This window comes from Chanos chanos, chromosome 6 (genome assembly GCF_902362185.1).
Source record: "Chanos chanos chromosome 6, fChaCha1.1, whole genome shotgun sequence".
NCBI classification, from domain to species: Eukaryota; Metazoa; Chordata; class Actinopteri; order Gonorynchiformes; family Chanidae; genus Chanos; species Chanos chanos.
The window spans coordinates 15,447,578-15,517,689 of NC_044500.1; the positions used below are offsets into that span (position 1 = coordinate 15,447,578).

The 70,112-nt window shown below is 40.0% G+C and overlaps 6 protein-coding genes across 8 annotated transcripts in view; 4 read left to right on the forward strand and 2 right to left on the reverse strand.

Annotated features, from left to right (window-relative positions):
- The first annotated feature begins 5,284 nt into the window (after positions 1-5,284).
- LOC115815134 (zona pellucida-like domain-containing protein 1) lies at positions 5,285-7,856 on the forward strand. The gene is made up of 10 exons (XM_030778099.1): positions 5,285-5,375; positions 5,482-5,708; positions 5,841-6,031; positions 6,135-6,207; positions 6,298-6,395; positions 6,490-6,573; positions 6,678-6,849; positions 6,953-7,052; positions 7,159-7,185; positions 7,699-7,856. The coding sequence occupies exons 1-10, from the start codon at positions 5,285-5,287 to the stop codon at positions 7,854-7,856; spliced, it is 1,221 nt and encodes a 406-aa protein (XP_030633959.1).
- A 608-nt stretch (positions 7,857-8,464) lies between these two features.
- Positions 8,465-10,274, reverse strand: zgc:162608 (apolipoprotein A-IV). Of its 2 annotated transcripts, XM_030776354.1 has the most exons (4): positions 10,250-10,274; positions 9,965-10,023; positions 9,749-9,854; positions 8,465-9,534 (listed from the first exon to the last, which is right to left on the reverse strand). In XM_030776354.1, the coding sequence occupies exons 2-4, from the start codon at positions 10,011-10,013 to the stop codon at positions 8,745-8,747; spliced, it is 945 nt and encodes a 314-aa protein (XP_030632214.1). In that variant the 5' UTR covers positions 10,014-10,023; positions 10,250-10,274; the 3' UTR covers positions 8,465-8,744. The 2 variants fall into 2 exon arrangements, with proteins under 2 accessions (XP_030632214.1, XP_030632213.1); XM_030776353.1 differs by lacking the exon at positions 10,250-10,274 and having other exon boundaries at positions 9,965-10,220.
- A 2,315-nt stretch (positions 10,275-12,589) lies between these two features.
- Positions 12,590-28,248, forward strand: si:dkey-103g5.4 (uncharacterized). Its single transcript, XM_030778100.1, has 32 exons — positions 12,590-12,713; positions 12,873-13,096; positions 13,426-13,587; positions 14,045-14,227; positions 14,694-14,811; positions 14,903-15,019; positions 15,107-15,278; positions 15,427-15,589; positions 15,691-15,879; positions 15,987-16,161; positions 16,970-17,109; positions 17,423-17,736; positions 18,080-18,237; positions 19,089-19,316; positions 19,560-19,895; positions 20,158-20,532; positions 20,722-20,892; positions 20,985-21,142; positions 21,295-21,432; positions 21,613-21,760; positions 22,135-22,271; positions 22,571-22,696; positions 23,664-23,853; positions 23,949-24,023; positions 24,157-24,297; positions 24,378-24,437; positions 24,762-24,878; positions 25,756-25,907; positions 26,300-26,386; positions 26,680-26,826; positions 26,946-27,107; positions 27,316-28,248. Exons 1-32 carry the CDS (start codon positions 12,590-12,592, stop codon positions 27,466-27,468), a joined length of 5,340 nt encoding a protein of 1,779 aa, XP_030633960.1. The 3' UTR covers positions 27,469-28,248.
- A 3,978-nt stretch (positions 28,249-32,226) lies between these two features.
- ttc12 (tetratricopeptide repeat domain 12) lies at positions 32,227-42,523 on the forward strand. The gene is made up of 20 exons (XM_030778633.1): positions 32,227-32,272; positions 32,501-32,693; positions 33,066-33,145; positions 33,259-33,380; positions 33,666-33,725; positions 34,083-34,154; positions 34,273-34,333; positions 34,840-35,028; positions 36,540-36,609; positions 36,996-37,084; positions 37,418-37,586; positions 38,001-38,093; positions 38,841-38,904; positions 39,009-39,143; positions 39,447-39,539; positions 39,753-39,821; positions 40,483-40,584; positions 40,777-40,876; positions 41,019-41,244; positions 42,454-42,523. The coding sequence occupies exons 1-20, from the start codon at positions 32,227-32,229 to the stop codon at positions 42,521-42,523; spliced, it is 2,103 nt and encodes a 700-aa protein (XP_030634493.1).
- An 11,515-nt stretch (positions 42,524-54,038) lies between these two features.
- Positions 54,039-58,514, forward strand: ankk1 (ankyrin repeat and kinase domain containing 1). Its single transcript, XM_030778101.1, has 8 exons — positions 54,039-54,238; positions 54,537-54,819; positions 54,999-55,150; positions 55,356-55,405; positions 55,623-55,778; positions 56,454-56,578; positions 56,999-57,029; positions 57,250-58,514. The coding sequence occupies exons 1-8, from the start codon at positions 54,039-54,041 to the stop codon at positions 58,512-58,514; spliced, it is 2,262 nt and encodes a 753-aa protein (XP_030633961.1).
- Positions 58,515-66,702: 8,188 nt separating this feature from the next.
- Positions 66,703-70,112, reverse strand: part of drd2a (dopamine receptor D2a) — a 7,345-nt gene continuing 3,935 nt past the window's right edge. The window contains exons 4-7 of one of the 2 annotated variants that reach the window (XM_030777087.1): positions 69,702-69,901; positions 67,923-68,006; positions 67,225-67,561; positions 66,703-66,890 (exon numbers count right to left, since the gene is read on the reverse strand). In XM_030777087.1, the coding sequence (XP_030632947.1) occupies positions 66,703-66,890; positions 67,225-67,561; positions 67,923-68,006; positions 69,702-69,901 (809 nt within the window). The remainder of the gene's footprint in view (positions 66,891-67,224; positions 67,562-67,922; positions 68,007-69,701; positions 69,902-70,112) is intronic. The other variant, XM_030777089.1, reaches the window with a different exon arrangement.

Here is a 70,112-nt window from a genome sequence, read left to right on the forward strand (position 1 = left end):
CAGGAGATGACAAGCGCTTGGATCAGGAGCTGGGTCGCCTGTTGTGTGAGGAATGGGCAGATTCTCCTGATATTGCGTAGGGAGAATCTGCAGGATCGAGTGACTGCTGCGATGTGACCGGAATAGGTTAGCTGGTTGTCGAGGGTTACACCTAGGTTTTTGGCTGCTGTGGTGGGGAACACCACAGATCCCTCGATGATGTTTGCAGTGTCAATCGTTGGGGAGTTCTTTGCAGGAAAAAACAGAAGCTCAGTTTTCTCCAGGTTGAGTTTCAGGTGGTTAGCAGACATCCAGGAGGCAATGTCAGCTAAGCAGGCTGTGATGCGAGGCTGAACCTGAGAGTTGGGGGGGGAAGGAGAGCAGTTGTGTATCATCAGCGTAGCAGTGGTAAGAGAGACCATGGGCGGAGATAACTTGACCGAGTGATCTGGTGTAGAGAGAGAAGAGGAGTGGACCAAGTACCGAACCTTGTGGGACTCCCGTGTGGAAAGGGTGGGGGGAGGAGACCGATTCCCTCCAAGAGATCTGGTAGGAACAGTCAGACAGGTAGGACTTCAACCATGTGAGTGCAGAACCTGCGGTGCCCAGCCCAGCAAGGGATGAGAGGAGTATCTGGTGGTTGACCGTGTCAAATGCTGCGGAGAGGTCTAGGAGTATGAGGACAGAGCTGAGAGACTTTGCTCTGGCCAAGTGGAGCTCTTCCGAGACAGCAAGGAGGGCCGTCTTGGTGGAGTGGGTGGCTTTGAATCCAGATTGGCTCTGATCCAGGAGATTGTTCTGGAGAAGTAATGGAGAGAGTTGGTTATATGCTGCACGTTCCAGGGTTTTGGAGAGAAACGGTAGGAGAGAGACTGGACGGTAGCTACTGACATCAGCTGGGTCTAGAGTGGGCTTCTTAAGCAGTGGCTTGACCCGTGCCCTCTTCAGAGCAGAAGGAACTGTGCCGGTAGACAGAGAGCTGTTGATCAAGGACGAGATGAAGGGCAGAATGTCGTCCGAGATGGCCTGAAAGAGAGGGGAGGGGATGGGGTCTAAAGTAGGACGATGGGATTTCATAAGTAGGAGAGCTTCAGAGTCAGATAGAGGGGAGAAGGAGGAAAAGATAGTGGGGGAGGCGGAGGGTGCAGGATCCGGGGTGGGCGGGGATGGGGAAAAGGAGTCGCAGATGCCTTTGATCTTTTTCTCTCGAAGGAGACAAAGTCATCAGCAGATAGGGATGAGGGAGGAGGAGGAGGAGGAGGAGGAGAGAGGAGGGAGGAGAAGGTGGAGAAGAGTTTGTGGGTGTTGGAAGAGGTGGTGTTGATCCTGGAGTGGAAGAAGGCAGATTTAGCAGAGGACAGGGTAGAGGAGAAAGAAGAAAGAAGAGAGTGGTAGTAGGACAGGTCGTTGAGGGATCTTGATTTCCGCCATCTCCGTTCAGCCTCGTGAAGTTTGGTTCTGTCAGCACGAATGCTATCAGTCAGCCAGGAACTGGGAGTAGAGAGGCGAGCTGGCTTGGTGACGGGGGGGCAGAGGGTGTCCAGGGAGGAGGCCAGTGCGGAGAGGACTGTAGAGGATTTCTCCTCCACGGGAAGAAGAGAGGCTTCCATAGATGGAAGGGAGGAGCAGACCATAGAAGAGAAGGCGCCAGAGGAGAGGGTGCGAAGGTTGCGCCTAGCTGAGACTGGCATCGTGGGAGCAGAGGATTTCAGGGAGGGTGAGATCGAGAGAGAGAAAGACATGAAGAAGTGGTCTGAGGCGTGGAGTGGTGTGACGGTGAGATCAGGAACTTGGCAGCCTCTTGTGAAGACAAGGTCCAGTTGATTGCCACCCTTGTGTGTTGCAGGGGACTCTGTGAGGGTAAAGTCAAAGGACTGAATGAGGGAGAGTAGGCCAGACTGAGTAGAATTCAGCGGAATGTTGAAGTCTCCAAGCAGCAGGATGGGAATGCCGTCCTCAGGGAAGGAGCTGAGGAGGGTGTCCAATTCGTCCAGGAATGCCTGCAGAGGACCTGGAGGGCGGTAGAGAACAGTCATGTGTAGTTTATAAGGGGAAGAAACAGAAACAGCATGAAATTCAAATGATGAGGGAGAGATGGAAGGGAGAGATGTTTCTCGGAAGCTCCACGAGGGGGAGATCAGGAAGCCAGTTCCCCCACCCCTCCCCGAGGATCTGGGGGTGTGGGAGAAGGAAAAAGCAGTGGAGAGAGCAGCGGGAGTGGCCGTGTTCTCCAGCCTGATCCACGTCTCGGTGAGGGCCAGAAAGTGCAGGGACAGCATTGAGGCTTGGGCAGAGATGAAGTCGGCCTTCTGTACCACCGACTGGCAGTTCCACAGGCCATCTGAAATGGCAACAGTCATATCAGCAGAGCGCGGCGGGTGGATGAGGTTAGCCATGTTGCGTCCGCGAGGATGCAGCGGCTGCCACCTGCAAAGAGTACGAGAGGAAACTCGAACAGGAATAGTGAGATGACACATGATTAGTGTGAGAGAGCAGAAGGGGGACAAAGGTATTTAGAGAGGTAGGGTAGAAGCAAAATTACACAGATAAGCAAATGGGAATTAAATCACGGAGGGTCCGGCAGACAGGCAGCAGTTGTCTCAGTTTCCTCGTTGTCCTTCCTTGGTGGACTCCCGCAGGTAGACTCCCTTGTCTTAGTCCGACCGAGTCTTCGTCCGACGAGACAAGGGAGACGAGACTGCTACAGCTGCCGCTACAGCTGCTGCTTGGCAGTAGCACTATTATTAAAGGGTCTTGTGACTACAGCGTTCGCGGCTTAGGGGTTGACTACAGCCCCGCCCCCTCAGAACAACGCGTAAATTGGCTGTGGCCGAGAGTAACAAACAAATGCAAATCAGCAACTCAACAGCTGACGCGACAGAAATTCAAAACAGTGAAACAAGCTAGCTCACACAGTTCTAAACTGACAGAGAACCTAAGGTAAAGCGAACCCTGAAAGAATCTAGCACGAAGTAAATTATACGGTGGAACGACAACAGAGTACACAGAGCAAACAGAAATCGCAGCTACAGAAGCAAATAAAACAAAGTCTTACTAGGATCCTGCTCTGAGGGAGAAGCAATCTGACTGAAAAACGATGGAAAACAAAGAGGTTATTTTTGGTATGCATGGTATATTTTAAACATACCATATAATATTGTTTTAAATCTAATGAAGAATAATTCTAATTCACATCAAATGATGATGCATTATAAAAATAATTTTGTTAAGAATGTGAGAAAAATTATTTAATACCTATGTAGAAAACTTGCAGAAATGAATGTACAGAACTGTTTTCCCCAGTTTCTTAGATTGGAAAAAGAACCATTGTAACATTTCACTGCAGTTGAACTACTTCTTCTTCTTCTTCTTCTTCTTCTTCTTCTTCTTCTTCTTCTTCTTCTCCTTTTATAATGGCAAACATACATAAAAGATAAAAGTGAGCTCATATGAATTGACTTTTGGTAGGTGTAGAGGCTAAAATCTGGTCATAAATAGAAAAATATGGTGTACACATTAACCAAAGTAAATGACACAGAAATGCCCTAATTGTCTGTCGAGTAGGTCTAATTGACTTGAAATAATTTTGAATTTATGAGATATCGTTTGGGCGGCACGGTGGTGCAGCGGGTAGCGCTGTCACCTCACAGTAGGAAGGTTTCAGGTTTGGCTCCCGGCCGGGTGGTCAGGGTCCTTTCTGTGTGGAGTTGGCATGTTCTCCCTGCGTCTGCGTGGGTTCCCTCCGGGAGTTCCGGTTTCCTCCCACAGTCCAAAGACATGCAGGTTTGGTGAATTCTGCCTTTAAATATATTTAACTTTTAGTTTGACTGAGGTCCAGCTTCTTATGTAACCTGTTATTGTGTTTTGAGTGACCCCTACAGTCAGAAGGATTAAAGGAATCTGAGAAAAAGATTAGACAATGTTAGGGGCTGGAGTTAGTTTATTGTCAAACAGATCCCACCATGGAACCCCAGAGAGGACAACTAAATCTGCAGTAGAATGACGCATCATAGTATAGTGTGTCAGATGTGTTCTCTAACCAAGGGGGTTTTGGCATAAACATGGCCAGTTGCTTCATTCTGTATTTTGAGCTATACAATGCTCTCGTTCAGTCAAACGGACGGTTTAGCCCATAGCGGGGGTTTCTTGAAACAGTTACTCTTTGAACACAATAGAAGAAGCCTGACTAACAATGGTTATTTTTGGCCCTGTGTGTTTCATACCTTGTGGCGTGTTATCACATTTCTTGTATTCATAGTGTTCCATTCCCAGGAGATGATGCTACACTTAATATATCTGTAGATCTGTGTTCAGTGTTCCCTTAATTTCATTTTTTTTGTCCCTGAAATTGAATTGTGTTACAACAAACAAAACCACATGGAACTAATAGTTTAGTAGTTATCTGTTGATCTCTGTTATGGATAAATGTGAACTGACAAACAAACGTGATCCGACACTATCCCTGTTATTGAAATCTTCATTGCTTTATGCCTGAAATTACTGCACTTAACCTTTTGAGATATAAAGATAATGGTCTTTATTGCTCATCATATAAGCTTCATCTAGGGCTGTCCAGGAAACCACCTTATAAACAAGATTTTAGCTTTCAGTTAGATTTTTAGATTGGTTTAGATTTTTAGTACAGTTTGTGGAAATTAATTGTATTAGAGACTTGTGCTTAGAGCTCTAATCAAAAGGGGAAAAAATGAATAAAAAATGCCAGACAGATACAGTTGAAGTCAGGTTTATCTCTGACAAAATTAAAAGACAACAGGACAGGATAACAGTTTCAAATAAATCTATCAGAGAAAGTGTCATTTGGAAGTTCAGTTAAATACATACACATTTACATTTATCATGTCAGGAATCTATGTCAAAACCCTGTGGCACATTACACTGGATTTTCATTTTCTAATGCTGGGTTATAGAAGGTCAATATTCAGCAAATCAACAGATGCACCTCAGAATGATTCAGTAGGCGGGGTAAAGTGAGTGTGAAAGAGGTGCCTCACACTTGCATCAATGCGCTCTCAATGGGAGTTTAGTGCTATATAAGGAGGGTTTCAGCACTACATTCTCATACTGCACACTCTGACCTCAGGATCAAACAAGGTAGGAAAATCCACCTGGATGTCTATAAGTATTTACATCAAATTCATTATCACTGATGGGTATTCACTGTTATCAGTTTATATTTAATGGGAGTACAAGATAAGAGAAGGTAAAAACAAAACAAAACAAAAAAACTTTTCTATGTCTGGAGTTACTGACCTGCTCCTTGTTATTCAATTCTATAGCAATGAAAATGCTGTTTCTACACCTCTTAGCATTGGCTTTGGTTCTCCAGCCAGCACTTGCAACATACAATTGCTCTGCTGAATATAATCGTATCCCAGGTATGTGTTATGACAGTATTAGTCATATAATGCAATGCCTCTTGAGCCACCTGCTAACTTGTTCTGTCCTCTCTTTCTCTCTCCCTCTCACTCTTCTTATTTCCAGACAACAGTGACCTGGTGGTGGACTGTGGGGCCAGCATAATTAGTCTGGAGGTCAACCTGTGTACAGCACAGTGGGCAGGCTTTGATCCCGCTGGACTTGCCCTTAATGGACAACACAACAATACCCTATGCCAAGGGACCATTGACACCAGTTTGAACCCACCAGTCATTCATTATGAGTTACCAGTCAACCATAGCCAGGAGAATCCATGCAGACAATCCCTGCAGGTGAGAACCGACATATATGAATTTGGTGTTCAATTTTTTTTTTTTTTTTTAACACTTTAGATCTTGCATATTTTAGACTCTTGTATGTGGTTGCACAGTATTTTTGATATATCATGTCTTGGTGCATTCAAGATTGTGGATGAAGCCCCAAGTCCTACAGGACCCTTCAGTGCTTTCTCTAGCATCCAATCAGTGATCATCACCGGCTATATTGACACACCCCGTTCATCAGAGGGAATCATCAGCTACTCCACTGACCTTTATTATCACTTCTCCTGCCGCTACCCACTGGAATATCTCCTGAACAACACACAAATAGTGGCGTAAGTCTCAGATAGATTTAGATCACCCATCTTAAACAGATCATTCATCATCTGAAGGCTGGAATTATTTGATCATTCATTGCACCAAATTCTTCTGTCACAGTTCTTCAGTGTCAGTGGCCACCAGTGACAACAATGGGACTTTCATTGACACGTTAAGTATGAGTGTCTACAACGTGAGCACTTTTAACCTTTCTTACTCACTTTGGATGTGTACAAAGATGTCTATCACTGCTTTTTCACTTCATTTATTTGCTCTCTTTCAGGACACTGATTACGTCTACCCGTTGGTGGTTCCACCAACTGGACTTGAACTGCGCACAATGGCCTACGTTGAAGTCAAGGCCACAAACCTCACTGGCAAGTAAGTTTGTTTTGCAGATTTTTTGTGTAATTTTTATTCTGTATAAGTCTGTGAAGGATGCTCAGACTCACTACTTCTATTTTCATCTTCATAGTTTTTATCTTTTACTTGACCATTGCTTTGCAACTCCATCGCCCTACAACACGACAAACCATGAGCAACACGACTTTTTCATTGGGTGAGATGGACTTCTAATACCTGTTTAACGTTGTACTCTCCAGCCTGGTTACTGGGTAAAGGTTGATTTATTTTGTTCAAGTTTCTGATCATGTTCCTTCACAGATGTGTTGTAGATTCACGAACAACCGTTGTGAGGAATGGTGTCTCCAAGAATTCCAGATTTTCTTTTGAAACTTTTCGATTTGTGGAGCACCGTGATCAGGACAAGTCGAGCATTTATCTCCATTGCATTCTCAGGCTCTGTGAACCAGACAAATGCCAACAGCTGCTTGATGTAAGAGGAATTTTCAAAATTTCTGAATACTTGTTTGTCAGTATATAAAAAAGTATATAATATAATATATAATAGTATATAATTTTTGTTGATTTTGTTGTAGGCTTGCAACAACAGGAGAAAGAGATCCCTAGAGCCTTATGGGTCAGAATCAAAAAATTCAGCGACAGTGTCTGTGGGACCTATATACACCAAAAGAGAACGTAAGCACTGAAATCTTGTAATTTAGTTGTTAACTTAGGAAGAACAGAGGTTTTATGTTATTGACTACTGTTACTGACCAATGAATTTCTTTTCTTCACTTTTTAGGCGATCAGCCCTCTGCCTCTCCTTATGGTATGAAATATTTTTGTGAAAATAAAATTACATTAATACAAAATGACTAGGTTCCATGGAAAGAAAGTTTACCACATTGAATAAGAAAAAACACACTTAATTCATCAAAATAAAAAATACATCAATAATAAACAACTGGGTTACCCAGACTAGGTTATGGTAAACAAGCAAGCTTACCACGTTGAACCAGATGAACCGCTATAATTCAAAGTTTGTCTATGTGCATTTTCATTTCCTAAAGATCTGTAAAGATCATGATGAAGATGTTTACTGGATAAAAAGGAAGAATTATTTCTGAATAGCATCAGTTTCATTTTTTTCTTATTACTGAATTATAGATTTGTAAAGATAGCTTCAGAAATTGCTATTGTATTATCTATTGTCCGTATGGAGAATAATAATATAATTATTTTCTTTTTTAATTATTCAGAAAATAGGACCCTAATCAGATCAATTTGAATGTTAAGAAAGGCCAAAACAGAGACTGTATGAAACTTGTCTCCTCTGCATTAGGCAGTGACGAACCATCAGAGGGGGGCAACATTAATGTGGCCGGTCTGGTGGTGGGGATCATATTTGCCTCTGGTGGTGCAGTCTTACTGGTCCTGGCTGGATGGTTTGCACTAAAGAAGTTCTACTGGGCTGGCGGGTTACCCCATGCGTTTGACTAAAGGATCCAACGGTTTGCCATCTGCTCTGTGTTAAACAATACAATTTGATCTACTCAAGAAGACATATCACCATGTCACAAACACACCCGTGTGAATCATCTAGGAACTATGTGACACATTTTATCTAAAGCACCATCTGTTCAAACACCATCCAGCAATTAAGTCACCTCTTGGTTGTAGTTGGTAGGAAGAAGGTAAAAACACCTAAAACCCAGAAGACAAAGAAGTAAAAAATTGATTTGATTAATTTCTTGGCTGTGACTTGGTTGTGATTGTCACTGACTGGTTTATTTATTGCTGATTGTTAACTGAACTAAAGTTTGTGAATTCCCAAACACATGATTATTGGCCATCTCTATGCAACTGAAATAATTTGATTTCAGTGGAATGCTCTTTCCATTCTGCTCTGCTTTCTCTTTTTGACTCACATATCATGTCAAGTTTGCTTTTTGCACTTTAGCAGTGTGTATAAGCCACTTGTCTGCTGCTTTGTATATTGCTTTGATATGATCATTGATAGACTCCATGTAATGTGAATGCTGATTAAATTTTGATTTACGCATAATATAATGATTAATGCCAAAATAAACGCACGCGGGTAACACTGCATCTTTATGCTTATAAACATTTTTTTTATTTACACTGAATATTTTACACATTTCAAACTTGTCAAAAAAAATGAGCAACATTAAAACTGCTTTGCATAAAAAACCAGACTGTTGTCCTATCTTGTACATTGTTTACTGACCACTCTAGCTGCACTCTTTGTAAAAGGCCAGTTACACTTTTAGGCTCAGTTTAAACTCTACATATAAACTAGAAGTATCAACAATATTTACATTACAGTGACATATGCAGAATGGTTAGAGAAATATTAAATATTCCTCTCTAGTACAGAGTGTTTCGAATGTCTCGTAGAAGAGCATTTAGTTTGGTGGAGAAGTCCTGTAAAGAATCCATTCCTATCAGGTGGTGGGTTTCTGACTCACCATTTCTGTGTTGCTGCTGAAGCCTGACTAAGTGTTGCTCTAGATCAAGTATAAGCCGTTCATTCTTTATTGTGGAACTCTGGCAAAACTGGATCACTCTTGAAGTCACCTCATCTTTGAGATACTGTGGCGATATAAGGAGATCAGCCAATGACGCTTTCAGTGCTGTGACACTGCCCAACACTTCTAACTTGAATGTGCTTGCTTCCTGCCCCAGCTTGGAGGTCACTTCCTCCCAGAACGTGCTGCCACTGCTGTGTTTGTTCTCTTGTGCCAAATCTAAAATCTTTGTTTTGAAATCCTCAACGGAGACAGTCATCTTCTTTTGGCTGTCATCCAGACTTTGGCTGAGTCTTTGTGATATCTCAAAGTGAAGAGCATCTTCTTCTGGATTCAAAGTCAGGAGGTGCAGCTGGAGTTGTCCACAGAGCTCTTGAGTAGTGGAGTCAAGAGCACTCTGGAGCTGTTTGGTAAGAGGAGCAAAGAGTTCCTTGACATTGGCCAGGCCATGCTGAGTTTGGCTGGTGTGCGGATAGAGCTTATCTCTCAGCTCGGAGAGCTGTTGTCTCAGACGTGCCCGGAGTCTCTCAGACTCTAGTCTCAGTTTATGTCTGATATCCCCTGACATGAGATTATAGGAGTCTTGAGAATATATGTCGCTGCTTTCCACATGACTCTTCCACATCCCACTGTCATAGAAAAAACAAATTTACAAGAGTGTTTCTGAAGCACACATTCTATAAAGCATGTCTGATGCATTTTCACACCCTTTCACACATTACTCGAGTCAATGCCACTTTGTGGTTACAAAATGTATAGCACGCATGTGGCATACATGCAAACTACATTAACTGAATGCAATTTTTAAGAATATGAATGTATTTTGAGGTTATCAAAACTTACTTGAGCTCCTTGGTGACCTCGCTCTTTTCATTTGCCTGGTTAGCTTTTTGACCACTGTTATCCCATGATATCTCTCCACTGGAGCTATCTCGACTGAGTGGGTGTGCTATAGGAGTGAATGGGTACAATGTATCATTGCTAATTTATTCTAAATGAACCAGCAAATAGCTGTAACTTGAACAAAACATTGAAGTATCTCAACAAAAAAAGACAAACCTTTGATAATCACAAAGCATACTGGCAGGACAAGGAGTTTAAATTGCATTTTTTACGCTCTGTAAAGAAAAAAAGGACAAGATAAAATCAGAACTGACTCATCTCACAAATGAACAAAACTATCTTTCATGAATACACAAAGCAGCCACAAAGCTGCCATGTATCCCTCAGAGCAACAGTAATGTGCCTGATTCATGTCTCGTTGGTGGAATTATTTAGACCTTTAAATAAAAACTTGTATGATGGAGCCAGTAGAACTAAAAAAAAATAGTGACCAGCCTTTACCTGTCTATCAGTGTCTATGAGAAGAGAGTACAGTCAGCTTCTGCCTTTAAAGGGCTTCCTTATCAGAGGTTGTTCTGTGATCCGTCTGTGTCAATAGATACCACGTGGAGGGTCAGTACGATAACATGCTGCGCGGGAACAGACGTTTCTTTTTGATTGGACAGGTTCAGCTCCTGCATTCCTTGCAACTCTGATTCAGAGCAATTTCAGTGATGTCATATCAAGGACGAGATTGACGCACAGCAGAGTCAAGCAAGGTCAATGTTTCAGATGTGTTTACATCCATTATAGGTTGAAACAGACATCTCCGTCGAGTACACACAATATCCCAAGTGTGAACCATTTTGGAAACGTTTGGACGTCTGTTGAATTGTGTTGTTCGTTTTACACTCGGTGCTATTTTCACAAAGCTCAGATTGACTAGTGGATGATGCATTTGTGAATTTGAGTCATCGCCCATGTTATTGAGTTCACCCTCTGAACGGCCTGATAAGAAATTTTGGCTCAAATACATCAAACAGTTTGTGGCCCACTTGGCTTTGGTGCGAGATATGCATTGAGAACTTGAGGCATTCCACACTGAGGTTGTTTTCTATCTCCAGTCCAGAGAACAAAGGTGCTGTTTGTTTGTACTCTACAGAACGGCTCCTATTTGTTTTTCCCTAAGTCTACATGGAATCTGGCGATAAACAAATTCAGCTCCAGAGTACCTTCTCCAGAGGATTCAGTTATTCCGACTGACAAAGGTAAATGTGGAGCAAGTGACGCATAAGTTACGACACGATTCATCCAGTCCAACCGTTTTCATCTAAGTACTCCTTAAATATTGGGAGAAAAAGAACAAGAAAGTAAAATTTTGCAAGGTGAAATCTTAAATGTATACAATGTCAGTGTTTTATTAATCTGATGCAGAACAGTTGTATAATTGGAGACACACGAGGAAAAAGACTTGTGTTCTCAGATGCATCATGAGTTTAGATAACAGTGAACTATGCTATTATATGATTTCTGGTAATGTTGATAGAGTGTTCCAGAATAAAGTTGATAAACCACACATTTAATTTATTTAGACTTGGAACACAAAATACATTTATTTTATGTTGAATACTTAATTTTTCCCCCCTAAGATATTTGGCATTTTTAAGGTATTGCAGAGAAGAAGTAGCTAAAAGTCAAGAACACACTTTCAGCAAAAGTGAAACACTGTTAGTATTCACAGTTGCTTTCCTGGTGTCACTCTCAGTTCATTCTCAATTAAGAAAAGTATGTAAAAGGTCAGTCGAAATTTCATTACGTAATTAAGCGGTCACCCTCTGGTCGTAGTCCATGTCCACCATGTTACAAGTTAATCAGTGCTAAAGTCCATTCATTCAAAAAAACAATAAAATAATGAAAAAATTATATGGCACACCATTGCAAAGGACTGCACACACCATTACTTTAACAAGCAAGGCTACAGCTCATGTGTTACAGTAGCAACGTCAGCATATACAGGCTTGCACATGAAGAGAGTGCATGGAGTTTGTCTTATGTAAGTCTGTTTGTCTTCATTCACAATTTGTTTATAGAAGGATATTGTACACTCATCAAAATCAACTTTAACCCACATTTTGAAGCAGTTCTGTCAACCTCAAGCAAAGACAAAGAAAACAAAACAATCACGCTTAATTATGCTATTTAGTAACACTTTTTGATGGTAATTATGTTTTTCTTAAATGAACTTAAGTGCACTCATTCAGTGAATCATTTTTGAGCACTTATTCACTTACTCAAGAACTATTCTTTGAAAACTGACCCCACAACATATTGTGTCAGTTTGATGAAGAAAGTGCTTGAGCTAAAGTATAAAGTCAAAAAACAAATTCTTTCACTAAGTAAAAGTACCTTTAATTGTATTTAAGCAGCTACATAAAAAGAATTGTTCTTGATATCTATAATTAGTGTCTGCCTGAGTTTTGCTGCTAATTTTCATGCTTGAGAGAATGTTTTCAGTTACTTCTTATTCTGCAGCAATAGAAGTCTTTGACATACACAGCAGCAACAGATTAAAATATTAATCCATTCTCAGTTTTACAGTATAGAAAGTGTAAAATAATACTTTGGATACAGTTTGACAAGAGCAGAAGGACGAGTAAAGCACAGCTAAAGTCAGTAATCAGTTCCACGGTGTCCTTGAGATAAACAATAGCCTGTAACCCAAGCTAGTTGCATTAGGTATCTCCTCTCTGCTTAGTGGCGCTCGTGATACTTTACCCAATAGCCCTTATGAATCATTCAGAGAATAGAGAAAGTGCTTCCTATTTGCCTTCAAGCTCTCACAACACCTCTGTCGGTTACAAAATGCACTGGACCAGAGGTTCCTGCTGGCACACCCTGTTTTGGTGGCTTTGCACCCCAGGACTAAACAAGGCCTTTGGACTGAACACGACAAAACAGCACTCTGAGCAGCTTCCATGTGAGCCAGGTACTTAGCCAGTTTCACTCTGTGTGCCATAGTGATGTGAAAATTTCTGTTTGTTACTCTCTGGACGGGCAGAGTTCAGCCAGTCATTCCAGAAACACTGCAGCCATGTCTCTGTGAAGAGTTTCTAATGAGGTTGGTGATTTCTTTGTGCTCCAATAGGATATTACTGTCCAAGGGGAACCTTGGTATCAATACCATGTCCAAGAGGTACATTTGGGCCCAGTGCTGGAGCTACATCTCTACAGGACTGTGTTGGTTGCCCACTGCATCACTATGGTCCAAGAGAGGGTATGACTCTCTGTTTGCCCTGTGGAGCCTGGGCAGAGCAGCCTTTACCGGGTCAAGACAGGTGTGTGTGCCAGGGAGAAGGGCGAGTTTTCCAGGTGAGCTCAAACAACCTTAATCTTCATAACATACCTTGCACACACATGCATGCACACAGACCGGCACACAGACAGACTTACTTCCTATATGTAATTGAATGAAAAGACTGCTAAGAGCAACTAGTGGTGCAATCTGTAGCCCATGGCGTAGGCAGTCTATCACATTACATAGTCAGATTACAAACCCAATTCATCACACAGTGTCCTCTGAAGCCTCCACTCATCAGACTCAGGCACTGATCATGAGGGAAATGGAGTGCTTTCTAGGATTTAGAATCACTCAACACAGAGCAGCAGGTAAACCAAGCTGCATTTCACTCTTAATACAGGTCAGCGATGGGCAATGCCCCTGCGCCATGGGATACCAACTGACGAGAAATGGAGAGGCATGTGAACTGAAGGTGTATGAGATTTGCAAAAACGGAAGATCACGCAATCAACATGGAGAATGTCTTGAGAAGCAGCAGTGGAAACAGCATTGTGCCCAGGAGGTTGGACTGATTTCCTGATGCATCTCCTCGGCATGAACACAAACACCGACACCAACACTGACACACACACACGAACTATGGAAGGGCTGGGAAATCAATATTAAAGTGACATTTAAAAGTACTTTCCCAAACAAGATTGGCAAAGGCTAAAGTGGTTCATGTTCCAGCAACCTTGAGTGCTTCTAGTACGTAAAATCAGTCGTATTCATCGATTATTCACTGGCTCTCATCCTCTGACTATACTTGGCCTATATGTCAATGAACTCAAACCAAAACACACACTTCCAGGGACACTTGTCACATGTGTAGTGGTGCATTGTCACGTGTGTTTGGGTTTGTGACACAGCACATAATCCATTAAGCCTGGCCCTTTTGTTGACTGTAGCTCAATGACATTTTTTTGCACTCCTAGTCAGTATGTCAATACAATACAATGCTGTGTGCTCTGCTCGTGTAGGTGTGTCAGTCTCCGGATCATTTCAAGGGGTATCATGGCTCTTTGGGACTCTGTTTGTGTAGAGACCCATTGGAGCCTGAGAAAGCAGAATGTGCAGGCTGGTGCAGGAGTCGAGTGAGGCCAGGACTCCAGCTGGTTTGCGCAGGAACCTTGCAGCTCTTCCATTCTGACACTGGCAGACAGGTCAAGCCTGCTAAACTCATACTAAACTCACATTCTATTCTATTCTATTCTATTCTATTCTATTCTATTCTATTCTATTCTATTCTACTCTATTCTATTCTATTCTATTCTATAGTGTTTGGGATTCATCTCATCCAACTATGTTGCATCTGGCCCTTCTGTGGATATAACGACATTACTATATATGTATACTTCATCCTTCGTGACACACAAACACTTGATCTAGATTTTTATTCAGCCCTACACAGATACCATAATCCATAGGGCAATTACCTGACAGTCAAGACAGGAAATACTGTGTGACTGGATAAAGTTTCAGTATTGCAGACAATGTAAAGAACAAACAAGGGATGTATTGAGTGTGACATGCCCCAATTTTATTAACAAGGGGAAAGCTTAAGACAACAGTGGTAGAGTGTTGCTCTGACCTATTTGCCATTGTAGGAGCTTTATTATTTCCTAACAGGTGAGCGTGACAGGGAGCGTGTTGGAGACTGTCCTTAAACACTGGGACTCACGGGGGAAGCTGGGGTGTGACAGACAATTCAGTTTCTCCCAGTCTGTGTACATAGTACAGACAGGAGGTAAGTGTACGAAGGTCAAGGTCAGATGCACTGTGACTTGTCCTATGGCCCAATATCAACAAACTTCTCTTTGTGTTTTTCCGCTGTAAAGAGGCAGGATTCTATGGTCTGTTCAGTGCCCTCCCTGCAGAGGTCCAGAGGTTGTTTTCTGAAAGCAACCAAGAGATTCCCAGTCTTATGGAACCCCTAAACACTCACAGTTTGACAGGCAAGGAAGCTTGTGGGGTTTGGTCTTTTCTTCAATCACATACCATTCAAATCCCTTCTTAAGTCACCTGAAACTGTATTCTTTCAGGAGAATCAGGAGACGGGATAGAGGCATGGGACACCCATTGGGCTGTCAGACCTACTGTGAGAGGAGCTGGAAATTCCAGGTCTTCTGGATTGTTGAACCCCATAGCATGTCTCCATCTTGGAGACATTCTTCTTTTCACTGTGTCCAAACATCACTTTCCTCAATATGATATGTGAGTTTGTTTGAGTTCTTATTTTACATTTTCTTTTCTTTTCTTTTCTTTTCTTTTCTTTTCTTTTCTTTTCTTTTCTTTTCTTTTCTTTTTTTAAATCTTTCCCTGTTTGGACATCATTAATAGACTTCTTCCCTATGCTTTACAGAGACAACTTGTACAACACTAATGCTGACTTTGACTGGGGGCCCTTCAGAGCGCTGGCACAGGAGCTGACTCTAGCAAAATCAGCTCCCTCCTTGTTCTCCATAGGCTTCAACGAACCTGGGGTGTACACTTTTAAACTGAGCAGCCAGCAATTCAAACGCATGGTATTATGCTCATTAATGATCTCTGGTAGATACTGAGTAAACCGCTTTCTTTATCTTTTTTTTTTCTGTTGTAACCTCCTAAATGAACTTCTTTCCTGCAGTATGTGAAGGTGATGCCTGTGGGTGGAGAGTGTTATGAGACTGGACCCTTTTTCCCCACTGACCCGCACCACATGACCCGAATGGGCATAGCCCAGAGACGCCAGCTGCTGCTTCGTCCTGACTGGTTGGTGATTGGAGGGCTTTTGATTGGAGCTGTTGTTGTCCTCTGTTTGTGTGTTGCATTGCTGGTGAGAACACATGCCACAGACACATGATATTTGATGTCTAATTAATCTGATTATCTATAATGCCACTCTATTGTGCCACCTGTTGACTTTCAATTTCAATTACTCAGACCTTGTTTAGAGAGTATGGCTGGCCTGACAAGCTGCCCACCCAAGCTAAGTACCGTGCTCTTCAGCTCAAATATAATATGGATGACTATGCATCAAAGGGATCAAGGGTAATGGCAGTGAAAAAGACACACAGAAACCTGCAGGTTGAGATCACAGATGACTCAGTGAAAAGAGGTAAACTAAAGCCTGACTATGAAGACTGCTATAGATAAATGTGACTTACACCAACACCTTACACAACTCGCACACGTTCCTGTCGGCGGCTGCACCTGCCACCAGCACTTTCTTACACAAGTATCTTACACAATACCAGCACTGACCACAAGGCACCTATAACCCTTGACCACAAAACCTCTCAGTCATAGGTCTAACTATTAATCCCTAACCAAAACCTCACAAACTCCTAACAATCTACCGATACCAAATTCCTAAGAAAGGCTGAAATCTTTAAATAATGAATTAACAATGTAAAGTTAATGAACATTAAACATAATATTTTAGGGAGAGTATGAAAAATACCTTTAAAAGGGTGTCTAAAAATTTCAGTAAGATTCACAATATGCTGGTTTTAAATGACCAGCCTATGTTTTTACTAAAGGAAGATCTTTGAACAAAGAAATCGTGAGAACTGCTTCTCCTCTAAACATCACAAACAACACTGATAATCTCGACGTGCACCCGAAGGGGTCAGGCCATGCCTTGTTATCTGCTTGTTATTCTGATAACTGTCAGTCTTTGTAAACCAACACTTCATGTATTCTTGGAATATGTCTCAAAGGTGTATCAGACATTTGTGCACAATAATATCCCAACATAAACAACCTGTAACATGTCACTGTTGACACTCAGGTTCTTCTTAATTTCTTGGAGTGATCTTTGAGACAATACGGAATGACATGTTGAATAATCCTCTCTGTTGCATAAGAAATACAATCCTGTATGAGACCCAAACAAACTATGCCTTTTGCCCCTATGCCCACAGCAGTGGCTCTGTCGAAAGATGAATTCTGGGATTATGAAGAGCAGGTGGATCTGGAAGCCTTCAGTGCCAGTGCCTTTTACGACATCCTCCTCAAGCACAGCATGTCCGTCACGGTGTGCCTGGGCCAGCTGCGAAGAGAGGTGAGCCCTCCTTCGTGTCCCTTCTGGGGTCTTGAGTATTCCCATATCTTAAAGTTCAAATATATTTCTACATGTTCAATGCCATTTCTGGAATGCCCAGAGTCAGACAGGGTCTCAATTCACAGTGTCTCCCCTTTCAGCATTTAGAGTCTGATGCTTTCGTGTCAAGCACAGTGGCCACTGATAGCTGTTACACCCCTACGGGCAGTTGCAAAGATTAAGTTGTAAGATGAGGAGTGAACAGTAAATTCCTTTGTGAACCTGTCCAATTGAGGAAAACGTGTGGTGTTGCCTTGTATCTATGTGTGTGTAGGTGAAGCAGCTGTACCAGGGGATCATGGGGAAAATTATGGGCCTCCACCCTGGCCTGAGGGCAGTGGGCGGTGGAAAAATGCAGGACGCTGAGAGGCTCTGTGGGGAGGTAGAACAGGAGATGAGGCGGAGGAGGTCTCTGGCTTCACAACTGGTGCAGCTGTTGGACAGTCAACTTCACATCCTACAAACAGAGCTGAAAGCACAGCGGACCGTGCACAGGACCTTTGAAACATGCCTGAGAGAGTGTATTCGACATCTGGGGAGAATTTCCGACAGCCAGGAGTCTCAATGGGATAAACACCTCCTGGAGCAGTACGTCCGAAACACAGATAACTGCCCATGTGTGGAGGCTCTTTTACAAAAGTTTTTTTGTTTTTTTACCTCTTGCCTTCACAACCTTCATACCATAAAAAATTTCATTTTAAGACATTCTTATGGTCTGTGCTGTTAAATCATTACGATTTAAACAAATAACAAATAAGCAAACAAACAAGACAACAGAGAGGACCTTGAAAATAAAATAGACGCTTCCCTCTCCTTTACAGTTATTTTCTATGTAGTTTCTTTTCAGGCTTCAGCAGCCCTTTCATGGTCTGTTTCCATTATACATGCATTATAAGTGATTGATAAGTTAATTAAGTGTCATGTCATTCAGTGTTGCTGAACGAGTGGCAGCACTGGCTGATCAGATGGCTGACCTGGTGACAGTGGAGTGCCAACGACAGGGTGCCTGGGCCGTGCTCAAAGAGGGCACAGGGGCACGCCTGCTATGCCCGGCATCTGGGTCAGTCCTGAGCAGGGATGACATGATTGGTGAGTTCTTACAGGCCTTCTGCCAGTGTTTCATCAGTCACCATCATATTACATGACTGAGGAAGATAAAAAACTCTCATTAAGTAGATGCATGATTCTATAGTGTACCCCAAAAGTCTTTGAACAGGAGTATAGTTTTGGTTTTGTTCTTTTTTTCTTGGCTCGGTCTTCTTGCCTAGCACTGTGGATTTGAAGTGATAGAATGAAATTGAGGTTGATGAAGTGCAGCTTTAATTTTCATTCATATCAGATGGACAAAAAAAAAGACTTTTAGCCTACTACTAGTACTTTCTTTAATTGACTTCACAGCTGAGTCCTATAAGGCAGGCATGTCTGTGTTATCACTGCATGGGCAAAGAAGTGGTCTTGTCTTGATTCTAGGTGTTGTTTTTGGCTTTGGGTAACATAAATAAAGATGTTTAAGTGCAAGTGAAGGTGACCATCATGGGGCGTGAGAATCAGAATAAATCAGCCAGAGGCTTTGCAAAAACATTCACAGAAACAAAACAATAAAAGAGTTTTGGAGCTAGTTGTATGTATGACATGTTTTCTCTCACATACAGAGACATCTAGAAGCAGATCATCCTTACCTCAAACACTCTATCCTAGTTCAAAAGTATTAGGTTTTGCCACTTAGCATTTACAGTGTTCCATAAAACTACAGTGCTCCATCTAGTGGTGCCAAGACATTATTCAGTCTGCAGTTCCTCTGGATCAGTGTATTGATATTTTTCATAGTAAATATGCACAGAAAAGACAGTAAAGTGCTGGATTGCTCATTTTTCAGTTTTGCACAGTGACAATTACTTTAAATGCTTGGAGCTGCTAACCCTCTCTTTTTCCCTGGGCAGCTTCTGATGGGTCAGTTCAGGCATGTGAAGCCGTACATGTGGACCCATGTACAGGACTAATACAGCCCAATCCTAACACTCACATGCTTCTAGCTAGTGGGCATAGCATGCCAGTGCCACCTGATTTCTTCCTCCACCCACAGACTGGCAGATTGCTTCCTGTGGCAGGTAATGTAGGCTTTGACCCCTCCAGCTCTACGTTGGTTTTCACCTCCGATTCAGGACTAGGTGAGTCAAATCTGTAATTTGCTCTTATAAGGATGATAACAGTATTCTGGAGATAAAGTTTCACAAGGTGGAGGGCTATTTCATAAGGGCACTAGTACTTGTCAAATAACATCAGTAATGGCTATTTGAATAATATTACAGTCACTTGGACATCTAATATTAGAGAAAAATGAATTTCTTCAAAAAAGATCTCAGTGATACTTTAGTGTAATTGTTCTGTTGATAATTAGTTTGTCTTGTCAGGGGAAATTGGAAAATGGGAGTCCCCCCTCCTTCCCTTTGTTCCATACCCTTCAACCCGTCGTGGAGAACTTCTGAATGCTTCTCGTCTCAGAGGCCTGCGTGCGGGACAGAGGCTGGTGCTAGGGGGACCCATGTGTGACTATGACACAGGTGTGCTGGTCCCTATTTTAGCTGTGACCATCCACCCTCAGACAGGGCTGGTCTACCCCTTGGGTGGCGTACATGTGTGTCCTATTTCACGCCTCCATCAGCCTATTCAGATTGGCTCTCCAATGCTGGACCCCCAAACAGGCAATATAGTGCTCATTACAGGTGTCAGTTTGGATCCCCTGACAGGTAAGACTGACATGCATTGGTGATGTCTTCCAATGTCACTGAATGCTTGAAATCATATTTCAACCATGTTTTAGCATTTTTGTGATGGTAATGTCACACCGTAAAAATGCTTTGCTTAGCAACATGTAGCACTTGAGGCAAGTTACTTTTGATCCCAGCATGAGTCTTGTACTGTGGTGTATGGAATGACCTCAAAGGTCTCCACCTCTTCGCATGAATCTTTTTGGCATTGTTGCACTTTGATGTTTCATTTCCCTTCCAGGGGCAGTGCTTCCAGTAGGGGGGCTGCTCTTGCAAGAGTCCTTCATTGAACCCCTCAGCGGGAGGATGGTACGGGTAGGAGGGGCCAGTATCCGGGGAGGAAAGCTGGTTCCTCACGCTGGGGGTTTTCAGTCTCTGCTGGACAATCAGGTTTTGGTTGTGCGGCTGCGGGTGGTGGAGCTGCTGCAGGGCTGTAATGAGGTGTTGGGCTCAGGGGTTCTGGACTTGCAGATGGAGCTGAGCAGGCTCAGAGGAGTAACCTTGGAGCTGGAACAAGCATGGAAGAGCAGTCATCATTGCATGCTGCAGCTTCTGACCCGCCTAGAGGTTCTGAAGGACTGGGCTTGGGGTGTGGCTCAAGATGGAGGCAGTCTGGGTAACTGAAACTCCATACTACAGTAAAGCAACAGTTGCCTATATTTATCCAGTGATGCACCAAAACTATCTTTCAAACTAATTTCAGAATGTCTTTTTAAATTATTCTGAGTAATTTCTACTCACCTTTAGGACATTCAATGGATTTTAACAATAGCACTTGATAGCATGTCTTGATATTGTTGTTTAGGGGACATCCAGATACCTGACAATGAGCTCTCACTGCCTGCTTTGCCTGGGATGGAATATCCTGACCCTGGAGGTTCCGGCCTGTATGTCCCTGTTCTTGGGGCTCAGCTGGAGTGGACATCAGGGCGCGTTGTGCCTCTAGCTGGAACAATGGAAGATGCAGATGGAAAAGGTAAAGCAGGGCTTGACCATTGGTTGTGTTGTCCAGGTCACATGTATAGTCTGAACTGTGCTACACTATGTCATATATTTTGGGCTTGCCAGGACTTGTTCCCATCCGTTTTGGAGCTCTCACAGTGGACCCAGTGACAGGGGCAGTGGCCCCTGTAGTGGGAGCCAGGCTGGACATTCTGGGAAAGTCTGTTGTTCCGGTAACCGTATCCCAAAGTCTGATAATGGGAGAAAACCCTGACAGTGTGCAGGTTAGTCAGTCAAGTTAGACATTTAGACATTAGACAAGTGTTCCCTCTTAATCTCAGCTTTGCATTATGATAAAGTGTTACACATGTCATTAAACCAGCAAAATCTCTTTCAACGTTCACTTTCGAGTGTTTTGTGTTTGTTTGGGCTCCAGGTGGAGGCTCTGCAGAGGGAATATTGTTTGAGGATAGAGAGTTGGAGGCAGCGGAGGCAGAGTGAGGAGGAGCTGCTGGGAGATTTAGACAGGGAGCTGAGCCACTCTTTCTACACATCTCTGCAGGAGTCTGACAGGGTGAGTTTTTATCTCAGCTCTGGCCTGGAGGGTGACATCCCCATGCAGACGCCTCTGCCTAACGGAGATCTATCTACCTTTTCATTCCATTCTTCTCTTTCAAGTACTTCTAGAGGTGTCCTGTATTTATGACACCTTAAGCTTCTTTGCCTGCCTGTTAATGTGATGTGTTTATTACAGGCTCAATGGACAGACACTGAGAGGCAGCTGAGGGATGCTGCCTGTGAGCTTCATGAGGCTGCTCAATCGGAAGCCCAGAGGAGGGCCCTTCAGAGTTCCGAGCTGTCTCTGCTACTGCCTGCTCATATATTACTCACCCTCACGAAAGGTTAAGTCCTGTGACATTACCTGTAGACTCTAAGAATTCAAACACTAACATACCAAAAATCTTTTGCTTTGTCTGTGGACAGCACCACCCTTAGTGGTAACCTGCTCCAGAGGCTGGTATCATATTCTGTGACTGATCAATTACTGGTATTGGTGTCACTGATAAGTTCATATGATAATGAATATGGACTTATTAAATTTAATTAAATTAATTTAAATTAAATGTATTCATTCACGTATTTTTCATAATAGTCAAACAGGTAGCTTTTGATTATTTTGCTGGTCATAATACACATACCAAGTACCAAGCTGGGTTTCTTTATGTGTGTGTGTGTGTGTGTGTGTGTGTGTGTGTGTGTGTGTGCGTGCGTGTAGGTGATGAAGAAGAATGGGAGCAGCAGTGTCACTGGCACACAAAGCTGATGGCAACAATAAACAAAATTAGTGTGTGCATGGAGAAACTACAGCATGACAAGGATCAATCAACAGCACAGAGAGGACAGCGCTACTTGGTCAGCTCTACTGCGAGCTGAAGAGTGCTTCTAATAATGTGGTTTCCAAATTACACTGGTGACACTTTTGGCACCAGCATTAGTATTTACTGATACAGCAACAATGCATGATACCACATGTTATATTATCACATTAGGATGATCTAACATCCTATTTAGGAAATTGCTTGTGCCACATATTGCAAACTGCAAATTAGTTTTTTGATATGTCAATGTCCTCGTGTGTGTGTGTGTGTGTGTGTGTGTGTCTGTCTGTGTCTGCATCTGTGTTTGTGCTCCTCTTGCGTCCCATAATTTAGGGAGGGAAAATGAAACAGAGGGAACTGTGGGAGCAATTAAACTCCAGCCAAGCTGATCTGGAGGCTGCTTTCGTCCTGCTGCATAGTGTTCGAGAACTCGGCCAACTCTGTGCAGACACAGCCCAGGTAACACAAGCCATGGGCACAACACAACACAACACAGAGAAACACAGTGTAGAGTACTGAGGCAAATTTATTACATTTATTCTGCTCCACTACTTCGAACCTCACCAGTCCCACAGGGTGTACCATCCAAAAACGGGGAGCTCCTTCTTCATCTTATCACAGCTGGAACCTCATTAAATCCTTTAAAAGGAAATAAGGCTATAAAAACGTAAAAAATACTTTTAGAGAGCCGTCCTGCTCGTGCACCAATGTTTTAATGCTCAGCAACTACATCTTAGTAATTTGAAGACTTCTCTTAAACTGACTTCATTCGAAGACTGAACAACTAATTGAGGGGCTGTTATGTATAGCTGAAAATTATGTTCCATGAAAATCAGATTTAACAGAAATTATGTATTAACTAAATAATTACTCACAGGAAAGCTTCACAGCCATATGAAACCTTCCACCGCTGAAATGATGTTCCGCCCACTAAAATCATGTTGAAAAAATCGTGATGAAATGAAAACCACATGGTGAGATGGATGACAGCAAAGAATTGCCCATTGCTTTGATGCTCCCCTAACTGACTGATAAATTAGTATACCACTGTACAAATTAACGAACAGCAAATAAGTTAACCTTTAAAAAAAAACTTTGGTGTCCCAGAGACAAACCAGATTTTGTTGTGGGAAACATTTAACAAGGAAAGATCTGTGAAATCTGAGTTTAATAATAACAGCAGAATTAATAATGGTAAACACTTAAATTGATAAATAAATGGCATAAATATAACTCTTCTGATTATGAAGCGTGATATTAGTAACATTGAACAAAAAGGTTATCAATTAAACTACTTGGATAAGAGTATTACATTTTCACACAACTGAACTGATCGTATGGAGCCCCAAGTTTCTAGCTCTAAAGTTAAGTAAAAAACATGAAAAAAAAAAAACTGCTGCAATTTGACCTGTATGTCTTTATGTAGGCTATGTTATCAGGTTCCTTCTGGTATAAAGACTTTGGCCTAATCCAGCCCAGAGATATTAGAAACCCCTTAAAAATGATGGTGGTGACCCAGCACAAAATCCTTCCTCACCTGGAACGTCTTACACAGTTCCTGGAGGAGAGCAAATTCTCATGTCGGTCCACAAGCACCCATCGTCAGCCAAGCTCTGGTACACTGACTTCAATTAGTTTTGCATGTTTAAATAATTTAGACACGCTATCCATGTGGAACTCAGTTGGTACAGTTGTTATCCTGTCTTTTCAGAGTTGTCAGCAAAACAGACGTTTGGTTTGGAGTCCTGTTCCCGAGCGCTGACTGCCTCTGTCTCAGCTGTCAAAGGTATTAATGTAGCTCAAATGCAATGGATGTCATCCCAAAGGCTCTCTTTGTTTTGTTTTTGAAAGAAACCGAATAGACAATAATATGTATTCATTTCTGCCATTGTTCCTGATCTGGTCTTTTTTTTTTTCAGGAACTTCCACTCAGTCTCTGAAAGATCAAATAAGAACTCAAACTGTGAACAAGCAGAATGGTACAGGACAATCTTTCCCTTTGTCTAGCTCTCCACAACCTCAGAGGGCCCAGAGAAAGGCTCCCATGATTCAGAGTGAAGGTAAGAGAAATTTGTGCACATTCATAAAACTAAAGTGGGTGTCATCCAGATCCTTACATTCCAATTTTCTATGCACCTAGATGTCCAGCCTTTGAGGGAACCTGCAGTGACCACACACATCAACGTTCCCATTCTGGCAGGTTGGAGTATTTCTTGTTTCACCAGAAGTGTTTATTGTGCTGATATTCTTTGCCATCAAAAGCTGATTTCAACAATGCATGAAAAGTGGTTTTCTGTATTACCTCTCGTGAGACACCAGATGGCCTTGAAGTTCAGTCTCGGTGATTTGGCAGCTCAAGAGTGCTTTCAGGATTGCTGAGCAGTTGCATGGATGCTTGAAAACAAAGGAGACAAACACTTCGAACAATACCCAAGACACCGAAACAACGATGTTGTGCTATCTCTACCACATCACAAGGCTAGATTGAATTCCTGATGAATCTTTGCTGCTTGTTTGATTCCAGCTGAGGAATGGGCCAAATTGTTGGAGCTTTCGCCAGTCTTTCAGCTCATCAGAGAGGTGGAGCAGAAGCTGAGAGACAGGGCCAGGGATATGGGGCTCCTTCAAGGGGAGCACACAGGTTAGTCTCACCCTATGGAACATTGATATAACCTCTTAAGATTTTAAAAATCAGTACAAATACACACGGTGAAAAAATGATGGCAAACAGGAAATGATCAAGTCAAGATGATTAACTCAAGGTTTAGAGCTGTTTTTATCTCAAAAAGCTGCTATCTCTATAGTTTACCAACTGATCTGACTGTAGAGAGAGGCTTTTTCCACATTGCTGATCTCAGCCATTTAGTGTGATCTGTTGGGTAGCTTAATACTACTGCCAGAGATCAAGGTCCAAAGTCCTGGAGCCATTAATTGATCTAAGCTGCATAGCTTCACATTAAATGTGGCCAGAGACACATTTGATTAATGCTGTAGAGCTTCCTTATAGCAACTTGACCCTTAAGTTTACCAAATTTAATTTTGATTGGCCAAAGCTAGGTCTGTCTCATGTGGACTCAACATTTATTTGGCAGTGGCAGTTAAGTGATCATTTCGTGGATCTAGGATATGTTTTCCGCTTCAACAATGACACATTGTATGAAGTTTCAACAAACACTTCAGGAGTTATTCATTCATTCAATTTTTGAGCCGCTTGTCCCAATTAGGGTCACTGGGGGTGCTGGAGCCCATCCCAGTGTTCATTGGACGAAAGGCGGGGAAACAACCTGGACAGGTCGCCAGTCCACCACGGAATTCAGGAGTTCAGGACTTTTTTTTTTACCCACAGAAATTGATTGGCAGCTGAGAACCAAATAATCTGACTGGGCAGCATTATAGGAGACATTGTTTTTTCTGTTGTGTGTTTTCTGTTTTGACCACCAGAAGTCTCGGAATTGCGTAATTTCTAATATCTTTAGTCTGGGATCAATGAATTTTACAAAATCATTCATATGTTGCAGACAAGAAGCGGCACTTTATTGATTTTTTTGACGCACAGTGGAAATGTGAGGGAGAACTGATAAAACTGAACACTGACACTCTAAGTCCAAGAGAGTTTCTGGTCTGCCAGCATGGACAGTTCTTGCTGCGACAGCTTCACTCACACAATATGGTCAGCTTTTATCTTTTTTCTTTTTTTTTTTTTTTTGGGTCTCTCTCCATTTAGACCAGGGGTGGGCAAATCTGGTCCTGGAGGGCCATGGTCCTGCTGTTTTTCTTGTCAGCTAACTAAATACAATCTGTGATTGGCTGAAGAGCATGCACACCTGTTTTCAAGGTGAACATCAACAGGTAACTAAGAGGTGAAAACAAAAACTGGCAGGACACTGGCCCTCCAGGATCGGATTTGCCCACTCCTGATTTAGACTGTGGTTAAAGCATTGAAGTGGTGTTTCGTATTTAGATGAAACAATATGAAGTGTAATTGCCTGTTGGTGGTTTGCGTTTAGTGTTTGTAAATTTAGAGTTAAAATGTCCAGGCTCATTACTATTTATGCTTTACAGATTGCAGCGATAAAATTGCAACTTGCCTCCAGCCTTCCTTCAAATAACTACTTTTGCAATGCCTTCCGAAACTCCTTCTTTTATCAGGTTTGTATATCTAGGTCTTATGTGCGTGTTTCTTCGGTACTTGATAAAGATTGTATACCACGACTTGATCATCCTTTACTTAATTCAGGAATTTATTGCTGTTCAGTGAAAAACATTCCGTAAATTTATTGCTGTTCAGTGGGGAACATTTCTATTGAATGGCTTCTTGCTTGATACACCAGCTAAGAGGTTCTGCCTTAAAAGATCGATCATGTATAAATATTCATGATGATATCACATTCTTAATTCCATTTCATAAATTGCTGGCTGGTGACTGCTGACTCCATTCTTAGGAAGCAGACGAAACTCTTTATGTGCGGAGTGAAAGGTTGCAATCTGTGGGAGGCTTCTCTCTGCTGCTCCTGCACTGTGCGGCACATATTTCCACTGGAGACATGAGCGATGACTCCTGTCCTTCCTTTCAAAGGGCCTTTTTTAAGGTGCACTTACACCACTGTCACTCTTCACGCCACTCTAGAAACCTATAGAGAATGCATCAGGGTGTCCATTATGTTTGCCTGTACATCTAATGGTGTCCATTCTGCCTCTGCTCCCATAGGTTTTACAGGTGAGCCTGAGTGAGCTTTTCCACTGCAGGCTAGGAGGGCACCTATCCCCTTCACAAGACTGGATACAAAGTTCTCAGCACACTGAATCTGCTCTGAAAGATCTTCTGCTCGAGAGAGTTCAAAAACCTGGCCACAAAATTCTCTCAGAGGAGGTGAGTCTTTTCTAAAATGATATTTTGTCAGTTTTTATTGATGGGTCACACGACTTGCTCCATCAACACTTTCTGGTTTCCGTTTCATTATGGTGTGACGTACATGAATGAAAGGCCTGGAACCCAATCTTGAAACAGGAGAGTCTCAGGAGAGTCTGACTGGATGTATTAATGTGTTACCATAACAATGCCTTTCTGGGGATGGCAGGATGTAGCTGGGCTCCTTCGGAAGCACAAGGAGGCTTCAGTCTTCCTTCATTTGGAGAGTCTACTGAGGGAGAAGAGCCAAGAGGTCACTCCCACCAACACAAGCCTGCAGCTCCCCAACAGCACAGCAAACTGGAACAAAGCCCCTCCCTGAGCCCCCTTTGCCACTGACTGGAAGTTTCTCCATTGCTTCCAATGTGTAGTGCTGCAGGCTGCCTAACATTTAGCAACTGCCTGGCTCCCAAAATGCATCTTTTCTTGGAATTGTAGTCATTTAAAAGTCAGAAATCCAAGGGATGCACAACACCTGCGCCAATGGAGGTTCTGCTGATTGCTACCGTTGTTCTGTTTTTGGATCATTCTTTTTCTTTGTGTGTTTGTTGAGGGCAGTCTTTCAAAAAAGTAGGAAAAATCTCTGTCCTCATGCCATACAATGAGGAAATTCTGGATTCTCTCGAAAAGAAAAGAAAAATACTGTTGGATGGATGCATGGAAACTGTGCATGCTGTTGTCCTCTCTTCTCTTCTTGTTGTCTGCATGAGCCACACATACAGACTCACTTAACAAAAACGAAATGTCACATTGCACGCTCTTGTAACAGGTTATGTTATTGCAAGATTTCAAAATAAATGTTAAATTATACATATGTTAGTTTTAATGGTTAGGAAGCATAACATATTACCATAGAAATACTGGTAATTTATCTTAAAAATAGGCATTATCTTAACCACAAATATTGTATCAATTTAGCAGACTAGACAAAGGGGTGACATCAATTATGTAAATATGAAATCTGTCATGGAATTATTTAAAATGTCCCTGTTTAACTGAGTAAATACAGAATTCAGGTGTCACCGAGAGGAAAATGCATTGGCATTTCAGTTTTCCATATATTATAAGAAGTAATCATTATCTACATTTCTATATGCTTGTCTTTCAGACAACATAAACACCACTAATGAATTGTACAGTGTTTCTATTGTATTTATTTATATTTTGAGGAAAGTGCACAGTGAAGAAAATGCATTGGCATCTCATTATTCTATATATTACAAGACATAATCATTATCTACATTTCTATGTGCTCTTCTTTCAGACAACATAAACACCACAAATGAATTATATAGTTTTGTATAAAACTCAATGCTTTATGCTCTTGGCACATGGCAAAAACATATAAAAAGCATGCTCCAAAATAACACAATACATTATCATTTCCTATATTATCAAGAGGTGAGGTAAAATTATTCTCGTAAAGTATACTGAGCATTGTCACATTGATAGCTTATACAAATAAATCTTAGGAACAGAGCTGATTCTTTTTGGTCTTTTGTGGCAGGGCAGGGGAAAATGTCATTTCCCACAGGTACAGATGAAGATGTAAATGGACCTGCTGACCGCTATTGTACATTCATCTTCAGAACGCCGATAACAATTATTAACACAATCCCGCACACTAGCCCAATAACGTTGAGCATCTTGGCAGTCCTGGATGCCTTCTCCGCTTTGGACATCTCTCCCACTGCACTGGCATTGTTCACCTTTAAACATAACAGCTTATCAGTATTTGGATTTCAAATGGACTGGAAAGCACCTCTTCACTTAATTCCCTTATAAACAATATATAAATAATGTAATTTGATTATAGACTTACCCTGCATGAAAAAACTATTGCAGCAATTCCAAGAGGGAGGCAACAGCATAAGGTGTTGAAAATAGACCAGCCTAGATAGGAGGGTACAGTAGAGCGAGATGGGGAGCCTTCCATTGTGTCTGAGTATGAGTTTGTTTCCTTGATGCTGTGACAAGTAGTGAAGATGACTGATCCAGTGGTACTTTGGGGGCACCAATTTATGTAAAGCGTTTGGGTGTCGACTAGAAATGGGAGAGGCGGTATAGACTAGAGGCCAGTAGCATTGCCCATTACTCATTCACAACACATCAAGCCAAACACTGTTTTCAGGCTGATTAGATCTTGCAAAGTCATTTAGTTCAAGGGATGTGAAAAAAAGATTCAATGTGCCTACATTTGCCTACATATAAAAACATTACATCATTGGTGAATGTTATATGTTTAGAATGCATAATGTTATAAGATCCCTCTAGACTCTGCACTAACAGGAATCAGATGTTAATCTGGCACTAAGCACTAAGCTTAATCAATAATCTGCATAGTTTACATTTACTACACAGTCCAGTGACATGGCGTCTTTATTAGACAATTAAACTTTAACAGAACTGTTAGTAAGGAAACACCACAATAATCCACAGGAGCTCATGTCATGCTATGGGAGAATGTCTCTTGAAATAGGAATAGCTGTGTGTGTGTGTGTGAATGTGTGTGTGTGTGTGTGAATGTGTGTGTGTGAGTGTGTGTGTGTGTGTGTGTGTGTGTGTTTAGTGCACCATTTTAAGACACTAATCTTGAGCAGAACACCTTTCTCAACTGCTCTTATCTTGAACTCTGTAGTGTAGGTGCTACCTTTTTTGGTAGTCATTGGTTTCTTTCTCTCTCTGGATATCTTGTACACTTCAACAGGAGACACACAAGACACTCACATGTTATAAAGGTTACATTCCCATCCTGCCACAGTCTTATCGTGTCCAGGAGCCAGTTGTCAGGGAACACTCCACTGGCCTGCGCCAATTTTCCATCCATCCTGTTCTTTTACAAGAATTTGATTAACTACAACAGTATTTTCTATGTAGATAAACATTTAAAACAATACTGGTATTTTACAAAGTTGTTTATGGAAACTAGACAAAGCACGCTGTTAGGTTACGATATGCATGCTCAAAAAATCTTTGGTTCAACAAAAGGACAATGGAAACAAGGAGAGCATATTCTTTCATCTTTTCATTTGTTTCATGGAGCGCTCTAAAACTTTCCTTGGCCCTCACCAAAGAAATCTGCTCAAACTCTTGCAATAATGAACCCTCAAAGCAATTTATTCGTCTTTTGCTTTCTTATTTTTCATTTATATGCACTGTACTAGGACAAGGCACACTGTTCAGTGTTTTTGTAAAAGGAGAGTCCTAAATGTAGGTATAATGTATTTTTATTTGACGGGGACAGTGCATGCTACACAGAGGTGCTGTGTCAGCTATGGCTTTAATTATAATTTTCATCTGTAGTAACTTTATGGGTTCAAAAGAGACAACACTATCACAAAAAAGAAACAAACAGACTAGTTTAAAATAACAAAAACAAAACTGATAGAATTAACTTGCATCCCATGTAACATAATGACAATACATATATGATCGGTTATGTCAGAGGCATTTGACAGCAGCACAAATAATGATAATAGCAATAAACGAGATCACATATACCTTCAGCAGTATGACCAATTACCATAAACACTGATATCAGCAATTGAACATCTATACCTACAACTAACAAAGGGAAAACAAAAACACAGTATCTTTCTACAATACATTTCTAACATCAGCAGCTTTTAAAAAATGAGCCTTGTCTCAGGCACTAGGAACGCATTCAATTTATAGATGAAAAAGCTAAGCAAAAGTAAACTTCATAGGATGATATTTTATTCTTATTTCTTTACAAAGACAAACCACACCAACTAGGTGTGCAAAGACACCAGAGAACAGCAATTTATGAGATTTATGCCCCTCTCACAGTTATGTAGTTCCTCATGATGTCAGTAACTCTGTCTGAGTGTATGCAAATCCATTCCATAGACAAATCCGTTTTGATAACACTTAAAGGGTGAAGATGTCTAATCTAACCATTTTAATTTTGTAAGGACACAGGAGGGCACTGTTGTCACAAGGTTAATTTGTGAGAAAAGGTTTACAGAGTAAAGTACATTAAAACAAACAAACGAACAAACAAATTTATTTTCAGCCACCGATTTGCTCATAATTAATGGTATTTCGTATGCATTTGTTAAAATTGCATTGACTTATTTTCTTTAAAAACCGTGTTCTTACTCAGTATTTATCATAAACCCCTTGTAAAAAATGAATAACTACATCTGCAAGAAGCTTATGAACGAGGTGCTGCAACAACTAAATTTACTCTTGACACCTTTCTGCCGCCCCTGTGTAGAAAGGTCCAGAAAAGTTTCCCAGATATGGGAATGCCTGAGGGAGGTGTCAAGATGTGCCTCTATTATTCCATTTTGCTGTATAAGGGAAGCGAGGCCAGGCATTCTACACACATATAGGCCTAACTCTTTCTCATTTTGAAATACTAGTGCTATATTGCAGTCCTGAACATATTTAATTAGATACTGACATACTGGCGAACAAAAGAGGCCAAATTAAATTACATTTTTTTCTTGCAGTTTGTCGTGACAGAATGAGATATCATTCATTTAATTTGGTAATCATGTTTAATTTAAGTTATTTCAGTTATATCCATTTTGTGTAAGTTTGTTCGACATTAACGGATAGTCTTCAAATGGTTTAACTGTCGAGGTAATAAGTTAGAGTGGTCCAAATGTATGTAATTTTAGAATTTTGTAAGCAATCACTACATATTTCTATTCAACCTCATGAAAATAGGACCCAGTTTTCCTTTAAACAGTCTAATCATGTTAAACTGTCTATTAATCATGTGCATATAACGGCCCTGTATGGCTATAACTTGGTTAAATGTCGCAGTGAATTATATTGAGGGCCCCTCAAATGACAATGAATTTCGGTCAAAGTGTTATAACTTACGATAGAAACACTGACTTCCTTTATGCTGGGCCTCGAATCAAGATGAGACGTTCCAAGGCAAGGAAATGTAGTTGGGCTTATAGAGCTAGTGCCATGTCGTTACCATGGCAACAGCTCTTCCTGGTAGGACGCAAAACTTTTGACTGTGGCGAGAGAGCATGTTATTCCAAGAATTTTACTGGAGATATCGCACGTCTAGAAATTTTTAAATTATTTATTTAATATGGAGGAAGATTTGGAGAAATTCCTGAAGAACGTCGACCAAATAAGTAAGTTGTTGCTGTTTTCGTCCTTATAATCTGCCGATAACGCTAAGCTTTTTAGGCCATTTGGCTGCCTCCTAACTTGGCTGGCCATTAAGATACTATTAAGATAATGGATTTACTAACGCTATAATATAGGCATGACAGTACTCTTGGATATTTGCAGAGTAGTACTCTGCTTGGCTCACATTTCAGTTCAGCTAAGGACACGACATTTGTTTTCTTCCATCAAAGGTGAGCTGGTGAAAGAGTTCAATACATCTGACGTGAAATCTCAAGAAAAGGCTGTGGAACGGGCGGATCGTTTTTTAGCGTCCTTGAATGACGAGGAAACATGTAAAACTCGACTTAATCGAACAGTAATAAATAACAAGCCCAGTCATGCGATTGGATCAGCTGTAAGTATTTTTACTTGCTTTGTGAGTAACTTAAATTCTGATTTAAATAATCTGAAATAATAATCACTTCTGAATACCAAGTGTCTCTAGAAATATTTACACTGAAAGGGTCTAAGTAATCCGCGAGAGTGGTTCAGTCACTTTGTCGTTTCAGAGTCGTCATGATGATTACAGCGAAAATCCAGGTACGTCGTGGACTAATATTGAGGTCCTAAAACTGTAAAAGTGCCATGAATTTTCCTTTAATTTTCTTTTATTTTTCACTCCCTCCATAAAAGTTGTATATTAGCCTTAGAGGTCATGAAGAATGATGAACACGCCTATAACAAGTCACATCCTATTTTTATATAGCTAACGAAAAAGTTCAGTGGGGTGTTTTATTTTGTTTCACTTTAACTCTCAGAAAATTTCATGAAGTTTCTGGAAAAAGATGCAGAAGAGAGGAGAAGGAGAAGAAAAATTCAAGAAGTGCAAGCAAATGGTATGTAAGGATAAGTGTGTCTTTCTTCAACATTCTGGTTATGTTTCATTTATCTTTGCTGTGTTCCCCCTTAAAATGGCAAATAGTATCCTTTAATCTGTCTCTTACATCAGCCCTAAAAGAGAAGGGCAATGAGGCCTTCGCCCAGGGTGACTATGAGAAGGCAGTTAAGTTTTACACCGAAGGATTACAACAACAGCGTGACATGCAGGCGCTCTACACAAATAGAGCACAGGTACTGAATGTCACCACTACATTTATCATCTCTGTCCAAAGCATATTTTCTATGCAAACGGCTGAGCCAAAAATGAGTAATGCATCCATAATGTGCTATTACAGTGCCATTTCTCATTTCACAATAATTATGGAAAAGTTACGTCGTTCAGAGCCATGCTAATAGCTAGTTAGAACAAGCAATTAACTGTTACAGAATGTTATTTTAATGGACATTGAACATATTTTAAATATGCATCTCTGAGTAAGCTGGCTTTGACCACCTTCTCTCTCTCTCTTAATTCAGGCCCTGATTAAGTTGAGGAGATATAAGGAGGCCATAAGTGATTGTGAGTGGGCACTGAGGGTAAGTGTTCACTGTTAGTTTAAGGTCAAAAACCAGTTTAAGGTCAAAAACCAGGGCTCTCAGGACTTGTGTTGTCAATAGAAGCAGAACCCATTCTGGCCTGTGCTGTCTGTCATATAACACTATACAACTGCCACATTCAGTGAACTGTGATGGAAATTTCATCTGTAATTCTCTCTTGAATTTCCACGCTTTTCTAAGTACAGTTCATGCTGTCAGTATGTTTTTTGAAGCAGAGCTGGGTTTTCCTAGTCTGTCTTAAAGTGACATTTTTGGAATGTTTTTGTTGATGGAAATGATTGTGACAAGGTCTACTTGTGTAGCACCATATAATTCTTGTTTTTCAATAATGTGCAGTGTAATGAGAAATGTATCAAGGCATATGTGCATATGGGAAGATCACATCTAGCTCTCAAGAATTACTCAGAGGTGGGTGCAGTCTGACACACAAATGACAAAAATGATTAATGTTTTCTGGTTTAAGCAAGACAATTACGTTTACACTGCTTGTGTATTTATTGTCAGTTGTCTATTTTTTGTTTTGCAGTCAAGAATGTGCTTTCAGAAGATTTTAGATTTGGAGCCAGAGAGAGAGACAATGGTTAAAGGTAGGATTTAGAACTGTTTGACAAAAATATGCAAATCACTGTTTACAGGGAAATTATTCTTCATTATTTCATCATGTTAGTTCCCATGCATCCACATAGAGCTAATTTTGTTAGCTGACGTTCTCTGTAATGTCCATTAAGCCCACACCCAAAGCTACCACGACAGCCGAAAGTAGATTATGCAGTTTGTTAATGAAGCTATTTGTTTTTGCTGTGCTTAATCTTGAAGAGCTCATTTCTCTTGGTTTAAAATCACAACATCTCTTGCATGGCTAACAGAGCTGTCCTTGAATAAGTTAGATCTTAGCCTACCCATAGTGAAGAGAGTAATTATTCATGGGAAGATGGAAAGAGCTATAGGCCTTAGTTTTGAGAAAAAAAAAAATTCCAATTGCGTATTTCTCTCAGAGTGAATCCTGTGTGTGATGATTTTGAAGTCCTGTCCCATATGAATCAGTAAACTTTGTTGTTAGCTAAACTTTCTTTTATCTCCACCATCGTAATAGATTATCTGACAAAAGTGGATCTTGAAGAAAATAAAGACAGTCAGGAAAAGACAGCTTGGGAGGAGTTTGAAAAGGGAGAAGAGAAGGCCACAGTCATGCCCCAACTACTGGAAAAGCTGGACCGACCCAATGAAATGCCTTTATATTACTGTGGAGGAGTCAAGCTTCTGTCACAGACTATTACCGACTGTAAGTGGCAATTATATTTCGATTGGACTCCTCCACTACTCCCATTCACATTGTGACATTCTTCGCTTGGAAGGTCCTCTCTGAGCTCAAAGAGAACAGATTCAAATGATGAATTTGGCACATTTAGTTGGGGAAAAATTTTAGCTGAATATACATTCACAATTCAGTCTTATTTATTTATTTATTTATTTATTTATTTGTACAGCTAAAACGTTTAAAGTGTGCTTATGATGAGATGTAAATAGAAGACAGAGGGGAACTTCTGTAGGGAGACATTGATCCTATTCTGCAGTTCATGGGCAGTTCATGTAGAGTAGACTTTAATCCTCCCTGTTAGCCACAGAGGCAGCAGTCAGAAGATTCGCTGAGATGCAACGATGTATAGAGTCTCAAATCTCTGGAGTGGTGCAATAGTTTGGCGGCCCATTTTCACAGACTTTTCATGTGTGCGGCATTCAAAGCCAATGCATAGATTATACTTTTCATTAGTGCACGCCTTTATCATAGGGTGTCTTTGCATTAAAGTATGAATTATTTCATTTAAATGCAAAGCAGCGATGACAAGTTGTTGATAAGTCGGAGGGTAGAAGAAAGTCTGAGGAAGTTTGCAGTTGAGAATTTTGTTCTGATTAAAGATCAAACTCATTGTTCTGCTCAAGAAAAAGCAGAGGAGCAGAGAGAGAGAGAGCTAGTAGCAGATGATTAGCAACACTAACGTCTGTATATTTCAATTTTGTCTGTTGCTTAAGCTTGTCATTTAGATTCTGAAGCATTTACAGTCACTTCATTTATGTTCAGCAGATAAGTTATTATCTCATCGTTCATCATTCATATTTATTTTCATTTTAAAATGGATGGGTTATTTGACATTGTGTGAACTGTACCCCCACGGTGTCTTTAAGTTGTACAGGAGAGCAAAAATAAAGTGCCTTCCAGCAGATAATGTTCTGTTATTTTAATCAACATCTGGCATTTTCTTTTCAACAGCTTAAAAGTAATTTTAACATCTGTTCAGTAGCAGTTTGAAATAGTCAACGGATAATGAATGATTTAATATAATGAAGTGTTTCAGTAAGGGCTTTTTGACTCATTGTTTTTTTTTGGGAGTTATCTATAATGGAAAAGTGACAGCCCTGCCACACAGCCAAAGTCACATGCTGTGTCATTTTGGGAGTCCTCACAGACAAAAAGCTCTTTGTCAATGTTCATCCCAACATTTCGTGGTGGAGGACAGTGGATGGATGAGGAGTAGTGGGGTGTAGATAATAAAGAAAGGCCCCTTTGTTGGCTAATTTTGTCCATTTTTTTATAGGACATGTTCCTTCTACGTGGATGATAAAAGAATAGTCTCTTGTTCTTGATGAGGTTTTTTTTTTTTTTTGTTTATTCTTCTCTCTTTTGCCCTTGCCTGTTAGGCATTATGTTTCTGAGCCTGGCCACGCTGTACAGTGATGATATATTGCCCTCACTGCACACCTGCTTACACTGACGTTATCTTGTGTCCCTCACAGCCACTGGCCAGACATTATTCAGATTAAACAATGGCTTTAGTATCGTCAATGGCAATAACGTCGTAAGGAGGTAAGGGTACTTCAGAGGGCCTCTTGACACACCGCATTAAATTCGGATCACGACCATGCTGGAAGTTGTACCTGTAACGTTATTCTGACGTAATACAATTCATTTGATAAGGCGCCTTTATCTGTAATAAAGTTAGTTTGATTAGAATCCTTGTCTTCTGGCGCTGCAATGAACAAAGTCATTTAAATGATCTCTCCGAGTACGTCCCATTTCATTCAAGTCGATTACTCGCTGAGATTTTTGAGACTGCTGTTTTTAATGAGTAGTTGATTTGTTGCTGGATTGTCATTTTTTACTCTGGAAAAACTATGTTATTTTCATTATAGTTGAAACAAGGATAGTTTTGTATGCTGGAAGTTTCTAGATAATTTCTGTTTATTTCTTAGGTGTCTTTCACAGAATGCAGGAGAGCCATACTCTGAAGAGCTGTGTGTATCTGTCCTCAAATTGTGGAGGGTGATTTGTAATGGAAATGGTAGGTTACCACAAATATGCAGGAGAGTATTTCTAAGCCCATATTTACAGCTTTGTGCACTGGATTTTTGATGGCATCCATTATCCTTTTGAGGTACTTTTCTGTCCCTTGCCTTTGTCTGTCCATGTGTTAGGTTGAGATAAACACTAAATAAGAATACAGCAAAAATATAGCTGACATATACCTAACCTGTTATTATACAGAGTTTCCTGTTCTTTCTTATCGTTTCTTAAGTTTCTCTGTATAATTTCTCTGTGAAAGAACTCAAACTATCATTTAGTTACCTCTACATTTGCTCCAGCCATTTAATCGGTGTCGTTCTGTTATTTTCAGACGAAAATCAACAGATGTTGATTCGGTGTTCCAACACGAGCGAGCACCTTGTCCAGTTGTTGATATCACAGACAGAAGAGGTGCAGCTTGAATGCCTAGCACTACTCGTTTCATACTCACAGACCCAACTCGGGAGACGTCTGATGATTGAAAACCTGAATCTCTCCACGTAAGTGATTTTATATTAAGTCATAGTTAGGAGTCTCAGAGGTCATGTGTAGGAGTCTGAGTAAATAAGAAGACAAGCATTAATTTACTAATTTATGCTTGCTTTGAGGTCCGACTCCTGTTGAAGTGGAAAAGTGCTTTTCCCCAGCTGAGGTTTCAGAATGTCTTACACTAAATATTAAGCATCTGAAGGGCACTGACTTTACTGCCTGCTCTCCCACTAAAGTGCAGCAGTTATTAAAAGTTTATTTTATTAGTTACAGTTGTTTACAGCTACAAATTAGTTTTTCAAGTGAGTGCTCATTTATGACAAGGCTTTTAATTTATGATTGAAAGGCTTTTCGTTCTGTTTTGTTAACGTATTAGGATACTCTGTGGTCTTAACTTTTAGCTACATGATTTGCTTTTTTTTTAGGTTTGTGGAGAACTTGATGAGCTGCATATCCACTGATATCAACTTAGCACTCACTGCGCTTACTATCCTCGAGGGCCTGGCATCGGAAAATAAGTATGCAAAGTCAATATATTTAGCCTCAGTGTACAGCAAAACGCTCTGTTTCTACTTGAAGTTGATGGATGCTAGCAGAGTTAGGAGAGAAACACATCTTTAAGCTGCTCTGCGAACGCCTTGGCTTGACCCACTCGACAGCCCATTCCAGTCCCATACATCATAGCTCTACATATTAAACCGAGACACATTCAAATTCACTTAACTCAATAGCGAAGGCCCCTAGAGAATGCAACGTGAACGAATTTGAGACAAAACAATCCATCATGTTGTGCTACCTTCCATTTATCTCACAGAAAAAGTGGACCCTCTCAGTTCCACAACTCATTCTGCCACTTAACAAAATAGAGAGGCGGCTGATAGGTAATGGAAACGAGCACAGGTATGAAATACTGTAACTGGAGAGCTAGGACCATGTGAGATTTTGACACTCATTCAAAATGGTAATCAATGGAACATGTGCGACAAACCAAACACACTAAGCTGTTCTTTTTTAATCACAATAGTCAGGCCTGTTGGATTTGCTTTTTTGTTGTACGTCATAGCCAGCAGTCAGTGATCTGGGAAGAGATACCTTAGCTGGGCTTGGAAGCGTCCCCACTGATTGATAATAAGCTGCTTATCTTATGAACCCTGGGCCCAGGTTGGATGACAGAAGAGGAGTCATCTGAAGTCTTTGGAAAAACTCCACGGAGCAGTCAGAAGAGTGCTCAAGCCATTATTTTTTTCTTTCTGTTTTCACACTAGGTTTCGAAGCCAATCAAGAGAGATTTTTACAACCTTGTTTGTTCCACCTTTTGAGAGTTTTCTGGTAACGTACTTAGAGCTGAATTCTTAAAGCAATTTTGGAACATTTTAAGAGAGCACTTGTAGACATTCACAGAGATTAATAAGTACTGTTTTTTTTTTCTTTAGAAAAACATCACTGAGTCCAACCAGAGAGTGTTACCATCTTTTATTTCTGTGATCGGCACCATGGCTTTGGATGATGTCATAAGGAGAAAGGTTGCAAACATGAAAGAGTTCTGGGAGGCATCTTTCACTGCGATGGTAAACATAATTTCATGGAAAAACTGTAAATAATGTCACACACAACATAGCGTAATGTTACATCGATCAGTAGTTCATTAATGTAGCATTTGCTTTTCCGAATTTAAATTCAGACTATATCTTTGGGTTTTAGGATCTTCTTAGTGTCAGTTTGAATTGTTAAGTTGAGAGGGTCATTATTTCTTTTGCTCACATCTTTTGTGTTCTCAATGCTAAGGTTGACTAAGGACAAGGGCATTGTAGTTTCACATAGTGCAAATTTATTCCCAGCACTGTCACGATAAAATGCTGTTCCTGTCGCAGGAGCAATGCACTTGCTGTGAATACAGAATCGTCCTCTATCCACTACTGGGTTTAATGATCAACATCTCCTCTAATCCCTCTCTGGCTGTACAGGTAAGACAAGGATTTAGCTGTACTGAAATGTATTGGGCTTTGGCCTGCGCACTTGGATAACACATCAATGCATTTTCAGGGAAAGTGAGAAGAATCGACTTGATAGAATGTGCCACGAATACTTTCTTCGCTTCTGTCAAACCATGCAAAACGAAGAAGCTTGATAACTGAATGAAAGCTTTCAGTTAATCCTGTGGTTCTTTCATTGTACAGGACTATGCAGATGGCATTTGCTCCGGGTGCCTCAACCTGCTGAGTGATTGTGAAGGAGGCATCATTACAGTGAGTGAAGTCAGTTAAACACAAGCCAAAGATATATCACCCAACATTTCTCTGTAGCACACAACTGACCTCTGGCAAAAAAGCATATTCATTTTTCATTTAGGTTGTCTCTCTACACTCATAGCACAGATGCACTTAAAGAGTATTTCACATACATCGGTATGCGCATTTTAAAACGATTTTTACCCCTAAGGAAAAATTGCTGAATAAATGGATGCATGTATTTGATACAATAACATGACAGTGTTGATAGATCCTCTGTAGGCAAAGAGGGTTTTAGCCCACATAATGATCACAGTAATAGACAGAGCCAGGCCTAAACTATGCAACTGTTTCTTTTATGACTATGTTTATAAAGAGGCACTAGGTTGTTTCCTAGGCTTGGTTTTTTTTTCTCCCCAGTCAAACTACTGTTCTGAGAATGATCATAGTGAAAGAGCTGTGTCAGACTCTGCTGTTACTTGAATAATGTAGAAGATTGTGCTCTGTGAATTTCAGTTCTGCAAATAAGGCTTTAAAAGATTTTTTGAACATGTCTCACCATGCACATCCAAGCTTATCCTCCTCTTTGGTTGCTTTTAAATTCTCCATCTGTTCCATGGATGCACTCTGTGAGCATTTTTTAACCTTTCCTCCATTACTCTCTGTTGTGTGGCTTCAGAGAGCTGCAGGTTTGCTGAGTACAGTTCTTATTAAATCTCAAGATGCCACTCAAAATGTTGTGGAAAAGGGAATTGTGAAGAAACTGCTGAGACTCCTAAAGGTAATGTTAACCTCTGATCTTCTGTAAACGACATATATACTCACAAAATACTCCTACCACCGAGGATAATTAATTTCTTAAAAGTCTTGGGATTACAGCGCGCTGGCAGATAAATCATCATTTTTCAACCTACTGTGTAATTAAAACAGTGTGTGTGTTTATTGAAATTATGAAAATGATCCCCTCCACCAGGGAGCAGGTCAGACTACCTCTAGGTACTCCATTAAAACTCTGGCTGTGTGCACCGCCTCCAGTCAGCAGGCCTGTGAAGAGCTGGTTATGCACGACAAGAGTAAGTCCTGAGGGCCTGGGAAAATTGGATTTAGTGCTCTGTATTGTGTTTTCTGGTTTCAAAAATGGCTTTGTGTATGTGCTCGCGTGTGTATGTGCGTGTGTCTGTGTGTGTGTGTGTATGTGTGTGTGTGTTCACTCAGGACTTCAAACCCTCAGGAAGCTGCTGGGTTCTAATGATGAACTGGTGGTGGGGAATGCAGCTCTTTGTTTGGGACACTGCTTAGCAGTCCAGGGAGCTGCTGCCAGTCTCTTGGGCACAGACATTGTGATGCCTCTCCTCCGTCATGCTGCAGGGGATACAAAGAGATCGGCTGTGCAGCAGAACGCTGCCATCGCACTGGGAAAGCTGTGCAAAACAGAGCCTAGGTATTTTGAAAGCTGCCCACTCTGCCCATAAACTTATCAGACATTAATTTAGTTTTAGTGCTGCCTGCATGTGGTGTATGATATACTGTCCATATAGACCACACACCCTGAGTAGAGAGACCCTTAGTGTATGTAGATTTACATAGTCTTTTAATGCCTCTTCAAGTATATTAATGAGGAAAAAAGAGCCAAGCTTCTTACACTGTGCAGGACTTAATTAAATTGTATACCTGACAAGTATGTGACGGAATAAGTTCACTTGATTTTTTTCTAAGGCCATATGATGTATATATAGCAAACATAGTGATTGTATTCTGAGATTAGAGCATTACAGAGAGACAGTCTGAATGTGTGCTTATTCCTTTAATGATCTTTGATTAAAAAAAAAAAAATTCCATTCACGTAAATCTTACTATTTCATATAAATGTCTGTGTCTGTGAGCTGCATGAGTGTTTGGTGATGAGGACTGCTGACATGGACCAAAACCTGTTTGTGTTTGTATTTATGGCTGAAGGCCTTCAGACAGTTTTTCAGACAGGAGCAGCACTGCCTTTACTTGGGTTTTTAATTCAGATGCGTTTTTGTCCATGGTCACTGTCTTCTGGCCATGAACCTGTCTTTGAAAAAAGGCATGAGGCACTAATAAAGTTGAAGCAGTTAGCCAAATTACATCAGCTTCCAGCTTCTTGAGAGCATCTACTGTTTTTTTTAAAAGCGATTTTCCGCCCTTGATGTTGGGAGGACAATCCTTGCCTCAGACAGTCTATAATGAACCGCAGAAGAAGAGTCTAACTCTTAATCTGGCCAAGTTCTTCAGTGGAGAGCTCGCAGCCCCTCAGAGGAGATGCAGCCCTGAGTTTTGAGCTCTTTCGCTGTGCAAGAGAGAATATTCTTTCTGGGGGAGATTGCAGTGACTCAGATCAAAACAGAGACTGGAAAGAATACTCTTAAGAGGACAGAATGAAGTGCAGTTAGCAGCACTGAGCAAGCGATAGCGCTGTGTAACCATTACACAACACATGAAAGAATCACTCATTGAGTTTACAGACATTATAATTGGCCGTGCTGTACACAAGGGTGTACTTTAGCTAAAAATGTCTGCAGCTATTTGTGTTTGCTTTTAGTTTTTTTTCACTTGTAATGTAAAAAAAAAAAGACCCCATACTGATTTTTTTTTCTTATTTCTCTGCTTTGTTCTCAACTTTTAGGCATATGGTGAAACTCAGGGAACTTCATGGCTTAGAAATATTGCACTCCTGTATGAAGTTAATCACGTAAGCCTCTTCCCTATTCTTTTATCAGTCGGCTTCTGTTCTCTCTTGCACCATGTGAGCATAGACACAGGGCTGTGATTCACAGCTATGATTTTCGCACTCATCCAAGTGAGGTCACAAATCCTTGTAACACCCTGAGGCTACTATGTATTATGCATCTGTTTCCCCAGTTACTTTTAATTAGAGATGATCCAATGATCCGCAACAATATGTTACTCTGTTGTTCTCTGGTAGTAGAATTGTGGCCTTGGGACAATTAATTTTTCAATGTCCTCAGAGTGTCTGTGACAAACTTGGTTTTATTACAAGTATTTCATGTTCATGATTCAAATGGGTAGTAGGTTCCAAGCTAATTTCAGATCCTGTTTCTCTAAAGAATAAACTTTGATGTCAACAAAATTAAAAAATCTAGTGATTTTTTTTTCGTTTGTACTGATTATTAGCCATAAATCTCTGTCTCATAAACAGTGTTTTATAAATGACTTAATTAAATCAGCATAACGACTGCCTTACTATTAAACCAATATTGACATCAGCCTCCAGCTTTAATGTGTGTAATAGACTGCAAGTCAAATCTGTTTGCTTTCTGAAAGCTTTTTTTTTTTCAGTATTTACCTAAATTATATTAAAAAGATTGAAGCTATTAGAGAGTGTAGACTTTCAAGATGACATTTTACTGACTCATTATCTAAACTGTGCTTTGACAGCAAGACATTTATCATCCAAAAGAAGTAAAGATCAAGGAGATCAGTAAGACCTGACTGGTGTTCTCTTCTTTAAGTGAGCTCAGTTTTCAGACAAATGCTCACATGGCTAATATATTGACATTCATCCGAAATGATCTTGAAAGCCTGTAATTTGCATATAAGAAATGTAATGTACAGTTGAACTGGAATGTTAAAGTGTGATCACAAGTACATGTAGTTTAATGGTCTGAGAAAATGTTCAGGGAGACTGCATGCTAAATGGTCCAGTGTGTTTAAAGATCATGAATTAATCTTATTCGTATGTGGAAGAGAAGAGTAGATTATTAAGACAGCTGCTTAATTTAGGGAGTACGTATCAAATTCTAGAAATGTTTGGGTCGTTATAATCTGTAAGATTACGATAAGTGGAAATCTCAACACCAGATACTTTTTCATAACTTGCCTGTGTTCACGTGTCAGTAATCTAATCCTTATACAAGTGAGCTGGGGAGAGGACACAGCTGTTTGTATGTGACTGTTCTCAGTTGTGTTCACCAGGTTGTCTGATCATGCTGAGCTGGATTATAACAGGATTTGAGGTTTAATTTCTGTAGTATAATTGATGAGATGCTCTAGATGAAATAGAGCGTCATACAAGCAATTTTTAAATATGAGAAGTCAACTCAATTTCTTATTATTTGTGTTTGGATTAACAGGTATGTATTGCTATTGTTCTGAGTTTTCATAATCTTAATAATTGTTCATGCATGCCTTTTTTCATGCATGTGCTCCTTTTTTAATTGTTCTTTGTCAGTTCGTAAAATAATGAAGCAATGATGGAATACATAATATCATGAAACATACTATAAAGTGAACAACACATGGTTTTGCAATTTTCTATGGGCATATTCATAATTTTCTCTGGGATATATTTCAATGTTTACATAGTGGTCTCGTTTAGACTAGTAAATTTAGTCACTTAAAGATTGGATTAGAAAACAGTTGTATGTCAAGTTGTATGCAAATGAGATGAGCTTAATTTTTTTTTTTTAATTCATTAAGCAGGGAAAAATATGGTTTCAATGTAGAAATACATTTAATTTTTTAGATATGGAAACATTTTTAACAAATGTTAACCTGATTTCCTATCTGCAGTAGACACAATTTAATATTCAACAAATTATCTGATTAAGTTGTGCATTTTGTCATGCTTGTCATTTTTCAGTGTGCTTTTTTTGTTTTGCTGTTGTTGTTTAGTTAGTGCTAAGAAACAGGAATTGCAGGACTACCAGTCTTTGCAAACAGAAAGCACAAACTTCCAAACAGTGCTGCTACTGAGAAAGCAAAACAGCTCTGATCACAACAATGGAAAAGTCTCCACAGAGAGAACTGATCGCTTGGCTCAGGCTGTAAATACACCCCCAGGGAGAGATTTGTTCCATACACCACATGAAAGACAGCACTCCAGTAGGGTAAGCGTCATGTACGAAACTGCAAAAGAAGTAATTACGTCAAGAGATGTGGGCTTTGTTTCTACAAATGGATCAGGTATATTCACCTTGACTGAGAGTGATGAATCAGCTGTGAAGGTTCTCACTGAACCAAATCTCACATTGATCTTGAATGATGAGGAGACCATTTTTTCCTCAGCCAAGGCTGGATTTGAGTCAATGATGAATGGCACCATGACGCCAACACTTCATCTGTCCAGAGGCAAGGAAAAGATCTCTGCTTTGCTTCACGCTCCACTTCATAGCGAGAATCAAACAGTCATTGAGTCTTTTACTCCATCTCCTTCAGATGGCATTCCCATGATATCTGTCTCTAATCCACAAGTAATTGATAGCACAAGAGACTCAAATGCTGATCTGGAAAAACGAGGCAAAAACAAGGATGAGAATGGGTCTGTACAACTGGTTGGAACTGATAACCGGCTGAATGATGTGAACTCCTCTGTGGATGCAGAAGGTGGTGTTGTGCTGGAAAGGGCATACAACATCAAAATGAATTTCACAGTTGAGCAGAATGAGGGAAGTATGAAAGATGGTGTTGATACATTCATACTCTCTGACCAAAAGCCAAAGGAAGATTTAAAAAATGGACAACAAGAACAGAAAAACATACCTACTCTGATGTCATCAACCCAAAATATATCTGTTAAGCGTTCTGACTCCACAAAATTGATGGACTCATCTAACTATTTTCAAATAAGGTCAGGAGGCCTTGAAATTACCAGCACCAAACAACCATCAGACATAGTTGGGGAATCCCAAAGTGTAACAGTTAAAAAGCATTATGGCTCCCCGTTCTCTTCAACATTCACGTCTGCGGTGGCTAGGCATACAAATCCACCAAAGTTTTTTTCAAATGTGGGAACAACTTTAAGCAGAATAAATTTAACAAGACCATCTGTTACCTTACATATGACAAGTAACTTGTTGCATAGTACTGTGTCTGCAAGAGATGAAAAAGAAAGAAAATTGAACAGTCAAAGTCCATCAGGCAAAGTGAAACGAATGACAACAATCCCTTCGCCTGCTGTGTCAACTCATTTTTCTCACAGTATGAATAAAACACCAATCAACGAGGCAGAGAGATCCAAATTCATCTCTTTCTCTCCTCACACGTTCACAAGAAGACATACAACACAATCACACTTTATCAAAATTCAGAGCAACTCCCAATCACACCATGGTCCTATGGATTCCCTTGAAAATGCCTTTACCAAGTCATCTGCTGATGGCATTCAGGCATCTGAATTCTTCTCTGATGCGCCCACTGAAAAAAACAGATTAAATACCTCTCCAATGAAAAACAAGGAGAGTGGATGCTCTTTTATCAATAGAACAGGTAATGTTCACAGACTGTCCAGTAAAATGATGACAACAGCTTTCAGCATTGCTCCATTTCCATCTACTAAAAGAGGAGTGAGTTCATTGGGTCAAAGAAAAGATCAAACAACAAGCCATTACAAGGCAGATTTAATGAGTCTGACCCATACTCCATTAACCCTGCCTTTAAACAATACGCAGCAAACATTTACATCAAAAAATAATGAACAGTTAGGTAAATTACATGTATCATCTATTCTGCTGCTCTTAACTGGACAACCAAATGTAACTCGCTCTTTAAAAGAGCATGTAGCCACTCACAGTCCTGTCAGAAAATCTGTATTTCAATCCACGCCAGAGGGTGTAAAGCCACACTCATCAAATTTTGTTTATCGTTTCATGTCAGCTAAACCTACCCTTAAACCCACAGAACACCTGTTTACTCTAGTGACAAGATTTTCTCAACCTTTACCTCTATCTGTAACTTTCAGTGGATTAACAAAAATGTTGGAGCACATGAAGAATGTCCACATTATAAAAAGAAATGAAGAGCACAGCCAATCTGTTTTATCAGAGTTGGAGAAACCAACTAAAAACCTAACAACCACAAAGGGACCAGTAGTGAATGAAAACAAACCCCATCTGTTACCCTTTAGAGGAACCACAAGTTTTTTGCAGCCAAGCACCTTTTTGACATTTAAGTCACAAGTGATTAACAGAAACTTGACAAAACAGAACTTTGAAACATCCACTGGTACAACCAAGTCAGGGCCTGTTGCTGCCTCTGTAGATCGCCAGGTCATAGTTCATGACCTTCCTCCATCTTTGGAACAAACAGGCCCACGTGAAGATAAAGAGATAGCTGTCGAAACATCTCACACTTTAAAGACTCAAAGTAGTACTACAGTTTATACAAAGTTCATAGGAATTTCTGACACTCAGCTAATTTACAAAACCTTATTTGCCATTCCTACATCTAAACCCAAGGATCTTCATCCTACCCTGGGAATGCCAACATCTCTAAGACAGCAGAAAGTATCTGCTGTCAACCACACAGTGGATAAAGTCACATCCACAGAAGGCTATATAACCCTTGGCCAAAAAGCACTAACTGGGTTAACTGTAAAAGCACCACCTGTTGTCCCACAGGCTGAATTGACTTCACAGGGAGAGTCACATACTGTTGGCAGTCATATCACTTTTGGCTCAAAAAGGCTGAACCAAAGTAATCTCCGAACAGAGGCTGAAAACCAGACGTTTAGAACGTCGGTTTTGCAAAATACAATCACAGTATCACAAAGTCAAGCTTATAGCGCACATAGAGCTAACAAAAACACATCTGTTTCCCCTGCTGCTATCAAGAATATACAACCCCTTCTTTCCCCTGCCTCACAAACTGAAATGAATGTTGTACAGCCAATGTCACCACATTCAGAAGCACCACTTCCCACTGCTCTGTTAATTAAACCAACAAAATCAAATCAAAACAACGGAAGTGGTGCTTTTCTATCACATCAAACGAGCCCTCAGCCAACAGATGTTGGAATCCATCAGCAACAGACACCACTCATACACCCCCATGACAAATCTGATCCATCTCAAGGGCTCTTAATACATAATCTGACTAAAACACATCTGCCTGTTAACTTAACTTCACCTCAAACAGAATCATCCACAGGACCACTGACAGTATCACTTTCTTCACATAATTTTGAAAGGCAATCTGGTTCTGACACAGCAAATTTAACGCTATCAGGAAGTCAAACAGGCTTTTTCACCATGAAGGAAGAGGATGTCACACTCCCTCACTTTCAATTATCTGATGAGGTGTTCAGCCCCTCAGAGCCTCAACAAAATGTTGAAAAAGAACTCTTTCTAAAATCTTCAGTTGGGCCATTTATGAGAGAGAAGCTGTCTGATACTGTCCATATGGACTTGAGCTCATCAATTTATGATGAGACAACCTTGAAAATTTCAGAATCTCCTAGGACTCTATCTGGGCAGTCCACTGAGGACAGCAAGAGCTTGCTGCATAGCAGGGCATCATATGCAGAATCTAATGAGGATAAGGCCTCTGGGTTGAAGCCAGACCATCAGATCCAAATGCTTAGGAGAATGAGATTTGAACCAACAGATGTTTTTCTCAGTGGGTAATTACAGTACTTTTACTCTTGGCTCATTGAAGTAATGAGACATTAACATAAAATTGCATGCACTTACTATTTAATTAACAAGAAACGTATATCACTGCAAATAAAGCCTTTTGAATTTTGATTATATATTTTGAATTTTGTGAAGTAAAGATCCTGGATGAGATGTGTGCAGTGATGGAAATACAATATATTTTTGAAAGTGAATGCTTAGAAAAAACACGAATGGTTCACATTTTACATTTTATTCACAAAGAAACATGAATGTAAATATGTCATTTTAGTAATAGTGTTATCTGTTGAACCCACTGAATTATCGTATTCTTTTCCCTCAGTTTGGCACAAATTTCTGATGAGACCTGTGGCACTGGAAACTACACTGCAGAGATGAGCATAAATCTAGACAGAGACATTATGCCAGGAGATTTTATCCCTGCTTTTGCAAACCTCCGTGTTGTCGTCAATCTGAAAACAAATAACAGCCAGGTGAACTTGGGGATAAAGTCTTGCTGTCTTTCTCCTACTGTGAGACTAGATGAATTCAACACCACCTGTTGTGTGTTTTCCAGGTAACATATTTGTATTTTCAGACTCTGAAGTTTCACTGTATCTGTGATTTTTTTGCCAAATCTGCATATGAGTGCATAGCAATGAAATACGGTAAGACCATTCAATTTTGTATTGATTATTAATCAATAAAATTAATTATGTAACGGTATTTTCCATATTAATGGAGGTAAATTTCATAGTAAGTCTATGACTGAAGATTATTCTCTCAAATATGTAGACTTGACAAAGCATAATCCTATGTATCTATCAGTTCTTCAGGATAGGCTCTTGTCATGGTGGGCTGAAAATCTTTTGAATCCTTTTGGTTCAGCTCATGTAGTTGTAAACAATATGTTTTATAAAGATTAGCTAAAGAATCTTTAACTGCCAAGAGTTGTCTTGCTTAGACTATGATGCTAAATTTCCCTGAGGATGTTGCTACAGAGTTTCATTTTGTGTTCTCTAATTACTGGTTCTTCTTAACAGTATAATATTTGAGTGATATCATCGTAGACCTCTATCCTCTTTAGCAGTCTTGCAACAAGTATTTAACCTGGGGGGGCAACAACACTCTCTGACCGAAGCATCTATCATGTCTTGTGAGCTCAACTTGAAAAAATGTCAAAAATCTCCTTTATCAAAAGTAGAGGCAAGGTCACAACAGTCTGCAGGCAGATTCTTTTGAACTTGACTCTTTGACCATAACATTCCTTTCATTTGTGTGGATCGGTGGTATTCAACAGGTTAAATACACAGTATGTGCTATGTAAGTTATGCCCATTCTCTGTCACTGCTCGTAATGTATTTGTTTTTGAAACTTCCAGGTCACCTGGCGACCTGCATGGATTCAGGCTGCTTCCTAGCTTGCTGTCAAAGAGGGCCAGCTTCACCATCAGTCTCTTTCAGATGATTAATTACTCCAGCGCGTACTTACACTGTGAGCTGAGCGTCTGCCTGAGGAACCATTCAGAGTGTGAGCGGGTGAGTGCGAGCCAAAGGACCCACAGACCAGTACATGGAGATCAGACTGTATATCACTTTTGACAAGGTCTCAATATCATCTCAGGAAAGGCTTTCTTCCTATCATTAGTCTAGCTCCCTTAAACTTTTCCCATCACCAACTTTTCTAAAACAGTATTGGGAGATCTTTACTCAGTTACAGTGCTGTCCAGGCTTTTGGTTCATCATGTTTTTTTGATATATTGCTTGATTTTTTATAATATATTAATAAGGTAATGTAGAGTGCTTACATACTGCATATCGACAATAACTATAAACTGGGGTTATTTGTCACCGTTTTATGGGTCCGAGGACCTGATGTTAAACTTGATGTGGGTTGAAGTATAAATCGCCTGTTAAATGAAAGAAATTGACGTCTATCTTCATTGCCAACTGAACCTTTCATAAAAATGTTTCAATTATTGATTCATGCCTCTCCAAATCTTCCCCATGAATTATTTATGAATATTAGAGCAATGACTGCAACTTATCCTCTATGAAGTGACTGGAACTAGCTGGTGATGCAGCACTTTGCATCTGATGATAATATTATAGACTACGACTAAATGACTCTCTTGCATTTTAAAGTGCTCCCATAGGATATCTGCCCATAACTCTGAGGAACATATTAAGTGCATGTTACCTTTTTATGTCCCACACGACTTTATTGCTCATTTTTTTCATGACAATCAGTTTAAATAGCGAGTTTAATGGAGAGTTCAAGTAGCTTTCGGCTGCATATTCGGTTGCATGGCACTTCAGCAATGTTATGTTTCTAGGTTGTATTAAAGAATAAAAATTAACCTGGTTTCAAAAGTCCAGGTAACTCAAGATTACTTTTTTTTTTTTTTTTTTTACTGCAGCAGTGTCTTCAGCGCAGAAATTCCTATGCTGCTGATGCCTCTGGGGTTATCTTTAATGATACAGAAAATCGCATTTCATTTGGTCCTGTTTTAAGAGGACCAGATAATTCTACATTCACAGAGAGGATAGGTGACCACTGGCATCCATTAATACATTTTTACAAGTCCTTTATTATTCACAGTACTGTGTTATTTTCGTAACCAAGTAATGATTGTGTTATTGACCTTATAGGTGCTGATGATATGGAGATGATGGTCGTTATTCTTGGTTCAGTGGTTGGTTGCTCTCTCGTGGTAGTGGCTCTATTACTTCTCTGGATGGCCAAAAGACATCATATGGGATTGTCAGCGTATATCCAGTCAAGACCGCTATGCGGCTGCTTACGTACAGGCGAACTGATCTTACCATGAATTGATTGTAAAGCCTGGAGTCAAGCTGGTCTCATGAGTAGATGTCACATATTGACAGCTGGAAGCAGATGTTTGTTTTGTTTTTTTTTTTTTTGTTTGACATTTTCAAGTCATGGCATTTTAGTTTCATAATTGTATGAAATGTCAATAAAATGGTGTGGAAAGGCATATAGATACTAAACACCTGATAGAGTTCCACCCCCTTGACCCGAACCCTATGCTTAACTATCAGTAACTTTTTCCATGTGACCTTATTTTGTTGTATTTTTGAATGAAATGACGTAATATACGATCCTGTTGCAGTGGAATGAAAACTGAGAAAGGAAAAATAGCAGCCTCCACTGGATGGAGTGTGGAACTGGGACCGTGTCAAATATTGACATTTTCACGCAAAAACATGTCACATACTTACATTTGTGCACATGTCAATATCTGAAATCTGTTCCGTGAGACCTAGCAGCCAAACTCTGTGCAGTATTTCAAATGCTCACAGCACTGTATATATACTCAACAATGCTTTCAAACTGTTGAATTTTTATGAAGGTTAAACATTACATTTTCAGCTCTCACTTAAGTTCTTCTGAGCACTTTGACCATGTAATCTGATTTCAGGCATCAAAAGTAGAATGAAATATATAACATAGCAGAGCATTTTTCTTGACTGTTTAAGTCTAACCATACGGTTTACCGTATCTTTGTTCACTTAAACACCCTGAACTTTTCTGAGTTGTTCTAGTTTTATTTTGATTTACTGAATGGCTAGATGTACTTCCAGATATAGACTTCAGAATGTTTACAAAGAGTGTGTATGCAGCCTTTTGTGATGCATGCAGAGTCTTACCATATCTGTAGAGAATTCTGAAAATATGTCTCTATGCATCAGAGAACAGCTTGAACTGCTTGTCTTCTGCTGAAGGCAATTCTCACGATACTCTCTGTGCAAAGTGAGAATTCTTCTTGTTTGGGACACTTTTTATGTTGTTGTTTTTTTTTTTCTTGTTTAAGTTTCAATCAGTAAGATTTCATTTACCTTCATGTGTGAGTTACAGCATGAGATGACAAAGGCTTTGATTGATGACAGTGCATGTACTTTCTCCAGCAAGACCATGGTAACGCTGTATTACATCTGAAATTAATGTATTGATTAGACAAGAACACCTTACTGTGTGGTCAGATCTGTCGTGTCCTGTATGATTGACGAATACGCAGATTAAGAGGTATGATCATGTTCAAAATATTATTTTAGAATAAATTTTAGGTTGATCATCAAATGAACAATCATTATTTTCTAAATAATTTGTCAGCATTGCTTGTTTTTCATCTCTTTTTTTGGGGGGTGCGGGGGGGGGGGGCGGTAATGACAATACTGTCACTATTTGTTTGATTAACTGTCTCCTCATCTTTTGTGTGCTGATGAAATGGGTGTCGTATATTCAGCTACACAGAGCTAAGGCAACACTTCCCTCCACCACCCGCAACCCACCCTCTTTCATATTTCACACACACAGTTTAATTCTGCTGCAGTGTATGTATGAGCTAAACTTCATTCATTTTGCATTCCTTTATATCTAAAAAAAGAGCAGGGGCAATTAAATGGTAACAAGCAGATGCTGCCTGTGACATCAGTCTGTACATAAATCACAACACTAGCTGTGACTATTTATTGGAGAGCCTGAATTTTTTGGCACAGGAAAATTATGTTGAGGCAGATCTCTAAATGAAAACCTTAATGGTTTCACATAATTGGAAATGTGAACAAAAAGCATTGCCATTTTGAAAACAGATAAACATTTGAAGCCTAGAATTATTAAAATAAAGCAGGATACTAACAAATCCTGGACTTAAACATAAAATATCCTGAATATGAGAGACAGAGGCAGACAGTATGTGTTTGTATGTGTGTGTGTGTGTGTGTGCGTGCGCGCGCGTGTGTGTGTATGTGTGTCTATGTATGTGTGAGAGAGAGGGGGTAGGTGCTGATGGGTCAAGTCCACAGAGACTGATTATGATCTATGACATAGCAGTATCTGCCTAATCTGGATTACTCATATCTTGACGTTGTTACACCATGCACCAAGTATGTGTGGAATGTATAGTTCGCTATACCGCATTCATTCAAAGTAGGACTGCACCTTAAAATGACTTGGCTTTTAATCTGTCAGAACAACAGCGCTCGGATAGAGATAAAATGAACTGTGAGCATAATATTCATGGCACAACAGGAGGCCTCACGCTGCAGTGCTTGAACAACGGAGGGTTTTTTTCTCAGCGGACTCTTCATAACTAGATCACAGCTGCAGAAAGGTTGCACCCTCATGCATGTTAAGTCTGAGGAGAAACACAGTGGAAGACATTGGAAGGAGACAGAAAAAAACTACTTTATGTCTTCTCAACACATTGCGTGTTTGTTAATTATTGTGAATGCTTCTGGGTGTCGTTTAAATCAAATTTGCACCACACGTAAATCAGAGCAATATACCTCTAAAAAATGTGAGCCCTGTTGTTGAACCAATAAAGGGAATTGACTGAGTAAGGGAATACCATACAAATTTTATATCCCTGCACAGTTATGTCCGTAAAAATCTGGTGCTCCCATGTAAATTGTGTAAAATTACATAGAGAGAGTAATTACATCGTAAACATTGCATGTAGTAATAGGAGTTTGCAACTGGAAAGTACCAAATCTGCATCTGAATATACAGTTTATGGTTGAGATTATAATTAATGGACTACTGATACTGGCAACCTGTACAATGCATACAAACATGAAAAACTTCAAGATGTCTTCAGAGTTTATTCATACTTTCATGAAAAAAAAGAAGCTGGAATATCCAGTCCTTCTTGTCTGCAGCCTTTCCTGAGCAGAGAGTGAAAACTGGCCATGTAACATTATTATGCAAATAGTCAACAGCTAAGGTCCTCCCACAACAGCAACATCAGTTTTGGTTTGGAGTTCATTTGTTCTGTCTTGCGAAGAAGACATGTTAGGGAAAAGTATTTTACGTTGGCTGACAGTTGGCTGAATGCACCATGACAGAAACAAATTTGTCTGGCATGGATTCTTCTAACAATGGTGGTTTGGAATCATTCAAGCATTTTAAAAAAGACGATTTTGAAGCAGAATGGGATAAAATTGCTGAGCGCAGTTCTGGGCGAGTCTACAAGGTGAAACTCAAACTGTTGCGGGAGAAGTGTGTCCTTAAAACTTTTTCTACCAACAGTCTTGACAGGTACAAAAATCCACAAAAGATACTTAGTATGTGTTATTTGCTTCCAGAGTGGCAAAGTTTCGGCAAGTTCTTGAATTCACACAAGTATTTAAAACTAAACAGTCTTTTATTCAATTCAATTCAATTCTGTTTCATTGTTTAAAACGGAACAGTATGCTGCTTGCCGAGTGATTGAAAATACAACAAAGAACTGTGAAAGTAACAGATTACTTTGCTGTGTTAGTTGAAGCAATGTGTTGGTGAACGGTGCAGAATGAGCAGAAAAATTCCTTATATTTTTCTACATTTTTTTTTTCAGGATAATGATAAAGGAGGCATCCCAAATTTCAAAAGTGAAATTCAAATACCTGTTAACCATTTATGGGGTGTGCAGTGATCCTCCATCAGTGGTTTTGGAATATATGAGCAAAGGCTCCTTGGAGAATCTCCTCTCCAGCTATGTCTTGATGTGGCCTAAGAAATTTCAAATGATTCATGAGGTGACCATGGGCATGAATTTTCTGCACAGTATGACACCTCCGCTCCTTCATTTGAACCTAAAGCCGTCAAACATCCTACTCGACGATCACTTGCATGTTAAGGTGAGACAGACACTTTAGAAAAGACAAGAAAGAGCTAAAAAAAGGCTGTGATTTCATTACATTATTTATGGAACATGTGTGAAAAGTTAGAACAGACTTTAAAGAAAATATCTTGGCAACAGCAATAGCTGAATAACATCAAGCACTGGGACAGTGAGATGATGATTCCTCTATGAAAGATTTCAGATTTTGGGCTAATTAAGTGGGAAGATTCCTCCAGTAAGAATTCATTCATTGAACATTTGACCTCAAGAGGAAACATGAACTACATCCCTCCAGAAGCCTTCACACAGAGCCCTGATCCTCCTACCACTAAGTATGATGTTTACAGGTAAGAGTACAAGGCTAGGGTGCATAGCATACTTGACTTTTTGTGATAAGGTCAAATTACAACTTAGTTCAGCGTGCAGGTTTTACAAGCTACTGTACTTGAACTACTTAAACTGACATTATTGTGTTCAGTGACCAACAATGCAAAGTTATTGTGCTAATGATGTGAAAATAAACGTGTAATTGTGCTTCAACTTTTGATTCAGTTTTTCCATAGTGATGTGGGAGATCCTGACACAAAAGAGAGCATATTCAGGTGACATCCAAGTTCATTTTGTAGACATATCAGTGCAACACACACACACACACATACACACACACACACACACATACACACACACACACATGCACACACAAACATTTATGTATTTTAAATGAATATTTTCCTATATATTATTTACTGCATATTTGATTAAGAATACATTTTTGAAGTTTTTTTTTTTTTTTACATTTTCTTTGTTTTTTTGCTATAGGACTGAATAAGGCAGAAATACTAATAAGGGTGTCTTCTGGAAAAAGGCCACATCTGGAGAAGATTCCTGATGACAAACCTAAAGAATGTGAGGACATGATTGGAATAATGCGGTGTTGCTGGGAGCAGGTTGTTAGTGAAAGACCTGCTTTCTCAGGTAACACTTCCTTGTCATTCCCTGTAAACCAAGCTACAGCTTTAAGCATGATAATATTTAGGGAGTCAGGAAAACACCTTTTTTTTTGTTCTCAGGTTTCTATCATGCTACAACTTGTTTTCTTACTGTCCTTGCATACTTGCTTGCTTTTAGGTTCATTATTCCTGCTGTACCACTCAGGGAGCAAGTATAACTAGATCTTTGATCAACGTTGCATTTAAAAACTGTTCAGTTGTATCATGAACGGGTCACCTTTATCAAAAGATTTAATTAACTTATTTGATATAGTAACCACATCAATGAATACGAATGATTACCATGTGCGTTCAAGCATTAAAATAGTATAATTAGCTTCTAGTAATTTCATAACTGTATTGTATAATGAGGTGAATGTGATTAAATATATACATTAGTTTGCATTGTGGAGGGTATAGTTATGTCCTCAGTAGTAAGCAGTTGATGCAGTGGGTTTGATTGCATTCCCAGTGCTATGCAGTTGTTTCTTAAATCATGAAGAATAGACTGATCAACATGCTTCATCATAGAAGTTCAAAGGCTTTACATAATTGGGTGGCTAGTTACAAATGTATCTTCATTCATAATGTGGAGAATTCTGGGAATCATAAGGCAAATACATTACATCCAATAATGATGTCATGCTGTCCATCTGTCTAGACATTGTGAAGGAGACTGAAGTCCTCAGTGAAGTCCTAAAGATTCCCGATGTGGTCCGGGGATGTGAGAGTAAAGAGAGGCCTCATAAACTTGCTTACACAACACTGTCCACCTGCTTAACAAAAGTAAGTGACCTCTGTGTGCTCATCTAGCAATTGAGTGCAGCATCAGCACTGAGGGAATTAGAAAAAGTTAAGTGAAGTCTGAGAAGTCTAATGCTCAAGAGAAAATCCTTTCCCCCTTAGTCAACACAGTCTGTATATTCTGTAAATAAAATGTTTCACCTAAAGAAAAACATTTTAGAATAAAGATGTCTTGTCTTTTGAAACATTAGATTGTTTTTTGTCATTGATAGAGCGATAAAATATAGGTACTGATCAGCATGAGGGAAAGTAACATCACATATGTTTTTTAAATACCTGTTCTATAACTATCTGTAACTCATATATTAGTAATTGTGAAATGAATAATGAATTTGTCAGTTGTTTCATGGGCCATACTTAGTTGAGCATAACTTTGCATGTTGGAAACTTTTTCTTTTAAAGGAAACCATACCAAAAGAAGATGCTTCCTCTGGTCAGTACAGACACAGTATACATAATACTTCTAATCTAAACTACTTATCTAAACTTCACTCTGTCTTTCTCATTTGGTATTATGTAATAGATGGAAAAAAAAAGATTGAAAAGGATTTTCCAACTTTTCTTCACATTTACACATTTTCCAAACGTGTGACATTTTTGCAAACTTTTGATAACGGTTCTTGATTTTCTTTTTACCTATGAATTTCTTATAGACGACATCCACTCTCTTCTGTCAAGGAAGGACTTTGAGACATTCAAGAGAGTCTTAAAGAAAGAACATATCTCAATACCCTGTAAAGATAACAATACTCTCCTTCACTACACTGTGGCAAGTGGGGACACTGGAAGTGTTCGAAAGGTTTTGGAGCTTGGTGCGGAGGTGAATTGTCAAAGTGTCAAGGGTTACACACCTCTTATAATTGCTGTGCTCCACAAGTTCCACGAGATCTGCAATTTGCTTATGGAATACGAGGCTGATCCAAACCTCAACGATCTGGATCGGTGGACTCCTCTGCATTTTGCTGCCCAAAACGGTGACGACAGAGCTGTCCGTCTTCTGTTGGACAACAAAGCCGAAGCATATGTCAAGGAGAGGGATGGCTGGACACCCCTTCATCTGGCAGCTCAGAACGGGCACGAGAATGTAGTGCGTATCTTGCTGCCTCGTGTCACGGGCATCAATGAGCAGGAGGCGCAGTCTGGAAGGACGCCGCTTCACGTAGCTTGTATGTATGGGCACCTTAACATTGCTAAGCTTCTTCTCATGCAAGGAGCTGACCCCAATAAGAAAGACGCCTCCAAAGCGACTGCATTACATTTGGTGGCTGAAGAAGGACACTTCAGGGTGGCTCGTTTGCTGCTTACGAAAGGTGCAGATGTCAACATTGTGGACAACCGTAACTATAGCGCTCTACACTTTGCTGCTCTGAGGGGACACAGTGGCATCTGTAGGCAGCTTTTGAGCAAAGGAGGGAACCCTGATGAAAAGACCTTCCAGGGCTGGACGCCCATGCATTTGGCCGCACTGAAAGGGCACCCTGAGACTGTACTGGTCTTGGAGGAGCACAAAGGTTCGGTGAACTCCCAGGGGGAAAACGGTTGGACGCCTCTTCATTTGGCATGTCACTATAGGCAGGAGGAGGTGGTGTCAGTGCTCCTCACAGCTGGGGCTGACCCCAATCTGGCTGAGAACAACGGTTGGACTCCGCTCCACCTGGCCTGTAGCAACGGCAGTTTCCCCAACGTCCTCCAGCTTATCTCCCACAAGGCTGACGTCAATTCTCAGAACTGCAGCCAGTCGACTCCACTGCACCTAGCTGCCCAGAATGGGAACATTCCCATTATCAAAGCTCTGCTCCTTAATAATGCACGCAGGGGCATAGTTGACTCCAAAGGGTGCACTGCTTTCACTCTTGCTAAGCAGTGTCATAACAAAGAGGCAGTTCCTCTTCTGGAAGAAGACGAGATCATGTGCTGAGCCATTAAAAACAAGGAGAGCGCGGTGACAGATAGCTGTATTATCGGGAGGAGGACCACATTGATCTCTCTGCTATTGATTTCTCTCCCTCTATGTATCCTGCTCCTATGACGTAACCGCATTTATTGTGATAAATATTTTCGGCTCATTTAACATTTGCTATTCCAATTTATCATAACGCTCAGATGTGTTATTGCATTGTAACAAATTGAATCAGAAAGGCTGAAAGATGCTACGGTCAAGAGAAATATTCAGAACAAGCCATCCGTGCAGCAGCCTTCCTGTGAATAATCTCACAGAATAGCAAGAGTGTCTATGATTTCCAAACCTCTGACCATGTACTCTAAAATGTGAAGAACTTGTCTGACAGCGTTCCACCCTCTACTTCTCCACCCTCTACACCCTCTCCTACTATTTGCCTTAGTGACCTTTTGCTGTTCACAGATTGCCTTGACCCATATTTTCAGTGCATGATTTCTGTAAACAGTATATGCGATCCTTACATACCTGTGAGCGTTGCAGACCACATTAGCACTTACTTACAACACTCGCTAGAACATTGAGTCATTACCGTAATAAATTTCAATCTTCAAGTGCTACTCTGTGATCCACAGAGCATTGAAGTTGAATGTCAGAATGTATCCAATATTCCAATATATTAGGATTCGTGTAGATCACTTGCAATATGTTACAGAAATGCAGATGAACATTTGAATGCCAAGTAGAGGCTAGAACATTCTCTCAGGGGAATTTCATGACCTGTTTAATATGGTGTTATTAATACATTAACTACAAGATCCTTCCAAAAACTGGAATTCATACAACTCCTGAATGTAAAGAAAGTTGTATTCCATAGATTAAACAAGGATGGATGGATGTCTTTTTTTCTCTTTTTCTTGTTGTGCGACACAACCAAATAAATTAAATAATGGACAATTGTTTTGTTTGTTTCAATTTAAAATACACAGTAGTAATACAAGAGAAATAGACCACACTGTGATTCTGTATCTACTCCTGATTTTTTTTTTTTTATTAATTAACCATATTATGTCCAATAAAATTATTCTCCCTACATTTCTGGTTGAATATTGAGGCCTATATCCTTCAACACTTCTTTTTTGTCTGCATTAACGAATGTCCCTTTGGTTTGGTTTAGCTTTGAATGAATTATCTTTGATGGATAGGTTGTTTAGTACCACTGTGGGGCTTATCAGTGAATGTGGCACTGTGAACTAGCAGAATCAGCCCCTGTTGTATTCTTCTGGTAAATGAGGGACCACTGAAGCTTAAGGAACTTATTTATAAAATGGCTATTTTCCAAACACCCTGCCATGTTAGGCTAGTAACATATGTGTATATACTGAGAACCTTTAAAGTTCCTCTTAATTAGATAGCTTTGGCTTATATACCGTACTTCATGCCACACTTGAATAAATTCAGTGTGACTTAATGGAACAAGAAAGGGACCTCAGACTCTAGGTAAATCTTAGACTTTGAAACATTTCAAATTCAGAGGAATTTCGCAGGCCCCGGGGCTGTTCTTACCCATTAAATGCAAGACTGGACACATCAAGATGCCAGTAGAATGTCTACAAAATTCAGTGTTCTAATAATAAATGCTGCCACGAGTGCATGATTGAATTAGATGAATAACCCACAGCTCCTACTTTAATGTAAATGAAATACGACACACAGACACATTAGCCAAGCATGTTTTGCTCAGGACCAAGAAGTTACATGATGTGGAAAGATATCATCTCCTGTGTGTTATCTCTGTTGCAGGCTTAGGCCAACACAGCGTTAAGTATCTATTACTGATTCAGATTAGCTATCCAACATTAAATTAATTGGCGCTGTATGATGCAGACAGCTAGTTGTGTTAGAGTTTTACGAATTCCTAGAGGTGGATAAAACTGCCAGTAGGACGATGTGAACATATATCATATGGTGTTGTTATCGGGGTAATTAATTGGTTAATTAAGTACTTGGTTTAGCACCTATTCTTTTATACCTGAACAGTCTAATCTGTTACTGATGTCAATGGATTACCAAAGCCAGACTTAGTTTTGAACATCAGTGCTTAAGATGGTCCCTTTTTGTGAAAAGCTGTGATGGGCCATATGTTCTAATCTCATGGACCACGTTATGCTGCATATATTTGATGATTTTAAGTATTTGAATTTATTTGGACCTTATTATCACATAGTCTTAGAAAGTCCACAAACTGAAGCTTCTTAACAGCAGAGGATTTCCTTATCTGACATATATTCTGACATATATTGAGTTGGAACCCTTATCTGTTTTAATGGCTCTGCATGGGATCTCAGTCAGAGACAGTAGTAATGATGAAAGTTCTAGACTGCCAAAGTGAATGAGTGAATTAGGCTTTTTTTTTTTTTTAATGAAACCCCAACTCAACTTTTTTAATGAAACTCTCTCTCTCTCTCTCTCTCTCTCTCTCTCTCTCTCTCTCTCTCTCTCTCTCTCTCTCTCTCTCTCACACACACACACACACAGACACTCTCTGGAGAGAGTTCTCGTGTTAATAAAACATCAAGGTCTCCACTTGCTGCTGGACTGAAGAATCAAGTCAGGGGATTTGAACATATTCACTGCATTCAGCTTGGCTATAGTAGAAGTTCTCAGTTTAATCTTCATTCTGTGATGCCACCTCCACCTTAGTTTGTACTCAGTAGATTTTTTATTCAAATCACAGAACAGAGTAAATGTATTCGAGCAAAAGCAGAATTATTCATCTCTGGTGTTGTTGTATTAGTCTACCAATCATCTGACATTATAGGCTTTCCATTTACATGCACTCCACTCTTACAGCAACAACATTTAGCCTTAATTTTCAACATGCAAAGCTTTACAAACATAGGATGAGAGGACTCTGTTCTGGAGTCTATAAATGGAGCCCCAAAATCAAGTAAAACAATCAGAGTCATATGGTGTTGACGTATCTGAAGTTCAAACTTGGCACCAAAAATGCACTGTGGTACAGAAAAGAAAATCTTTTATGTGAAATGGAAGATTCAGGTAGTAAAGCAAACAGTTCCTGTAAACAATCGGTAAAGAAGAACTTTTGTTAAATTTTATAGAAAATTTGATTCTTGCTGCTGAAAAACTAATACATTTATGCAATACATATTGTACTGTAAGGCAACAAGAAGTTACTGTGTTTTTTTAAGCATGCAGAAACAAAGAATAAGAAAAACGCTGAAACCTCACATGTTGTCCTGCCTGTCACGTTGATTTGGCCACCAGTTTTCATCCACATAAGTACCAATGTGTTCCTCGGCCAAGGAGTTGGGAGAAAAGCAGCGAGCATGGCGGATCCATTCTTGGCATGCCTCACTGGTAGCGTCTCTGCTCTCCACCCTCCATAGCCTGGAGGGAAGGGTTCTGGTCATAAAACTTCCATAGTCAAGCTGAGAAAAATTCCAAAATGGGATTGCGGAAGGTGAAAAGTGCTTGAAGGAAAACCATTTGGACTAGGGCGTAGCTGGTTAACCGTTCTTGAATTAGGGCAGTGCAGGGAAAACTGACGTTGTCCCATATGATAGCATGACAGTCTGTGGTCTGGTTCCTGATAGTGTCTGTCTGTGAGGTGGGAAGAAAGGCATTACAGGGTATCAAGGAAAACCAGAAGCAGTGCTTTGTTGTAAGAACCAAGTGTGACATGATGTTGGACAACCCCCTGCTGACTGAGAGCAGCAAACATGGTTTCACTACTTTTACATTGACTAGGGGTCTCTACTATTTCTTTGCATGCATGACAGGAGACTGAGTGAATGGTTTTGGTTAATTGGATTTGCAACAGAGAAGTGTGTGTGGTGAGTTTTTGTCTGGTTTTTGTCTGATTGAAGCTAGTAGAATGTGTGCTTAGTTCCACATAAATGGAATTTGGGTTGTTAAGATGAACATGAGATCATTGTCTGCAGTGTTCTTGATTGTGGTGTGTGTAGTATGGCGTTGGTTAAAGCTGTAAGATATGGGAAATGAAATGTTCAGCTGTTTTAGCGTGATCAGTACCCATAATACATGCGGTAACAAATGTCAGCTGAGCAGTATGTATTGCTGCCTCCCTAATACAAGAATATTACAGTTGAAAAACACAAACAGAGAATTACACTGTGAGCATTTAAAGGTGGAATTAGATTAAAGAAACAAAACAAAACCAAACTCAACCAAAATACATAATTTTTCATTTGACCCTCTGCATGCATCGTGACTGGATTCCAAATAAACAAAGGGGTGTTTTCCAATAATCCTTCTCAGTGAAAGATGATTGCTGTGGTATACATGAATGTGGTATGTGTGTGTGTGTGTGTGTGTGTGTATGTGTGTGTGTGTGTGTATGTGTGTGTGTGGTCTAGGCTTATAAGAGTGAAGCATACCTACCACCTGGGAAACCTGGTCCCACAGAGAATTTCAATTATTTCATCTTTATTCCCTAACCACTGACAAAGGAGCTGTTGGAGAGCCTGAATGTCAAACTCAATCAAATGTAAGAACGGTATTCAAAACTTATGCAAATGCTACATCTATTTATACTCCCATGGTCCTCTGTCAAAGCACCACCCTAAAGCATCATTTCTGTGGATTATATCTAAATCTCCTCTGAAAATGTTACAGAAGTGGATTTAGACAACAAAAGAACCACACACCCTGAAAACTGTAATGCCAAGCATGTTCCTTAAATAATGATTGATTTTAGATTGACGGCGAAATGTAACATTCACACAGAGACATCAACAAATGAATTTTCTGCTAGTTCATCCTGACTGTCTTTTGTCCTTCAGGCTTCGGTAGAGAGCCAGAGCATTAATGGACGTTTGATCATTTTTGTCACACACTCCTACTCCTCATCCTCCCCAAGAGTTGCTACATAAGCTCTCAACAAACACTCTGTACCCAGCTGTCTGACTGCACACTGATTAGACTATCTGTATTGACTTTGCGGTAAAGTATGTGGATGTTTACTTTTCATTTACTGTAACAGAACAGTTTAATTCCTTGGCGACTATACGGACCACTGAATGAACAATGCTTTGAAATAAGAAACACAATGTGTGTGCTCAGGTGTTGTAAGAACTCACTGAACTCAATGAGACAACTTAAAAACAGCTAGTTTTCATTTTAAATAACTGTAGTGTTTGGAACAAATCTAACAGAAATCGCTTAGTTGTGGTGAGAGTTGTGTAAAGGGTTTTGATGACTGGGTTACCTCTCCTAGATAGCCCGACTTTTGTTTGTAAGGTAGGGATAGAAATCAATACAATATAACTTTCAAATCTGAATGGATTGAGGGCTCAGTGGAGACCTTTGGTGCGGTGTAAAATGGGATTCAGACTTTCTTTTTTTATTGGTATTTCTGAAGACTTTAAAGGCAAGCCAAATACCAAAATGTGAGAATGTGTTAAGCCCCTAAAGAGAAGTAAGACTCCTATCATATATGAATCAAATACAAATCTGGCAAATTATACATCTTTCATTAGGAAACCTTTTTTATGGTAGATTATAGGGTGGTATTTTACACAAAAGAGGAATTACTGCGATCACTTTATCCTTAAAGACTTTGAGCTACTCTCACTATCACCATCAGCCTTAAGGATTTTAGATCTAAGACTGCTGGTGGTCTGGATGCTGACACTGGAGTCAGACATGTTAAAGCAACAGCATTAACAGAGATAAGAACATTGAAACCTAAACTGTCTACAGAGCAAAAGAAGATATGAATGGACCAAATCAATTCTATTTTCCTCAGGTAATTCCGTAATGCCAGAGACAAATTGTGCCTATTTGCACTTCCTGACAATTCTGCTCCGTGAAAATTAATCGGTGGCCGTGTGGCTTTGGCCGGAATCGTATAAGGGGTACGGCCCAGCAGGCAGTAGGAGTAGTCTTATTAACACATTAGAAAAACAAACACAGCACCCGCCAGTGGCTCAGCTGTCACACTCTAATTCTCTTTATAGCCAGACTCTGAGGTCCTCGCTGAGCATGTGATTACAGCATCGTGCTGTGGGAGCTTGTCCAATCCTCCGCTCCCTCCCTCCACAATTAACGTCGGACCACAGCTCAGCTCACAATTTCCCTGCCACTAATGCGATGCCTCGCCAAGATTTAAATTGATCTTGTGTCCAGCGAGGGACAGGTGACCACAAAATGGCCCTCACATCTGCTCCCCTTTTGGTTACTGAAGGTGAACAGACAAATGTAAATCAAGTGAACACCAAGGGGGGGTCGTAGGTGTGTATTGTGAGGGGGGGCATTAAGGGCCTTAACATAAAAGATAATTAATTTTGATTGCCAGTAATGAAAATAGTACTCAGCTGATGATGCTCTCAGTTCTACTGCTATGTGGTCATGGTCCTGCATGTTTCAGAAGTACTCTGTATTGCTAATTTATTTCTAATTCTTTCCAGGAACAAAGTATTTCTGGTGTATTAGTATAGGTTTATGCTTTGTCTTAATGCTTAACAAAAAAGTCTTTGGTTCATCTTAAAATCCAACACCAACAAAGAAATTTTATAGCTCACAAAAGATTGATAAAACAACATTGTGTTTTCTGATTACAGTGTTGTGTGTTGTTGACTTCCCTCATAATGACCAAGATATTCTAGTCCATGTTAAATGGGTTAAAGACAGGGTCAAGTAGATTACTTTCCCGATTTGAAGCTTCTAATCTTGTTGTAATCTTGTTGTATCAACAACACAGGACTGGTGAACTGAAAAATTTGTCCAATGGAGTGTGTGTGTGTGATTAGATGACTAACATCTGATCCCACTTCTACAGCAATCTGTAGACCAGATAAACTTTGAGCCAAAACTGCTTCAGAGAATGAAATCTAATCACTCAATTTATAATACGTGCAGGTAACAATTTGTTAATAGGATACACGGGCAATTAATCTGTGAGGGCTCGATTAACAATTATCCACTGACTATATATCAAATGTGTTGCACTCATAAATGTTGTACTTATGTAAATCCGCATCTTGCAATTGAAATTGGGGCTGTGGCACAAGAGAACTGCAAATCTCATCTCCAGCTGTGTCTGCCCACAGATGGTTTCCATGTGGGCTAAAGACACAGTAATGCTCAGAGAGCATGCACTTGCTGCTCTGTGTCACATTAATCAAAAAGAGACTTGGGGGCCTTTGGGTAAACTATCTCCTTTGGCACTACACATGTAATCAGTTTTTGTTTTTTTTGTTTTTTTGCAAAACAAACAAGAAAGCATAAAACTGATTTATCCATAATTTTACACCATACGACGTTGTTTAGTTAGAAACTGATTTAAAAATTAACAAGCAAAAGGACGAACATTCAAACTGATGGAAAGTAAAAAAAAATGCACAAAAAAGCATGTTCACCACAAATGTGTTTATTAATATGCATCTATCTTAGTGCAACATACATTTTATGAGAATGTTACATGCATCAGAGCAGGCTCATCACATTCATGGGTGCCAGAGAGCATATGCTGCTTATAATAATAATAATAATAATAATAATAATAATAATAATAATAATAATAATAACAGTTTGGCAGATTTTTTTTTTTTTGCAAACTGGGGCTCTTATCAGGTTCAGAGCTTGGGCCCATCATCTTAATATTTAAAATGCACATTTATTGCAAATTTTATGCCTATTGCTTAGATAATACTGGAACTCCTCTGCAGATTCACTTTTGGCAGCATTGCTTAAGCAGCATACAAATACATGGTCTAATCATATAATTGAAAGAGCAATACTGAACTGTCTGCAAACCCCGGGGCCCTTTAAGAAAACACGCAGTCTGTCCTTAAAGCACCCTTTTCACGTTCCATTTAAAATGACTGATAAACTGAATCCGTCATAATTTTGTAATTATCAGCCACCCAACTTAGTAAGTGTCAGCAAACTTTCCACACGAAAGAAATATTAAAAAGAACTGTCTCTTCGGGTGTTCGTAGCGTTCTCCAGACGCGCGCTGTTTTTTTTTTTTTCTTTAAGCAATCAGGCAATGAAATTTGCAACAAGATTACTTCGTTTCATAATACAGACATCACTTTATTTACATTCCTCAGGATAAAAGAGTCTTTGATAAATACATTTACAATGTTTTTCATGTGCGTGAGGTATTCTTTTCCGAGATGACGTTTTTCTTTGCTTTGGCTCTTTTGCTTAGCTCCGTGACTTAACAGTGCAGTATCTTAATGAAAGCCTTGCGGAATTCAATGTTGAAAGTGGTGTATATGATAGGATTGACGGCACTGTTTACGTAGCCCAACCACGTGAATGCAGTGTACAACTCCGCTGGGACATGACAGTAAGTGTTCACTATGTGTGTGATGAAAAATGGGAGCCAGCATACGATGAACACTCCTAAAAGAGAGACAAAAACAACTTTTGTTATAATGGGAATTACTAAACTACATCTTTACTCACTCACCAAACAATGTCACACGTAAAATCTCGACTGAAAAAAAAAGATCTTGTTCCTCAGACATAAACAGTATTAAATTAAATTGGCATCCAGCTGTTTTGCATGCGTCTTTTCCTCTGAGTGGCCTATCACCCTAGTGGTGATGGAAAAAATTATATAACACATTATAAAACCTTTTCTGAAACAGAGCATTGTAGAAAAGCCTGAAAGAAATGACTCACTGCACCAAGTGTGTTGATACCAGTAGCGTTGGCAGTTCTGTATGAGTCTTACCAAGGACAATAGCCAACATCTGAGTTGCTTTCTTTTCTTTCTGGTGGGAAATTTTGCGCTTGTTGCAGGTTCTGACAGATGTCTGTGTCTTGCCATTGGGTGAAGCCTGAATTTCAAAAGCTTTGGCCACTTTGGGGACATTTTTTGTGCTTCCATTTTTTCTTGTGTTGAATGAGGCTTCTGGCAGCGAAGATGCCACCGACATTTCTGTGGTTTTGGTGTTAACTGGCTGACTGTGCTGCTGGTGGCCAACCGTGTGCTCAGGCTTCCTTTCCTTTGGAGTGTCTGTACTGGTAATATCATCCAGCTCTATGTCTTCCCCATGGTTTACAACCTCCTTAATGAAAATCTGACAACAGAGAATGAACAGAATTAGAGATGATAGGTGGTAGCCTACTATGGAATGACAAGGTGGTGCTTAGAAGTGGTAGTTGCCTTGATGGTAGCGAAATCAGAGATATATTAAATCTACTTTGTGCTTATAGCTGAAAATGGCATGACTGGAATAAGATCAGCCAATGTTCAACTTTGAGGTTACTATTGTGTCTAACATAGTACAGACCTCAGAATAACGGATGATTTTTTTCCCCCCTAGAGTCAAAAGTGCTAAAAGAAATGGTGACACATTGTTAATTGCTTTCAGACAGAAGTTCCTTATTTGGAATTCCCCTCTGAACTGCAGAGAAAAGTTGACATACCACATTTTTGTTGTTAACAGCAAAATTCCCGTTAGATTTAACAATCACAGTGCACAGCCTCACATCGTCGGGGTGAGTGCATTTCTGAAACAGACGTGAAGGGAGGACAGCACATGGTCACTGGCATGCAAAATCAAATTGTTACAGCATCATTAACCACACTGCGTTATGTTCCCAAGCTCCAGACAGAAACTACTGCAAGAACGCCAAGACCGTTTCTATGTACGGCACAGTAATCCGCCTAATGTTATAACTGAAAAAATATTAGACTCTGTAACAACTGATTTCTTTATAAGACACATGGAACTTTTACGGTATTGTTAACAGAAAAATGCACTGCCAAGGCCATTAGTTTGAAACTATATGTCAGATGAGAGTATACGATGGAATAATTAATGCACTTTAGAAAAATGTCTTATAATTGTTACTGTTAGGAGAGACATTCATGCTATGCTCTCCAGATCTGTCTACCACCAATCTGCTGCATCTGACCAGTCAGAGAGAGATGCAGCCACTATGACGAGACAAGCCCTTGCTGGCTTGCCACTGCCAATTGTGTATGTGTGGAACCACTGCTTCTTGGCATTGAACCTGGGTCTCTGTGGTGGTGTGCTAACAGGGTGGTGTTCTAAAGCACCTTTCAGCTGTGGCATCCATATACCCAATCACTCTGAAATATACATTTTTCCCATTTGCCCTGCCAAAACCTTTTTTGATGTCCCAGATGCAATGCACGCTCTGGTATTTTACTGTAAACAAATCAGTCACCGCATAATTTCCCACAGTTCATTGCATTCCTCCAGCAAAATTCTGTAAAATAATAATAACAGTGATTTACAAGTTGCTGTAAATGTTCACCAATTTTGTACAGTATACTTTAGAGCAGATGAGACCAGCTTCAGATGATTGGTGTTTTACAGTGACCTATACAAGAGCAAGGCATGTTTGATAATAATGCAGAGAATCAGAACAGCAGCAAATTTCCTCTGGTGCACACAGTGATTAGCATTATACTGATTAAGTCATGTAAGGCAAAAGGAAAAGGCCAATTCTGTCATGTAATAGTTCCAGCTGTGGAGGGGCGACAGTTACCATTCAAAACAGACACGAGATATTACCACATATTACCACAAGATTAAGAGCAAAGACATTCTTGTTCACAACATGAATCTGCCCTGATGCGTTGTGATTAATGCTGTACTTCAGTGACAACTATCGGGGTATCCCATGTACTTATCAAACTAAGATGTAAAAGTAAGGAGTGAAATGGAAAAGCTATAATCAATCAATCAATCATACAAACAAACAAACAAACAAACAAACATTAAATAAATATTTTGATGGTTTTAAGTAATTGGTATGTGCATACAGCCACTTCATGAATTTACACATGACTGCGAGTAATGACAAAGTACTGTGCTAACACTGATTCTATTAAATAAAATATATTCCTCGGTAATTAACACAACAATTAATTTTTAGGTCATATTCATTCAGTGTCTATGTATTATGCTTTAAATGGTGTTGGTATGGCTTTTTTACCAGTCCTTTAAAATGTAAAGGGTAGTCCCAGATATACAGTAATTAAAAATGACAAAAAAAATTGCTGGCCAAAACACTGGCTGTGAAATATGTACAGGTCACTTTTTTTTCTGGCCGTTGAATCAAATAATGGTACTGAGCTCTAAATTTTAACTGTGAGTCATCGTAAAGCTATGGGCAATTTCAACCATTGTTTTCCAGTCTGTATCTGAGGCATGTGGGAGTTAAGGGCATTACCTTTAGACTGGCACCCACGTCTGCGTCTGTGCCTGGACAGGTACGCTTAGTGTTAACGCGTTTCCGTCTCTTCCGAAGCACTACGTAGATCTGCACATACACCAACAGTGTGATGATGAAAGGAACGTAGAAGGACACGATAGAGGAGTACACCACGAAAGCAGGGTTGGCGATGATGCAGAGAGCGTCATCGCGGGTCGCTGAAACGTAGAGGAAAAAAAACTCTGATAACAAACAAAATCAACACAACACAGAGATGTTTCCACCCCCTAATAATACAACAAACAAATTACTTATTTAAAAGGATTGATTGTTTTTAATGGACTTTCAAAGTGGTTAAGTGTTCCGAGCGAATGATTGTTGCTAGTTAGGAAAGCACTGAGAAATCTGAGTATTCAGTATTCAGCATTT

What these genes read in the sequence shown, in the direction of transcription:
- LOC115815134 (XM_030778099.1), top strand. Translation starts at nt 5,285, where the DNA reads ATGCTGTTTCTACACCTCTTAGCATTGGCTTTGGTTCTCCAGCCAGCA. An exon ending in TGAATATAATCGTATCCCAG is followed by an intron (nt 5,376 to 5,481) that starts GTATGTGTTATG and finishes TCTTATTTCCAG; the next exon opens with ACAACAGTGACCTGGTGGTG. An exon ending in AACAACACACAAATAGTGGC is followed by an intron (nt 6,032 to 6,134) that starts GTAAGTCTCAGA and finishes CTTCTGTCACAG; the next exon opens with TTCTTCAGTGTCAGTGGCCA.
- zgc:162608 (XM_030776354.1), bottom strand. Translation starts at nt 10,013, where the DNA reads ATGCAATTTAAACTCCTTGTCCTGCCAGTATGCTTTGTGATTATCAAA. An exon ending in ATGCTTTGTGATTATCAAAG is followed by an intron (nt 9,855 to 9,964) that starts GTTTGTCTTTTT and finishes TCACTCCTATAG; the next exon opens with CACACCCACTCAGTCGAGAT. An exon ending in GAGGTCACCAAGGAGCTCAA is followed by an intron (nt 9,535 to 9,748) that starts GTAAGTTTTGAT and finishes TTTCTATGACAG; the next exon opens with TGGGATGTGGAAGAGTCATG.
- si:dkey-103g5.4 (XM_030778100.1), top strand. Translation starts at nt 12,590, where the DNA reads ATGCACTGGACCAGAGGTTCCTGCTGGCACACCCTGTTTTGGTGGCTT. An exon ending in GATAAACACCTCCTGGAGCA is followed by an intron (nt 17,737 to 18,079) that starts GTACGTCCGAAA and finishes CATGTCATTCAG; the next exon opens with TGTTGCTGAACGAGTGGCAG. An exon ending in CTCTGTCTCAGCTGTCAAAG is followed by an intron (nt 24,024 to 24,156) that starts GTATTAATGTAG and finishes TTTTTTTTTCAG; the next exon opens with GAACTTCCACTCAGTCTCTG.
- ttc12 (XM_030778633.1), top strand. Translation starts at nt 32,227, where the DNA reads ATGGAGGAAGATTTGGAGAAATTCCTGAAGAACGTCGACCAAATAA. An exon ending in TTTACTTGCTTTGTGAGTAA is followed by an intron (nt 32,694 to 33,065) that starts CTTAAATTCTGA and finishes ACTTTAACTCTC; the next exon opens with AGAAAATTTCATGAAGTTTC. An exon ending in CTCTCAAGAATTACTCAGAG is followed by an intron (nt 34,155 to 34,272) that starts GTGGGTGCAGTC and finishes TTTGTTTTGCAG; the next exon opens with TCAAGAATGTGCTTTCAGAA.
- ankk1 (XM_030778101.1), top strand. Translation starts at nt 54,039, where the DNA reads ATGACAGAAACAAATTTGTCTGGCATGGATTCTTCTAACAATGGTGGT. An exon ending in ACGATCACTTGCATGTTAAG is followed by an intron (nt 54,820 to 54,998) that starts GTGAGACAGACA and finishes CCTCTATGAAAG; the next exon opens with ATTTCAGATTTTGGGCTAAT. An exon ending in AAAAGAAGATGCTTCCTCTG is followed by an intron (nt 57,030 to 57,249) that starts GTCAGTACAGAC and finishes AATTTCTTATAG; the next exon opens with ACGACATCCACTCTCTTCTG.